Here is a 72,089-nt window from a genome sequence, read left to right on the forward strand (position 1 = left end):
AAAACTGGCGATTGAAATTTCATGAGAAGTTCCCGTCGCAACGAAAAACGCTTTTGTTTTAATGATTGCCAATCCAAATCACTTATCATGTCTGTGACACTATCTCCCCTATTTCGCGATAATACAAAACGAGCTGCCCTTCTTTGTACTTTTTCCATGTCATCTGTCAGTCCCACCTGATGCGTATCCCACAACACACAGCAATACTGCAGTATAGCGCGGACAAATGTCGTTTAAGCAATCTCTTTAGTAGACCTGTTGCACCTTGTAAGTTTTCTGCCAATGAATCACAGTCTTTGGTTTGCTCTACCCACAATATTATCTACATGATCGTTCCAATTTAGGTTATTTGTAATTGTAATCCCTAAGTATTTAGCTGAATTTACAGCCTTCAGATTTGTGTGACTTATCGCGTAATCGAAATTTAACTGATTTCTTTTAGCACTCATATGAATAACTCCACACTTTTCTTAATTCAGGGTCAATTGCCACTTTTCGCACCATACAGATATCTTATCTAAATCATTTTGCAAGTCGTTTTGATTATCTAATGATTTTACAAGACGGTAAATGACAGCGTCATCTGCACCAATCTAAGAAGGTTACTCGGATTCTCTCCTATGTCGTTAATATAGATCAGGAACAATAGAGGGCCTGTAACACTTCCGTGGGGAACGCCGGATATTACTTCTGTTTTACTCGACGACTTTCCGTCTATTACTACGAACTGTGACCTTTCTGACAGGAAATCACGAATCCAGTCGGACAACAGAGGCGATACTCCGTAGGCACACAGTTTCGTTAGAAGACGCTTGTGAGGAACGGTGTCGAAAGCCTTCTGGAAATCTAAAAACATGGAATCAGTTTCACATCCCATGTCGTTACCACTTTTTACTTTATGAGTATTAATAGCTACTTGTGTTTCACAAGAACGATACTTTCTGAAACCGTGCTATGTGTCAATAAATTATTTTCTTCGTGGTACTTCATAATGTTCGAATACAGTATATGTTCCAAAAGCCTACTGCAAATCGACGTTAGTGATATAGGCCTGTAATTCAGCGGATTACTCCTACATCCCTTTTTGGGTATTGGTGTGACTTGAGCAATTTTCCAGTCCTTAGGTACAGATCTTTCTGTGAGCGAGTGGCTCTATATAATTGCTAAATATGGAGCAATTTTATCAGCATACTCTGAGAGGAACCTGACTGGTATACAATCTCGACCGGAGGCCTTGCCTTTATTAAGTGATTTAAGCTGCTTCGTTACTCTGAGGATATCTACTTCTATGTTTCTCATCTTGGCAGTTGTTCTTGATTGGAATTCAGGAATATTTACTTCGTCTTCTTTGGTGAAGGAGTTTCGGAAAACCGTGTTTAATAACTCTGCTTTAGTGGCACTGTCATCAGTGACTTCACCGTTGTTACCGCGCAGTGAAGGTATTGATTACGTCTTGCCACTGGTGTGCTTTATGTATGACCAGAATTTCCTTGGGTTTTCTGCCAGATTCCGAGGCAGAATTTCGTTGTGGAAATTATTAAAAGCATCTCGCATTGAAGTACGCGCCATATTTCGAACTTCTGTAAAACTTCGCCAATCTCGGAGATTCTGGGTTCTTTTAAATTTGGCATGCTTTTTTTCGTTGATTCTGCAACAATGATCTGACCAGTTTTGTGTACCATGGGGTATCAGTAACATCACTTATTAATTTATGTGGTATATATCTCCCAATTACTGTCGATATTCTCTTTGAAAACATTCCACAACACTGTGGGGAAATGCTTTCTAATCTCTCCTAATAGCTATGACTCTGTATATGCACTGTATTTTTTATCTTTTTCCTGTTTCCAAGCAACATGCAGGCTCTGTCAGAATCTCAAGTATAAACTTCATGATGAGAATCTGGGAGAGTGATCAGACAGGGTTTGGGGGATTGTGTAGGATACTAAGTTACAACCCAATCGTTATGTTTAATGTACAGCTCTGTATGTAGGTTGTGAGTGAGAAAATATTTTTTAATCACTTGTAACTTTTGTCACTCATAATTTTGACATTTTATCAGCTTGAAAATGTAATAATATCCAAAAAAGTGTTGGATGTAAAGTTATTATTATTGTACATGAAATTGCTAGTGTTGAACTTAAGCTGATTCAAACATAGTAACTTGAAGTAAGCTTATAATTACACACAACATATTCACTAAATATCTATCTGTAACAATCTGGGCAGGATTTATCCAAGGTTCAGTGAGAACATTAGTATTAAAAATAACTATATAATTAAAATGTAAATTACAATTGATAGTATACAATTGTTTGCAAATCTCACTCTTCTAATTTTTCTACTGACAAGTGAGGATGTATTTCTCGTAAAATTCTGTTTATGTAAAACATGTTGTTATATTTTATGAAACTAAATTCTGTTTTTGAATTTCTTTACTATTTGTAACTTTTAATGACCTATTTAATTATGTACACATTAGGCAAATACTATGTGATATTACACATGCTGAAAGATATTTATAGTTCAAATGTTTTGGCTACCAAATCAGTTTTAAGCCAGTTCAAATTATGCCAAGAGTCAATGTTAGTCATTAGCAGTTGCTAGTAAAATGATTTTGATGTGTGCAGTCTGTATGTGCTCACCTCTATTAACAAATATAAAATTAATAAACAGAATAATGTGTAATAAAGCTTTCTAGTTTATACTACACATTTAAAACCACTAGAACATCTTACACTCCTGGAAATTGAAATAAGAACACCGTGAATTCATTGTCCCAGGAAGGGGAAACTTTATTGACACATTCCTGGGGTCAGATACATCACATGATCACACTGACAGAACCACAAGCACATAGACACAGGCAACAGAGCATGCACAATGTCGGCACTAGTACAGTGTATATCCACCTTTCGCAGCAATGCAGGCTGCTATTCTCCCATGGAGACGATCGTAGAGATGCTGGATGTAGTCCTGTGGAACGGCTTGCCATGCCATTTCCACCTGGCGCCTCAGTTGGACCAGCGTTCGTGCTGGACGTGCAGACCGCGTTAGACGACGCTTCATCCAGTCCCAAACATGCTCAATGGGGGACAGATCCAGAGATCTTGCTGGCCAGGGTAGTTGACTTACACCTTCTAGAGCACGTTGGGTGGCACGGGATACATGCGGACGTGCATTGTCCTGTTGGAACAGCAAGTTCCCTTGCCGGTCTAGGAATGGTAGAACGATAGGTTCGATGGCGGTTTGGATGTACCGTGCACTATTCAGTGTCCTCTCGACGATCACCAGTGGTGTACGGCCAGTGTAGGAGATCGCTCCCCACACCATGATGCCTGGTGTTGGCCCTGTGTGCCTCGGTCATATGCAGTCCTGATTGTGGCGCTCACCTGCACGGCGCCAAACACGCATACGACCATCATTGGCACCAAGGCAGAAGCGACTCTCATCGCTGAAGACGACACGTCTCCATTCGTCCCTCCATTCACGCCTGTCGCGACACCACTGGAGGCGGACTGCACGATGTTGGGGCGTGAGCGGAAGACGGCTTAACGGTGTGCGGGACCGTAGCCCAGCTTCATGGAGACGGTTGCGAATGGTCCTCGCCGATACCCCAGGAGCAACAGTGTCCCTAATTTGCTGGGAAGTGGCGGTGCGGTCCCCTACGGCACTGCGTAGGATCCTACGGTCTTGGCGTGCATCCGTGCGTCGCTGCGGTCCGGTCCCAGGTCGACGGGCACGTGCACCTTCCGCCGACCACTGGCGACAACATCGATGTACTGTGGAGACCTCACGCCCCACGTGTTGAGCAATTCGGCGGTACATCCACCCGGCCTCCTGCATGCCCACTATACGCCTACACTCAAAGTCCGTCAACTGCACATACGGTTCACGTCCACGCTGTCGCGGCATGCTACCAGTGTTAAAGACTGCGATGGAGCTCCGTATGCCACGGCAAACTGGCTGACACTGACGGCGGCGGTGCACAAATGCTGCGCAGCTAGCGCCATTCGACGGCCAACACCGCGGTTCCTGGTGTGTCCGCTGTGCCGTGCGTGTGATCATTGCTTGTACAGCCCTCTCGCAGTGTCCGGAGCAAGTATGGTGGGTCTGATACACCGGTGTCAGTGTTCTTTTTTCCATTTCCAGGAGTGTATTTACACTTCAATAAAATCTTGTACATTTTCAAGTTGTCACTTTGAGCAACACATTGGAACTTTTGACAGCTATCTCTGTTATCAATGTCAGGAGAAAAAAATCACTGACTCTTGAGGCTGGCACAGTGTTCTTCTTATATAGATGCAATAGTAATGTCTGGAACCTTCCAGAAAGGGCTGAAGTGATGCATGCATGAGACCCAAATTAAGCAGCTAATAGCAGGTCTGTCACATCACAGGACTAATTGATATCATGTGGCATGAGGGGCCAGCACCACATTTTCAACTGACAGCCCTTCCTTCCTACAAGCATCAAGCCTCCATCATTGCCTTTGTTTGATATCCAAGCCCATACCCACGCACTGCTAAGTGTGTACCTCTAGTCTTTGTAATAATTGTCACTGTTTATTCTAATTTCAGATGCTTCTTTTGTAACATAAACCCAGTATGATGATGTTTAAGCCTAAGCTCTCATCTTTTCAAATGGTATTTTATGCCCCTTTCTTAAACAACTTCTGACACAGCCAACTTCTCAAGTTTCCTTTGTTTAAATAATCTCCACAACACTCAGCAAAAGTGCAAATAGTTTGTTTTACCTAAATGCTACTACATTCACAGAAGATACCATACACACCTGGAACTTGAAGACCTATGTTGTCTTTCACTTGCAGGAATTACAGCATATGCTGAAACATTGAATCACATGGTACCATGTTTATCAGAAACTTGTGAAGAAACAGACTCGAAAGTATATATCCGCTGCAGTTCGGGTAACACAAACTATTTAAACTGGAAAAGTTTACAAAACGAGAGTGTTTTAATGTACAAAAACAAAGCAAATTGCTTAAACAAAGACAGTGAAATTCTCGGGATAGCAAATCATGATATAGTGAATGATGCAATACCCGATTTTCCCCATCATGATTGTGCAGAAGGACGATTAAGTCTATCTAGATGTGATGTAAACAAAAACTCTGCGCAGGTGAAATGATATGAGAAGTGTATTCATGATTAAAACAATCATCTCAAACAACGATTTGGACATGAAATGCATGGTAATAGAAATCAATTAATCCAAAACATTGTGGGGAATAAAACAAGAGATGTTGTCTTATATTCAGATAGTAATGGAAGAGGGTTAGTAGAAAAAATACAGGTTTCATCAAACCAGGTACCTGTATGAAAGAAATTTTAAAAGACTGCATTATTACTGAGCACAATATACATAACTCATGTAATCATTACAAGATACGCAGTGTACTAACTCTCCTCACCTCCCGAGGCAGCTGTCTTCCTTTTCTCCAGTCACAGATGTTACGTAAAGCTGAAGCCTGATTTTGTGCAAGTGGTTTCTCAGAAGCATAATTAGTAATATGTTCGAGAGCACTGATAATGCTCTCCCAATTTTCATTTAGATTTGCACATGCTTCCTCCCTTGCTGACCAAAGTGTTTTTCACAAACTTTTAACTGTTTTGCTTCCTGGTTTCATGAAATAAAGAAATTGATCAGTGTTGTGCAGAACCAGAGATAAAAATTGTAAATGTTTTACATGAAACTGAGAAATGAACTTGCTTCCTGATTACAGTAGAACCAAATAAATTCTAAGAGTGTTCTGCACATGGCACATAATGCTCTTTTGGATTTTGTTCTGTAATGTGTGCCCCCCTCATGAACCATGGACCTTGCCGTTGGTGGGGAGGCTTGCGTGCCTCAGCGATACAGATGGCCGTACCGTAGGTGCAACCACAACGGAGGGCTATCTGTTGAGAGGCCAGACAAACATGTGGTTCCTGAAGAGGGGCAGCAGCCTTTTCAGTAGTTGCAGGGGCAACAGTCTGGATGATAGACAACATTCCATTAGAACTACTGATGGCCTTGGGAGAGCCAGTCATGACAAAACTCTACCATCTGGTGAGCAAGATGTATGAGACAGGCGAAATACCCTCAGACTTCAAGAAGAATATAATAATTCCAATCCCAAAGAAAGCAGGTGTTGACAGATGTGAAAATTACCGAACTATCAGTTTAATAAGTCACAGCTGCAAAATACTAACGCGAATTCTTTACAGACGAATGGAAAAACTGGTAGAAGTGGACCTCGGGGAAGATCAGTTTGGATTCCGTAGAAATGTTGGAACACGTGAGGCAATACTAACCTTACGACTTATCTTAGAAGAAAGATTAAGAAAAGGCAAACCTACATTTCTAGCATTTGTAGACTTAGAGAAAGCTTTTGACAACGTTAACTGGAATACTCTCTTTCAAATTCTGAAGGTGGCAGGGGTAAAATACAGGGAGCGAAAGGCTATTTACAATTTGTACAGAAACCAGATGGCAGTTATAAGAGTCGAGGGGCATGAAAGGGAAGCAGTGGTTGGGAAAGGAGTGAGACAGGGTTGTAGCCTCTCCCAGATGTTATTCAATCTGTATATTGAGCAAGCATAAAGGAAACAAAAGAAAAAATCGGAGTAGGTATTAAAATTCATGAAGAAGAAGTAAAAACTTTGAGGTTCGCCGATGACATTGTAATTCTGTCAGAGACAGCAAAGGACTTGGAAGAGCTGTTGAACGGAATGGACAGTGTCTTGAAAGGGGGATATAAGATGAACATCAACAAAAGCAAAACGAGGATAATGGAATGTAGTCAAATTAAATCGGGTGATGCTGAGGGAATTAGATTAGGAAATGAGATACTTAAAGTAGTAAAGGAGTTTTGCTATTTAGGGAGTAAAATAACTGATGATAGTCAAAGTAGAGGGGATATAAAATGTAGACTGGCAATGGCAAGGAAATCGTTTCTGAAGAAGAGAAATTTGTTAACGTCGAGTATAGATTTAAGTGTCAGGAAGTCGTTTCTGAAAGTATTTGTATGGAGTGTAGTGATGTATGGAAGTGAAACATGGACGATAACTAGTTTGGACAAGAAGAGAATAGAAGCTTTCAAAATGTGGTGCTACAGAAGAATGCTGAAGATAAGGTGGATAGATCATGTAACTAATGAGGAAGTATTGAATAGGATTGGGGAGAAGAGAAGTTTGTGGCACAACTTGACTAGAAGAAGGGATCGGTTGGTAGGACATGTTTTGAGGCATCAAGGAATCACAAATTTAGCATTGGAGGGCAGCGTGGAGGGTAAAAATCGTAGAGGGAGACCAATAGATGAATACACTAAGCAGATTCAGAAGGATGTAGGTTGCAGTAAGTACTGGGAGATGAAGAAGCTTTTACAGGATAGAGTAGCATGGAGAGCTGCATCAAACCAGGCTCAGGACTGAAGACCACAACAACAACAATGTGTGCCGGCAAATGAGTGTTTACTCCTGACAAGTTGCTTGTGTTATTGCATGACTGGTCTCTACAGTCAGTAATATCAATGGAATTTCTGGACAGGACTTTCAGTATGGCCTCAGCCAGGTTAAGGTCTCAGATTTTCAGAGTTGTCCTGGGTTTGGTAAAAACAGAAGGATAAGTTCAACAAGCTCATCATTCTTGTTCACATATCTTAATAAGAAAGACTTTAAATTTATTCAGAAAGCAACTATGCTATTTCATCACAGATTGTTCAAGATGGTCAACTTGTGTGTCCCTGACACAGTTTTCCACATTGTTCAATGTGCTCTGTGAGAAAAGGATTGAAGTCAGCTATAAGTTCAAGTTATATCATAAATTGATTTTATGTAATGAATGGAATGTTTCAATGTTTCCATGTAGGGAAAGTCCACAACTTCGTAGCTTCTTCACTATTGCAGACATCCACAGATTGCGCCAGTACATTTTTCTTGTCTCTACATATGACTCAAAATGGTTTTCAGCCATTCCAAGTTATTTTTTCTTGTTCAAAGTGATGACTCAAAAAATTTCTGCTCAAGTGATGAGATGAAATATTGGAAATATTTCTCCACTCTGAAATAGCAATATTAGCAATCACAGTCTTACCTCCAAACAGTTTACTTGGTGGATAAAAACTAGCGGTGGAGATATGGGAGTATGCTAAGTAATCATGTGAAGTTGATTCCCATTTAAAAGTTTACATTAAAATAAATTTTTGTTCACATTTCTGCTTTTCCTGCCTATTGAACTTCATGAAGTAGAAAAACCACCATTTAAATTTTGTTTTTCTTCATTTTTAAGTATTGTATTGATCTCATTTACTTCTTTCACTAGAGATGTAGTGCTGCACCTATCATCAGTACTACACCACTGGTCATTAAAATTGCTACATCAAGAAGAAATGCAGATGATAAATGGTTATTCATTGGACAAATATATTTAACTAGAACGGACATGTGATTACATTTTCACACAATTTGGGTGCATAGATCTTGAGAAATCAGTACCCAGAATAACCACCTCTGGCCGTAATAACGGCCTTGATACGCCTGGGCATTGAGTCAAACAGAGCTTGGTTGGCATGTACAGGTACAGCTGCCTGTGCAGCTTCAACATGATACCACAGATCATAAAGAGTAGAGACTGGTGTCTTGTGAAGAGCCAGTTGCTCGAGCCATTGACCAGACATTTTCAGTTGGTGAGAGATCTGGAGAATGTGCTGGCCAGGGCAGCAGTCGAACATTTTCTGTATCCAGAAAGGCCCGTACAGCACCTGCAACATGCGGTCGTGTGTTATCCTCCTGAAATGTAAGGTTTTGCAGCAATCAAATGAAGGGTCATAACACATCTGAAATGTAATGTCCACTGTTCAAAGTGCCATCAATGTGAGCAAGACCTGACAGATGTGTAACCAATGGCACCCTATACCATCACGCTGGGAGATACGCCAGTATGGTGATGATGGATACACGCTTCCAATGTGCGTTCACCGTGATGTCGCCAAACACGGATGCGACCATCATGATGCTGTAAACAGAACCTGGATTCATCCGAAAAAATGACGTTTTGCCATTCGTGCACCCAGGTTTGTCATTGAGTACACCATCGCAGGCGCTCCTGTCTGTGATGCAGCATCAAGTGTAACTACAGCCATGGTCTCCGAGCTGATAGTCCATGCTGCTGCAAAACGTCATTGAACTGTTCATGCAGAAGGTTGTTGTCTTGCAAACATCCCCATCTGTTGACTCAGGGATTGAGACGTGGCTGCACAATCCTTTACAGCCATGCGGATAAGATGCCTGTCATCTCGACTGCTAGTGATACGAGGCCATTGGGATCCAGCACGGCATTCCGTATTACTTTCCTGAACCCACCGATTCCATATTCTGCTAACAGTCATTGGATCTCGACCAACGCGAGCAGCAATGTCGTGACACGATAAACCGCAATCACGATAGGCTACAATCCGACCTTTATCAAAGTCGGAAACGTGATGGTACGCATTTCTCCTCCTTACAGGAAGGCTGACAACAATGTTTCACCAGGCAACACCGGTCAACTGCTGTTTGTGTATGAGAAATTGGTTGGAAACTTTCCTCATGTCAGCACGTTGTAGGTGTCGCCACTGGCGTCAACCTTGTGTAAATGCTCTGAAAAGCTAATCGTTTGCATATCACAGCATCTTCTTCCTGTCAGTTAAATTTTACATCTGTAGCACATCATCTTCGTGGTGTAGCAATTTTAATGGCCAGTAGTGTACTTGAACTTGTAGCCAAAGCAGAAACATTTTTCCCAAAAGAATTGTTTATTCTGCCAAGTGTGTTTAGAACATTAGCTCCTTCTCATTTTTCCTTTTAATTTCTGAAATGCAGCCCCACTCAACTTTTCACATTTGTTTTTGTCATTCTTATTCTTGTTAATGACACTTGTAAAATTTCAAAGAACACAACACAAAACAAAATAAGTACATAACTAAAAAGTATCCCAGTCAAAATTGTACCACCTGGCACATGAGCCCAAATCTTTCTTATTTGAACACAAAAGGGGTAACTGACTAGCTTTGTTTAGTTTATTGAATTGTGCTGTGAAACAAAATAGCTAAGACAAGCATGACAATACAGAATAATTTAATTTTATTGTCACCTCTTTCTCTATTCTCAATGAACAGAAGTCAGGAGCTGACAACACACTCAGAATAATAACCTTAAAAAGCTCATATCATTGATTGTCAGCCGAATAGCTTACTTTAAAATATTGCTGAATAATTTCATACACCTGACTCTTGACTGTAAATGAACGTTTGTATTTCCATTCAGTCATGAAACACACTAATGATATTTCACTGTTGTACTGTCAGATGTCATCCTTATGGCTTGTTTAAACTACCAAATTATTTCACAATATTTGCAATTTCTGTCATGTGTAATTGCAGTTATTTTAAATTGAGGAATGTTAAAATAAATACAGTGCAAAAAATACTGCCCTCTAAAACTGCTACCCATAGGTCCTTGCCCAGAGGGCCTGTAGATAAATCTGCCTCTGGTTACTGAGAAGAAATGCTGAGAGCAAAGAAATTAATGCAAATTAAGGCCCTCTCTGTGGCAAGAAAAAAGGACATTTTATAATACCAGTTCCCGCCTGTGAAGTTCTGAGAAACTAGTGTCTGGGAGAAGAACCAAGATGGCAGGATTTACACCTCTTACCCCACCCAAACGACGTACTCCCATCTTTCACTTTCTTCCTAAGATCCACAAACCCAATCACTCTGTATGTCCCACACTTGATGGCGTTAGCCCCTTTCATGTGCAATGAGGGGTACAGTTGCCACAACAATCCTATGTATTGCAGTACAATGATGGGTACAACTGTCAAGGCAATGTAGATACAACATATCACTTTTATGTAGCTTCATGCTTTGTGTAAGAGATCTGTAGCCATACTGAAACTTCCTGGCAGATTAAAACTGTGTGCCCGACCGAGACTCGAACTCGGGACCTTTGCCTTTCGCGGGCAAGTGCTCTACCAACTGAGCTACTGAAGCACGACTCACGGTAGCTCAGTTGGTAGAGCACTTGCCCGCGAAAGGCAAAGGTCCCGAGTTCGAGTCTCGGTCGGGCACACAGTTTTAATCTGCCAGGAAGTTTCATATCAGCGCACACTCCGCTGCAGAGTGAAAATCTCATTCTGTAGCCATACTGTTAGATGGCACTAGTTACACATTTGCAAAATAGTGCCGTCAATTTGAGCTTACATTTATATAGCCCAGGGCTTCACAGTAAATGTTGGTGAATGCAGGCCTGTGAGCAGTGAGTACCCTACCCTCTCCGACTCCATCTTCACAGTATGTAGGGTGGGGAACCATGTAGAGACTTGTGTAAACAAGGAAACCAATCCCGAGGAAAATGCTTGGAGAAATATACAATGTCTTGATAAACCCTCTTGCATTATATATCAGTTAATTCAAGCTGCAAATCAGTGTGAATTAGAACCTGCAAGTGTTTTAATTTTTTCACCAAGTTGTGCTAAGAATGCTGACTTATTACTGAACATCACTGCCATTTCATCTGGAGACATACAAACTAATAAATTTCTTTATAAACCCACATTGCTACACTTTTTTCAACACTGCTAAGAATATCACTCCCAGCTGATGATATCTATACTAATGAATATGCAACAAACTCTTCACAAACATTTTGGATGCTGACTGAAATAAATGTGCTGTAACCTGTTTGGGATGCATGACTGTCATGTTTTACTATAACACCATGCAAAATTGCCAATCGCCTTGCCACAGTGGTAACACAAGTTCCCGTCCACTCACTGAAGCTAAGCATTGTCAAGGCTTGGCTAGCATTTTGGTGAGTGACCATCCAAGGGGGCTGAGTGCTGTTGGCAAGCGAGATGCACTGAGACCTTGTGGGGCCAATTAAGAAGTTACTTGACTGAGAAGTAGTGGCCCCAGTTATGAAAACACAATGCCAGGGACAGTGGTATGCTGACCACTTGCCCCTCCTCCATATCCACATCCAATGGCACCTATCAGCACTTGTTGAATCTTCTGAGGCCCACTTGGATGGAAAGATCATGCAAAACAGTATTACCTGAAAAGTGTGTAAGTGTACAGCGGCCACTACCAAATATTCTTCCATCAAATAATCATCCATGAAATGGCACATGAACTTTGCTAAAAGAAGTGCAGTATTGTAGTTCATCTGGCACTCAATTTCTTTTTGTCTTCTTCAGAGAAGCTCTTTTAAGTTTTAAAGCCTCTTGTACACACTCAGGTCCTTCACATTTTCTGTTTCCATATTCTGTGATGTGGTAAGACCCAAAGAGCCTCTGTAAATTGAACTTCCTGAAAGCATTCAGTATCTTGTGGTACACCAAACATTTGTGAACCCACCTATTTGGGTAAAAAGATACCTCTAGCTGCATACTGACAGTTGAAGACATCAGTGCTGCATAGTACCAACTCACCATTTTTGTTATTAGATGGACCACTGCCAAAACTGACACTCCCCTATTTCACACATGGTGCTTCTTCCATGTTGTGACCATATGATGGGCACACATTTTCCTCACTCCCCACCATGCCGCAGGTGCTCTGCTTGTGACTAGATGTGTGAGCACATCCGAGTGCTCCCAGTCAAAATCAGCGAGCTGTTAAGCCGTGATTTGGTTTGTTTTGTGAGTGACAAGGTGGCTCATCCTTACGAAGTAGAAGCCATGAAAATTCTGTGTATGGAGGAAGAAAAGGATTTCAATAATCCAAGTAATGCTGTAGACTATAAAACTGCAGACATTGCATCATAAGGTTACAAATATTTTAGTATTTTGGAAGACAGGAAAATTGGAAGTACATGACAAAGTGTAGTGTCCCAGAAACACATGCAGAAGCAACAAAAAAGTCTGCTGAAGGCTTAGGAGAAGATATGAAAAGGGGTATAAGAAGATATTTCTGTTTCCTGGGTATGGTAAAGCTAATTGCAAGCATAATTTACCACATACTAAACCCAGCACCCAAGAAGATGAAGTCAACAATGTTCCAGCTCAGTGTGGCAGAGCAGCTCTTGTGGAACATAATTCATAATGTCTACACTTGTGAGTAACAACCAAGCAAGCTGGGAAATTGACAGTCTTCAAACCAGAAGGTAAGCGCATTTTCCAGAGAAAGTGGGGTTGACTTATAAAAAAACCGCTCTTTTTAGAAGGTGCAAAGTTCATTATGATCAAGGTAATATTGTGGAGTAACCTGCCTTGAATCTAACATATGTAAAGTTGCCCTTCATGTGGACAAATATTTCACAATACTCCATACACAACTGAACTATATGACAAATGAAAAAGATTCATGGTGTACCATAAATAAAGGAGCTTTGTGTAGTTGATTATAGCCTTGCAAGTCCTTAGAAGAATCATAATTCTTAATATTTCGTGAATAATCATGTATAAATGAAAAAACAAAGATGAACTGTACAATTGATTGCATTCCTATGAGAAACTGTTCTAAAAAGTAATATGTTAGCAAGTTAAAGCACCCATTTAAATTATATCTGATTTGGTTGATCAACACCTTCAACCTATAGTGCAAATGCTTCCCTCCAATATTAAAAACACAAACAATTTTCCAGAGCATCCAAAAAATGACATTTCCCTTTATACCAATATTCCCCAGGCACGTGGTCTGTGTGCAGCTGAACATTACCTCGACCAGTGCCCACCTGATTCCAAACTTATGGCATCCTTCATCCTCACCTTAATCAACTTCATACTTACCACATCTACTTTACCTTTGAGAGGCACACATACAAAATGATTAGGGGTTTGATGATGAGAACTGGGAGGGTTCCTTCCTATGCCAACCTTTTCATGTGTCACTTGGAGAGGGCTATTTTAGGTCCACGAGCTTTCAGCCCCACTTTGCTTTAGATGCACTGATGACATCTTTGCCATATGGACTCATGGTGAAGTCGATCTTTTAAAATTCTTGGAATCTCTAAAAATATTTTTGTACTTAAATATAGCATGGTCTTATTCTGTATTCTATTAAGCTTTCCTTGAAATTGACTTCTTCTTCACAGAAGGTCAGCTGCATATTTATGTTGACAATAAACCTACTAACAAATAACAATACTTACATTTTGACAGTTGCCATCCTCTCCACATCTAATGTTCCCTCCCACACAGCTTTGGCATTCAGTGCCTCCCACACAGCTTTGGCATTCAGTGCAAAAGACTTTGTTCAGATGCAGATTCTTTACAGCAATACACCACCATTCTCACCTCAGCCTTTATGTGATGCAGTATCCTGGTCAGTCTCTACACTCTTTCTGCATCCATTTCCCTACTCTATAGCTTATATCCCTGTGACTATCTTCGCTTGCCCTGTGCACCCTCCTAACACCATCAATACTACCCTTGGAACTGGCAAACCATACACTGTCAAAGAGAGCGCAAACCTATGAAATGACACTTGTCATGTACCAACATTTATGTAAATAATGTTCTGCCTTTTACATTAGTATGACTACCACCAAGTTATCTGTCAGGATGAATGAACATAGACAGAGGGTGTACACTGACAACACACAGTATCCTGTTGCAGAACATGCTCCAGAACATGACAATCGTGACCTCATTGCGTGTTTCGCCACACATAGCATCTGGATTCTAGACCCATACATTAGCTTCTCAGAACTCCACAGGTGGAAACTGGCATTCCAACATGCCACTGATTCTTGCCAACCAACTGGCTTTAATTTACATACATTTCTTCACTCATAGTATTTGTTCTCAATAACTATACTTTTCTTTGCTGTCTTTTAGTTTTCTATGTCTTTTATATTCTGACCTGTATATTTTTTTCCTGTCACACACCTCTACCACATACAATGAACTTAGTCTTCCTCTTTTATTAGCTTTTGCATGGTGCCTTGCTTTTTACCCTAGCCTCAGCCTTCTAAACTCTCAGGTTTTCAAATCTCATTGCATGCAGTCCCCAACAATCAATCTCTCCTTCCATTCTGACTGGTAAATCTCCATTGCCCTGGGTCCTAGTCAACTTTTCCACACTCTCCCCATCTCCTAAACCTCACACTCCTTTTCCTCCATCCCTCTTCCTTACCCTTCAACCTTTCAGCTACAAGAATGTTTCACTGGCCACAAAGCCTTGTAAATTTGCTTAACCTTCAAAGTGTGTGTTGTCTGCTGCCTCTTGGTGAGTAGATTTCTTCTCTGTCTGGTTACATTATATCTTTATATGTATATTTATTTATATTTGTATTTATATTTTTAAAAAAGTAAGAATTTATTATTCTCAGGAATAAGGCGCCAAGACTCACTCTGCCAGCTTTAAAGCTTCATTCACATGACCCACTGTGCCATATGCTACAAAAAAGCTTCCCTATGCCACAATATCATAATATTTATGCATTTTTCATACTCCATTTAACTTTCATGTATATAATAAAAATACATATAGAGGAGAAGCTGAGTTGCAGATAGGCACAACAAATATAGCTTTCGGTCAATAAGGCCTTCATCCAAATTAGACAGCAATCAACCACGTACACACTCACGCAAACACAGCTCACACACACGTGGCTGCAGTCTCAGGCGACTGAGGCCATACAGCAAAAGTAGCACCAGTGCATGATAGGAATGGTGACTGTGTGGGGGTAAGGAGGAGGCTATGGTGGGGAGGGGGAGGGATAGTAGGGAAGGGGTGGTGGACAGTGACATGCTGTTGGGGAGTGCACAGGTTTATGGCAGAAAGAGGGTAGGGCAGCTATGATCAGTCGGGAGGTTAGATAGAGGGCAGTGGAAGAGGTGGGAAGGGAGGAGGGATAGTGGAAATGGAGAGAAGTATAAGACTGGGTGCAATGGAGTAACTAGGGCTGTGTAGTGCTGGAATGGGAACAGGGAAGGGGCTGGATGGGAGAGGACAATGACTGACAAAGATTGAGGCCAGGATGGTCATGTGAATGTAGGATATATTGCAGGGAAAGTTTCCACATGCACAAGTCAGAAAAGCTGATGTTGGTGGGGAGGATCCAAATGACACAGGCTGTGAAGCCATCATTGAAATGAAGGATGTCCTGTTTGGCAGCGTGCACAGCAACAGGGTGGTCCGCTTGTTTCTTGGCCACAGTTTGTCGATGGTCATTCATGCAGACAGACAGCTTGTTGGTTGAAAGAATGAGAATTTTCACTCTGCAGCAGAGTGTGCGCTGATATGAAACTTTCTGGCAGATTAAAACTTTCTGGCAGATTAAAACTGTGTGCTGGACCGAGACTCAAACTCGGGACCTTTGCCTTTTGCGGGCAAGTGCTCTACCAACTGAGCTATCTGAGCACGACTCACGTCCCGTCCTCACAGCTTTACTTCTGCCAGTACCTTGTCTCCTACCTTCCAAACTTTGCAGAAGCTCTCCTGCGAACCTTGCAGAACTAGCACTCCTGAAAGAAAGGATATTGCGGAGACATGGCTTAGCCACAGCCTGGGGGATGTTTCCAGAATGAGAATTTTCACTCTGCAGCGGAGTGTGCGTTGATATGAAACTTCCTGGCAGATTAAAACTGTGTGCCGGACCGAGACTCGAACTTGGGACCTTTCCCTTTCGCGGGCAAGTGCTTGTTGGTTGTCATGCCCACATAAAATGCAGCACAGTGATTGCAGATTAGATTGTACATCACATTACGGGTTTCACAGGTAGCCCTTCCTTTGATGTGATAGGTGTTGTTTGTGACCGGAGTGGAATAGTTAGTGGTGGGAGGATGTATAGGTCAGGTTTTGCATCTAGTCTATTACAGGGGTACGAGCCATGAGGTAAGGGATTGGGAGCAGGGGTTTTGTAGGAATGGATAAGTATATTGTGTAGGTTCGGTCGACAGCACTGTGGAAGGGGGTGGGGGGGGGGGGAAGAGTGTGCAGGGTATTTCTCATTTCAGGGCACGACAAGAGGTAGTGGAAAACCCTGGCAGAGAATGTAATTCAGTTGCTCCAGTCCTGGGTGGTGAAAATGTTTAAACTAGGAATCACTCTGTAGCAATTCTGGAAGTGTGGGATGTCACATTGTCTTGCTGGTATAGCCCAAGTCCATTGGAATGCACAATGGACAACAATGGATGCATGTGGTCAGGCAGGATGCTTATGTACATGTCCCCGGTCAGAGACATATCTAGATGTATATCGCTGCAACTGCACACATCCCACACCATTACAGAGCCTCTACGAGCTTGAACAGCTCCCTGCTGACACTCAGGGTCCATAGAGTCACAAGGTTGTCTCCATACCCACACACATCCATCCACTCAATACAATCTGAAACGAGACTAGACTGACCAGGCAATATGTTTCCAATCAACAGTCGAATGTCAGTGTTGGCAAGCACTTAGCAGCATGTAAGGCTTTAGTTCATCTTAGGATGGTAGCAGGTGGTCATCCGTAGTGTTTTTTCCTACATGTAAAATTATAGATACCAGGATTTGTGGAAAAGATTGACTTTATTCTCTAGAACTACCACTAAGGGATACAATGTTTATGACAACTGGCTACAGCCACAGACTGAACTGCACACGGTACAGAAAGAGCATTTTGCCCTCAATAGGAAGCTCTGATGGACATGTCCAGCCCTCTGCTGAAACTGCAAGCAAATTCATTCCATTGGTTATAGCCAATAGCGTTCATGGGATACAGGTCACATGTGTGAACACAAGAGGATTCTGCAGTGTGGGAACATGGTAGCCTCACACTCTTGTGATCCAGCCCTCGAGCAGAACAGACGACATTTTGGGAGACGGAACCCCTGGCTTTGTGCTCCATGACCGGCCACCAACAACACAAACTGCATCCCTTCCATTGCCCATTTCAATTAGTTTTCAGCTGCTGCATCTGCACATAACAGCGTTCGGGGTATACTCTGCTTCCTGCCTCTCCCAAAGCACCGTGCCAACACATGTGCACTGGGTACAACATGTGGCACATAGCTCACTTGCATACTACATACACTCTGGCCCCATTTGATGGTCACAGTAGTCCCAGTTTCTCCATCACTGCCAACTAACGCTGAGCCATGTGCAGAAGTACAAAAGGAAAACATTCAATGTGTCCCTGCTGCTGCCATGACTCACAGAGCACGAAAGAGAGCTACTCACAGTCGGTGCGGCTTCCCTGCCACTGACCACTTGCTGCTGCTGCCGCACACCTGCCACTGTGCCATCCCACATTCGCCACTGGTCAACCCACTGTCATCTGTGTGAGGGTCCTGGTGTGAATGCATGGGGTGTGTACTTTTTTCAGCGTGTAACCAGCCAGCCCACTGACCGTGCCGCTGCTATGTGGGTAAAGTGTGCCTATGGCCCTCAGCCGCCACCCCACCATTGCCCCTGTATTCTATGTGTCACAACATGATGTTGGCAGTATAAGTGTAGATATGTATTAAGGCACTGCACAGATCTGAGCTCCAAATTTTTATGAGGATAGTTATTTGAAGGTATGTTGAACATGTAATTGTTCCTAATTAAGCTTTTCACATGTTTATTGGTTGGGATGCGAGATTTTTGAGAGCTTTTGGTTAATCTCCAAGGATGTGCAAGTTGCACAATGTGTTTGGCAGCAACAGAGTCTCCCAGCTGTTCATGATGTTTTCTTCCAATTCATTTTCGTGTCATGATCAATTCTATTTGCTTTCATCTTTCAGATGATCATCATTTCTGCAACCACAGATGAGAGTGGGTTCCTTCTCCTTGCTCCACAGATTTGAGTGCTTTAAGGGTGCTGTAACAGGATATGCCTCAACCACGTTGCAGGGTTTCCAAAATTGTTGGCACATTAAATCATTTTACATTGATGGGAGTTTGTTTTTATTTCAATACCAGCCACAAGCACAAAATCAGTGTTTATTCCTTGTAAGAAAAGTGACAAAACATTTGGTTCTGATAATCCTACTAATGTCAACATTTTACTATGGGTACTACGTGACTTTAGTCCCCAAGCACATACACAGTTGTAATTACAGGATTTGCACTTGCCTTGCAAAAGTGATAGGATGCTATGTTACATGCTGGATTGCGGAATGAAAGGAATTAACATTTTCTGCCTTCTCATTCTATTCTTTCTCGTCCCTCTATATTCTCTTTTCTGACCTCTAATTCTTTTTTGTCCATGGCTTTTGTTTTTCATAAGTGGTAGTTGCTTGACTGGTTAACTCAATGGATGAAACTTTGATGTAATGAGTGATGAACCATAATAGGAGTTATAATGATGAAAAAGAACTGATCTGTTGTACCACTGTAACGTGATAAGGGAGGATATGATTACTTCCAGTTGTTAACTGCCAGAGGGCAACAAAGTTTTGTTGCTATGAAGGTATGTATGATATTGTTTTACTGAGGTTTCTGGTGAGCATGCAAAAGGGCCTGTGGTTAATGAAGTTGAAGGTAATTATGTGGAGGCAAGGACTTCAGTGTCAGTTGTTTCAGATGATGTCATTTCTGTTGTACAGATTATGTTTTGTTGTGGAAACTGAAGAAGATACAATGAATGCTAGTTATGTTGCTAATTGTATGAGAGATGATGATTCAGTGATATTAAATGGTCTGTTTCATGCTGTTGCCCCCAGAGGTCAGGGTGTAACAATTAACCATGATTCATTCAACCTTACAACTAGTTTCCAGTTGAGACAATTGTTTTGGAGTAGTTTAAATTGTGTGCTGTGTTATCAGTGAACGTTTACTGTAAGCAGAGACTGTATGGTGCAAACGTGTGCACTGACATAGCTGTGCCCTAGCGATAAGCCAGCCATGCCCCCACACAATACCACTTCTCTCCCTCTTTTTTGCCTTGCCTGCCATAAATTAAGTCTAATTTTCATTGGATTTATAAGTCATTTATTGCATAGGGTTTGAGTGTTTTACACGGTATACTAAGTCCTGCAGTTGTAGTTTTTAAGCAATTAATTCCTAAAATGACTGGCCAGCCTTTTTCTGAGTTTTGTGTTTGCTGAAAATCAACACAGAGAAGCACTCTGTCATCCTGTTTCTTATTCATAATTGAACCAAGTACTGTACTAACAATCTGAACGGAGCCTTCTTAGATGTCATTTACTGTGTTGCCTTGCATTTAGTTTTGTCATACAAATGTTAAGATCCTTTCATGAACAAATTTTGTGTCACTCTATACTTATTGTTTAACCTGCTGGCAGATAGCATTGTCCTACTCTCTTTTCAAGCATACTTAGTGTAACACCGGTGATACATGCCACTGGCTGTGTTTTAAAAAAAAAAGTATTCTGCAAGATCGCTTCAATAAGCATATGTGTGCTGTACCAGGTACTGAAAGTGCCATCTCCCTCTCAGCCCTCTCACCCTTCCTCTTACATTGCACCTTCCTCTCCACTCTTTCCCTTCCTGCAAGATATGCGTTACACCATAGGTAATCCCCCCCACTCCATCACCCTACTAGAGATAAGTCCCATTAAAGTTTGTGCATGTCACACACACAAACCTCCCTTCCCCTCTGGACAAGTCACGTGCGCTTCTCCTGTCAGTAAGAAGTTCGTTTACAAACAGTGCATGTGTTTCCATTGCACAGAACCACATCCTAGCCTTGAACCACTTTATATTTTGTGAACAGATTAAAAACTCTCTGCATTCTTTCCCACCTTTTATATGAAGTTTTATGAATAATACGATGATGTTGTTAGCTTTTTTGTCACTGTGGACACACATTTAATTATCTTTTGTACAGTTCTGCCTGTGTGTTTCTCCATATCTATAACCTTGTTTTCAAACTTATTTTATGCTGTGTGACAATCCCATGATAGTCTGAAAACAGTAAACTCTAAGAACAGTTGACAAGACAGATATTTTTCTTGCACTTCGCTATTTTAGAGGAAAATATAAGGTTGTAACCAATCGTCATTTTCAATACCAGAGAAGAAAAGTTGCTACTCATCATATGGTGGAGATGCTGAGTCGCGATAGCCACAATAAAAAGATTCACATGATCATGGCATCTTATTATTGTGCCTATCGTGACAGCATCTCCACTATATGGTGAGTAGCAACTTTCGTTCTCTAGTATTTTTACATTCCATTCTGGATTTCCCATTGTTTGATCCTCATTTTCAATTGACAACCCAACAAGTGCTTTTTCTGGTCTTATCCTTCTGAATTTCTAGTTGTAATTTTAGTTACAGAGGAAAGTTTGTTAATAATTATTGTAACATGTTTGCAGAGCATTGTGGTTGACTGACGCTACTGGGAAAAATATTAAATCTCTGTGTTATTCTGAGCACTAGATCATGTACAAATACACTGTGTATTATGGTGAGATCTTAAACTCTTCACGTATTATCACATTTTACTTAATTAGAATGATGTGAATTAATAACTTTTCTTTTACTTTTCTGATATTTTCACTGTTATTTGGCTGTCTCAGCCATTTCCAATGATATATCCAGGCTGAGGCAGTGATAGCACATCAGATGATTTTGTTACTGTACACTACAGATTAGATTAGATTAGATGTATAGTTGCAACTACTGCCTAATTTTGACCTAGGTGTAATATTCCTCTCTCTCTCTCTCTCTCTCTCTCTCTCTCTCTCTCTCTCTCTCTCTCTCACTGTGTACTCCTAAGTATGCCACAGTAGCAATGTTTCAAAGGACTGGTACTCTATGAGGCAATATAAGTTATTGAGTACGAAGAATGTTAATATTACAAATTCAAGAGTTTTGATGTGCAGCCTGTGCTATCATGTGATTTAGTACATAATTCCAGTATGTTATCACTATAAGAAAAGGTTTGGTACTTAGTCTTTTAATGTGGGTGAATGTTGTTAAAGGTTTAATGTGATTTAAGGCACATCATCTCTTCAACTGGCTAACTGCATTCTACATTGCACTGAAATTGTCTTAATATGTTGTATCCTGTGAACTTTATATAACTGTTATCTGTAACTAATACATGGAGGATGTACTAAGATGTTACATTTGTTATCACTCTTTTTAACTGTACTTAATTCCGTTCTTATCCAAGTCGGTTGTTAATGACTGCACTGAGCTGATTTATTGTATTTTTCCCCAAGTACTTTAATTATCATAGAATTAAGTATTTAGTTATAATTGTGGATTTTCCACTCTGAGTAGCAACAAGATTAATATTTGCCAGACAATACAAACAACACCTGTAAACCATTAAAAGATCAGTGCTGATTCAGTTCGGCCAGCATCTACTTTCTATGAAAGTGAGTACTGTACTGCTACACAAAATTAATAATAGATTTTTTCCCTGAAACTAATAGAAACCGTAATAGTTCATTCCTATTTTCTGAAGCTTCATAACATGAATCTAACTTAATTAATTTTAAAAACTGATTATCTGCATCATGATGATTTCAGTTATTACAGGAGCTATTGATTTCTACACAAAATTTGAACAGTTAATTCTTTACTATTTTCTTAACTCATGAAATTTGATAAACTTCACTATATGTAAGTCCCCTCTCACTTACGCTAAATGAATATAATAGAAACACCCCCCCCCCCCCCCAATAGCTTTAACCCCTACTAATGGAAACCATCTTTCCAGGTAGCGACTGAAACCCTTTTGTAAGTAATGTGAGTCACCACTCCTCTGGAAGGGGAAGGAATGTATATGGTGGCAGCCAGCCAAGGAATATTTTAGGGAATTGGTTTTAAAAAATTATTTTAAAGTCCCACTCAAATCTTTACAAGTTTTCTCCCAGAGCAACTTCTGCTGTGCCTATGTGACACAAGTTACCTGCTTTTCAGGACTGAGGTAGTTCTGTCAAGTTAAAGCAACTGACAAGAAATGCCCAGCCTTCTGCAGAAACTGCTAATTAATTCACAGCACTGGTTTTAGACAATGGTCTGCATGGGGTACAGGTCATGTGTGTGAACAATGTAGGATTCTGCAGTGTAGGACATGATTGCCTCACTCCATTGTGATCAAGACCTCAAACTGAATAGATGTCTTTTTGGCAGGCAGAGCCTCTGGCTCTGTGCTCCATGACCGGCCACCAATATCAATTAACATGAACCACCTCCAATTCAGTTGCCCATTTTAATTAGTTGTTCAACCTCCTAGGCTGTTCTAAACCTGGTTAATTCTTCCTTCTTCTCTAGATGTGCCCCTTGTTTATGGTAAACTGAAATGTATTCTCTTTATTTTACCTGACTTTGTTCTGTCATTTAACAGCATCCCCTGAAGCCCACTCATAAGTCCTGAGTGCTCAACCTCCTCCCAATGTACGCTTTGTATCATGCAGTCATCAAGTGTAACCGAGTGAGTCTACAGCTCCGAAAGCCCAGATCAATGATGTTATTGTGAATGGTTCATATGCTGACACTTGATGTCCCAGCATTGAAATCTGCAACAATTTATTGGAGGGTTGCACTTCTGTTATGTTGAACGATTCTCTTTAGTTGTTGTTGGTCCTGTTCTCACAGGATTTTTTTCCGGGCTGCAATGATGTTGGAAATTTCATGTTTTACTGGACTCCTGATATTCATGGTACACTCGTGAAATGGTCGTATGAGAAAACCCTTGCTTAATCACTATATAGGAGATGCTGTTTCCCATCACTTGTGTGCCAGCAGTAACAACAAGTTTAAACTCATTTAAATCTTGATAACCTGCCATTGTAGCAGGAGTAACCAAAATACCTAGGCCAGGCACCTGTCTTATATAGGGGTTGCTGACTACAGCACCGTATTCTGCCTGTTTACATTTCTCTGTACCTGAAAACACATGCCTACACCAGTTTCTTTGGCACTTCAGTGTTTATTCAATAACTGCGCACGTTCATTGAATTTTCCTGTTGGCAGGTCCCATTTTTCAAAAGTATAATTTTTCGTTTATATATTGATGTATTCTGACACTTTAGTCTTACACTATGAGTATTAGTTTGCAAATGAAATAACAGCATTAGTTATAAAAACAAACCTGCATTAATTTTTCTATTTTTCCCATTCAGTTTCAAATGTAGACATGGCTTTTGAATGTATTTACATTATTATTTACTTCACTATCAGTACTGCAACATAACAGGAACTCTGCAATATGGCACAACCCACCAAACAATCTGCAATATGGCACAGTGGTTAGAATTCCCTGTTTCGTTTGATGCTGAGGTGCTATCCCAATATAGCTGGATTGCCTCTGCAATGCTGTTCTAGTTCAGGGGGGAATACAAAGTAGACTGAGGGGTAAATTTGAAATTGGGTTGAATGGGGAAGCGTGCTATGGTAGTCTGTGCAGTTTTGCAAAGCCACTGTGTAGGGTGGCATAGTGGTCAGGTTATCTGCCTTGTGAGTAGGAGACCCAGATTAGAATCCTGGCTTTGGTATAAATTTTCATTTGTATGTAAGTCTACATATATACATCTATCTCATTTATTTTGTGGGTGTGCACATTAATAGCGCTTCACAAATGGAGCTGATTCCAAAGAATGTGTGATTTCTGAGTAGTTAATTAGCAAATATAATTGACACCCATCCAGTTCCATACCTCAAAGACAAAACTGAAAGGCAACAAATTAAACTGACCTGTTGGTGACTTACTTCCAACTATTTTTGCATCCAGACTCTAAATGATTCCTCATTTTGAACGCCCCGTTCAGTCACTACCAATATCAGTGGCTCCTTTTGACATTCATAGTGCACCGGCCATTTTCCAAAGGTACTTGGAATAAGAGATTAACATGATTCCACTATGTCGTAACTATATCTTCATGGGGTGTAGCATGCAGGAGCATCTTGAAAATTCCTATATTTTTTGTATCATTATGGTGAGTATTTGAGTTTCATCAGAAACAAAAGTAGGATTCTCCCAACAAAGCAATATGTGCAAGCCATTGAAGACATGCTCACACCCTGGAAACTGAGGACTAAAATTTTTCATAAAGTACGTGAACTATTATGGGCAATCTGTAGTGCATGTGTTGCAGATAAGAGAATCCCTCAATGCACTCCTGAAGAAATAGACTAAGTTCGTTTGGTCACCTATATGCAAAAATGAGTTGTGTGCTCATAACTGGCTCCCAGAAAGGCCACCTTGTTTAGTGCTCTGTTCCCTGGGGAAACCTTTGATTCTTGACACAGACTCTGTGAAGGTTCAGCTGTCTTTTCTGTAGGTATCTGCCTGGAGTGCAGCCTTGTTTGGAAGTAACACATGGACAATGAACAGTATGACACTGGAAATAGCACGCTACAGTGGGAAGCAGATGTCTCAGAACATCCAACAGCTTTCATCTCCAAACCAATGAATAAGATCCAACAAAACTACACCCAGATGCCCTCATCATCACGCACACAGTGCACAAATCTCAGACTTACATCTAAGGTGAGAAATTCTAGCTAGTGACCAATCACAAGCCTTTGGTTGCTTTATTTGACCATTTTTAACTGTTGCTCAACAAAACAGCTTAATAGTTACAGCAATATGCACCATTCTTTCTGCATATTACGATACTTGCTGGTCCCCACAAATAATTTGTACAGCAAGAGGTTATGTGCTTGCACATCAACTAAGTTCATGATTTACCAGTCATCCATCTACAATGTGAATGCTTTTGTCTTTTTTTTTTTTTTTTTTTTTTTTTTCCAGGAGATGGCTTGGACCCAAAGCTCAGTGTGTAACAGTCTCTTCTCTGCTCTTGTCTGCAAATTAATGTATCATCTGTATGGTGAGTAGCAATCTATCCTTTTCATAATACTGTTGATAATTCATCCTGGAATTTCCATTGTTTAATACTTGTTTGTGAATGTACTAAACCATAGTTTTAGCACTGTCAAGCATGGAGGGAAATCCTGTAGCTTTAGCAATCATTGTATAAGTTGGCTTTGTTTGTTTAGTCATGCTGTTCACAGGAATTTATGCCATTTCTTTGACGAAGTGGCAATTTTAGCACTGTCACACAGCCAAGGCAGATGTGAATCTTTACAGAACAGAGCTAAAACAGACCCTGTCTGCTTTCTTCTGTTGATTCTTCATACAAGCTGTAATGAGCACCAACATCTTGGTGCACTGATTCCAGCAACAATTACACATATAACATAGACATTGCTGCAGTATATCTGCCCAACATCCATCCCCATTTCCAAATGTGGCCCAGTTTTAATCCTAATAGTGGTTTATTTCCATCTGTTTATGGACAATGAACACTCACAAAAGCTTCTTGAGTCTACATTCAGTTTACACAGAATTATTAGCTGTAGTAAATATTGTGGTATATTCTGATGAACATGTCCATGCTGTACTGAATACATGCATAGGGGGTGTACAAAAATAAGAAAACACAAAAATACACAACACATCACCATGCCTAATATGGTGTGGGCAAACAATTGGCATCAAAACAGCTTCCAGTCATCTCAGAATGAGTAAGTACAAGTCCTGTATGGTCTTCAAGAGAAACTTAAATCATTCTTTCTGCAAAACAGTGGTACATACAGGAAATGGTGAAGGTGGATAGTGATCGAACATGCTTCTTTCGCTACGGTCGCAAGTTCAAATCCTGCCTCGGGCATGGCTGTGTGTGATGTCCTTAGGTTAGTTACGTTTAAGTAGTTCTAAGTTCTAGGGGACTGATGACCACAGCAGTTGAGTCCCATAGTGCTCAGAGCCATTTGAACCATGCTTCTTTCCAAAGTATATCACAAACGTTCAAGGATACTGACATGTGGTGACTGTGACGGCCAGGGGAGATGCAACATTTCATCCTCGTGCTCACAGAACAAGTCCCGCATGACGTGAGGTGTGTGTACATAGGTTTGTTGCCAGTAACACAGCATCATCACTTGGTAATAAACATTGTACCATGGGATAGACCTGATCAGCCAAAACTATCTCAAAATCTGTGGCAGTACTGCTTCTAGTAGAGCAATCATGGGGCCGATGAAATAACACAGTATGGCTGCCCGAATCATCACTAACCCTGCCATGTTTCACTCTTGGAATGTAAGTTGGAAATGGTGTGAAATGAGATCATACAACCAAACGACTTTCCTCTATTGCTCCACAGTTCAGGCTTAATGGTTCCAGCAACACATTTTCTGGTTAACAGAATTTGCATCGCTATTGAGTAGTTTTGGAATTTCAGCTCACCATGCAAATCCCTGCCTTTGGAGCATCCTTCATGTCATTTTGGTTCAAAATTTCCCTCTGCAGTGACCCCTGAGAACCTACCATTCCCCCCCCCCCCCCCCCCCCCCACACACACACACTTCTCTGCAATGATTGTCTATCATGTTCACTTCGAACACACATTCATCCAAGTTGTGACTTTGTGGATGATGTTTTTCTGCTTTCCCTGTTTGCAGTATTAATCTTCAATAATGTGCCTATTGAAACACTGACCACATCAGCTCATTTGATTATGGAAGAACGCACAATATGAGCACCAAGAATGTTTTCACATTAATTCACTTAGCTCTGACAAAATGCATTCACAGCCACACAGAACCCTACTCTGACAACAAATGACACTTGTAATATACTGAGACCGTTACAAAGGTGCAGTTCATTGCCAAACTCAACTGTGAAAATTGCTGGCTTGGCTAGCACCTGCATTTTGTCCAGCCCCTGTACCTCTACGCATTCATGGAACCAAATGCATCAGTGGAGAAGAGATGAAAAAAGTCTGAAATTTGAATGTAAAAAAGTTATTCTCTATAAGATTCTCAAACTCTACAGGGTAACCTACAATCGTAGAGCTACAAATCCTGCAAATCCAGTTGGCATAGCTGCACAATAATGTGTCAAACTGGGGACACAATTACTTCCTTGGTTCATTATTAGTCCATTAAAAATTGATTCTACTGCCAGATTTTTCCAGATTAATCTAGTTTAGGTATCGCCAAACTACAGCTCATGGGCTGTATCCGGTCTGCGATGTCAGTTCATGCAGTTCACTGATGGTATTTCAATGTGCTTCAGAAAACACGAGATCTTATGACACAACTGAAATATTAATTTTAGAAGAAATGGAGAACTTAAATATTATTTTTAGAATAAAAGGAGACCTCCTGTGTTCTATGTGCATTAAACTTACCATTCTCAGTCTTAAATTATTGTATCTCGATCTAGTACAGAACAATGGTGCGGCCCACACTCAGCATTTTGTCAGTTATGTGACCCACTGTGAAAAAATTTTGGTGACCTCTGTTCTAGTCAACTTCTGTCTCTAGGTTACTCTTTACTCAAACAACCTAAACCACAAAGATTTCGAAATATATTTTGCCCAACTTTTATTATACCAGTAAGTAGGAAACAATAGAAGCCATGAAGATAATGCAATAAATTCATTAACATGGTCAAATTTGAAGTTTTGCAGCCACACAACGTTTTCTATATGGCATCAAAGTCGAATAAGCATAAGTCCCATTTGTAGAGTCTGGAGAGTATTAATTTTTTGCTTGTTATTTTTGTTGTTTCTCAAATTATTCTCGTTTTGTTGCTATAGTCGACCCTTTATTTACTATGGACATAACATAATTAGTATATAAATTAAAATGGTTTTATGAATAACCTGGATTTAATCACAGGAAGGATGTACTTTCAGATCATTGGATCAAAAAGGTAGCATACAGTTAAAAATATAATATGCATTTTGAGTGAATTTTTCATTCTGCAGTGGAGTGTAAGCTGATTTGAAACTTCATGGCAGATTAAAACTATAGGCTGAACTGCGACTCGAACTTGGAACCTTCGCCTTGCACAAGAAAATGCTTTACTGATGAGCTGCCCAGGTATGACTAATCCACCATCACAGTGTTACTTTGGTCTCTCTTTTAGACTGCAAACTTTTTTCAGGAGTGCTGCTCCCACAAGATAAGGTATGGAAGTTGTATGAAATTTGGAAAGTAGGAGAGAGGTACTGACTGGAGTGAATCTCTAAGGGTGCTTCCAGAATCATGCTTACATAGCTCAGTCAGTAGAGCAATTTCCCACAAAAGGGATAAATCCTGGGTTCAAGTTGTGGTCCTGGAAACAGTTTCAGTCTGTATGAAGTTTCAATATGAGTTTTAAATTGCATATGCAAATGAAATATGCTTACAATTTATGCATTAAAGTAAATGGCCTCAGAAACATAGTCAATACCTATCAATCATGTGAGGTAAAACAAGTTTCCTGTAGTACTTGTCAAATTTTGATGTAGTTGTGTGATGAATTAAAGGTCATCAGTTTAGTTATATATACAAATAAATGCCAATGTGCAGGAACATCTCTGTTACGAGCAGCCAAGGCAGAGGGTGAACATGTTGAAAGAATTTGTTCCAACACCTTTTTTTGAAATGAGGTCATTTATTGGCAGAAAAACCAACAGATGCGAATTCAAATGGGCAACATGAGTCAGGCCTGGGGAGGCAAGGGTGAGCCAAGACATAGTGGTGGGCAAAACGTAGTTTGCAGCAAACTTAAGTGAAGTTAAAGAAAAGTGGTGGCTGCCATTCGGACAAGTCCAGATGGTGTAGCAGCTACGGAAACAAAGTCCTCAGTGCTTCAGCACCGTGAAGAGAAGATGATGTTCACAGATACTGGGCGCGCGGCAGAGAGTGAGTTTTCAGCTGACTGGTGGCACGTTACTCCATCAGGGCCATGCGATTTCCTCCTCCCTGATTGGTCAGGAGCTGAGAAAACCATGAGGGCAGCATGGAAAATTTCTGAAGCATGGCCTGGTCAGCTTCGCCTAAGTGGCGTTACCTCATCAGCACACGAGGGAGGTGTGTGATCGAGATTGCCCACCTCAGTGCTGACTTGCTGCTGCCAGACCATGGGACGAGAAAATTACAGGCAGCTGAAGCTACCGGCTAATGCTTGACTATAACAAGAGAATGAAATAAACCTTTTGAAATAAAATAATGATAGAATCCCCTACTATCTGGCTCAACCTTACACTCCTGCCCTTCTGTGAGGGCGTAAAATGTATGTGATTTCGCTCAACGTGATTGTTATTTAAATGTTGACAATTTTAGTTTGCAAAGAGGAAATAGACATTATTTGATTGTCAAATGTTCCCACAGAACATGGCAGGGGCCTTAAAATATGGGTGGGCGTAGAGACTTTGAAGACCTCTTAGGGGTCACAAAGGGGCTTGTACACTTCAGCAATATATTGTTTACAAAAGAACAAGGAATAAATATTATAAAACATCAACACAAAATTACATCAGTTAACAAGTGTGAATAAAACACATTGGAAGGTAATAGTTGGAATCAGGAGTACACGCCAAGCGTCTTTGTTTCTTAAATTAATTTAAAAGCATATACGTACTACCACTGAAGTTACACGCAAGGCTGAGTGGCGTGACACAGTGCGTTGCATTGTTGTCAGCAGGCAGCGCACAAGCTGCCGGCTAGAAGGTGATGACGGGAGGTTCACATGTTTCACACACATTTAAAAGGGGATTAACACTAGGGGAGCACTTCACTATGCTGCACCAGTCTTCACATTAGTTAATAACTCATTTTAACTCTTAAAACTGAAGGAGGGCGCATGCCTTGATAGGCTTTTCTTTTGAATCATGGGTGATATTCACCGTGAGACTGGGGTTCTGGAACTACTGGAGGGGATGGTCATAATCGTTTGCAAAATCCCTTTTTATACAATATCCATATCAGTACAATAATAAAAATAGCAGTGACCGGGGTTACTGTGACATTGGATATAATAGTTGTTTGTAGATTAGTGGCTGTCTGCCATTCACTTAAATGTGCTAACAGGTGATCGTAAGAAATTTGCCCTCTCTCATGTTTTAAAAGGTCATCGATTGACGTTAAAGGTGATCATTCGATACATTAGATAAAACAGGTAACTCAGTTGGTAAAGCAACCACAAATGAACTTTCAGGTAGAAAAAACATAGGTAAATGGGCGTGAATACTGACAATGTAACCCATACTGGCATGAAAGGTTACAAGTGGCATAATAACAACATCACAATAGGAACTGTTTGCTAAAAACCCGCTGTTTGAGATTTCCATCTCATATGTTTGTGACTGGAAATTATGTTCATAGCAACAAAGTGTTCATATCATAGGCTGGTCTAATGTGTATAAGAGGTTTGTGTTGCTGTGGTGTTACTTCTGAGTGGTCAGCGAGAGTACAGATGCTGTTATGGGATGAGTGAAATTTGAGACATAAGTTAGAACTGCTCATAACATTGTAGATCTAAGGACAGTGTGTAACATCATGGTAGCACTAATTATGCAGGCAGGGGTCAGCACGGGCAGTTACATCAGAGAGGCGCATGGCAGATGACTTCAAGGCCGATTCTCGCACTACATCACTGTGCTATGCAGCAAGTAAGCGGCAGGTCTAAGAAAGATAGGGAAATAAAGCATACTGATGCTGTTTACTGTGCTGACTGTACTTTGCAGTCTCGGGTACTTGCAGATTGGAAACTCCACATGGTTTTGGGCTCCTGCACCCGATGAACATATTTATGTGATTCAGAGTGAGAAGTGACAAATATAAACATCACAGATGGGGTATAATATTACTGAATAAGAAGGATAGATTGAGCACAATCGATGTGGTTTATTCAATGATGAGCAACAAAACAATAATTATAAAGCATGTAATTATGGGTTCATGCACTCATTGAATAGATAAGTTCATCTGCTAGGTTCGGGTTCCTGTTCTCAGGCATGAAAATTGTGCAGTTGAATGTCATCATAGTTGATAATGAGAACAGAAAAACAAAACTTGATGAGAATCTAGAAACTTCCACAGTGGAAACAGAAAGCATAAGGGATTGTGTTAGAAAAGACTAAGTGGAGTGTAATTTCTGATGAGCTTTTCCTTAATGAAGGTAGAATGTACAGCGCATTGTTGACACAATGGTATCACCTACTTAACTGTTTATATAACAATACTGCGATTCCATGATAACTGCTATGTACTTTTTCTTAAAACTCAACGTCTCTAAAAAAAACTTTGTTGCATGACTGAATTTGCCATCTTCATCCTCTCACCATTTTGTGACTAAATTCGCCACCTCTATAACTCCTTGGAGCTGGCCTCACTTGGGCCCAGCTAGATGCTTAAAACTCCCATCTATCCTTAGATATATCGCAGTGCCCTGAGACAAGCTGTACAGTTAAATACTACTGCTTCAGTAGTCGGTGATCCTTCAGAAAATATAATGGAAGAACAACATTAAAGAATGCACAGGTTTTGACCTGAGATTTCTGCTTACTGACGGTTAATCGGCTGGCTAGATGCAGTTTGCATATGACAGTGCTTGAACAGTGATCGTCAGAGAGCACGGAACACGGTTCTCATGAACTCTTTTTAGACACGATAGATTAAAGTACATGGAATGGGCTGTGGCACGGAAACTAAAGGTGTAATGAACGTTGTGGTTAGCTGAATTCTGCGAATTTGCTTCATGCAAGATGCATCACCCTTCAGGTGCTGTTCTGTCGAAAATTGAAAGATGAAAGTGGGCATGATGGACTATGTCACCAAATTGAAAAGTTAAAGAACGACATCGACAGCTAGGGGTCTGCTCGATTGACAGTTGCGTCATGCAAGGTGCGTGCCCTTGCGGGTTGGCCTCTTGAAGTCAGTTAAACTAGGTGTTGTGACTAATACTGGTTAGCGCTCATGTAGAGCGACAGCAGAATCAAGTGTTACTTATTGGTGGCAATCACCTCTCCCACACGATAACCCATGAACAATGGATGATGATGCTTAATTGTAAGAAGGGAGGAACGATATCTTATTTAATGTGCCTGGAGAGGTAGATAGGACCGGTACTGTCAGAACAAACTAGCAAGCTGTTCACTCCTTGACGGAAGAGGAAAAATCGGATATCTTCCACAATTAGATAGTGGAGTAAGTGATACAGGCGAGAGCAAAACACCCCACCAGACATCATTTTTGGTTCTCAACTGGGTTGGTTCCCAGTACTGGCAGGTCACTCACTTAATGGGTCACGGAGGTGAAGAAAACAAAAGAATCACAGAGGGTGCCTTCTTTATTCAATGAACATCAAGGGGGGAACATAGTAAATTGACACAAGAGCCAGAGGGGATTGGTTGCCCTTTGGTTTATCTGACAAACAAGACATACGGCCAAAATCTCTTGACCTGTGGGGGTTATTTATTTTCATTACCTGCTGTAGGGAGGCATGTGGCATGTCCCTCCAAATAAGCATTCAAACACAAATGAAATAAAGCATGAATATATCTTAAGTTACCCTTCCAAAATAGTTTCTTATCTAGAACATTATTAGTAAATACTTAAATAATGGGCAATACTCGGGAACTTACTCTGGCATAATTGAAATCCCTCAAAATAAATAACTACCCTCATAACTCTGGCAACAAATTAACACATGGAAACATTAGGCTCATTGAAACAAATACTAAATTACTGGTGCTGGAAAAACTCTAGGGGACTGCCTTTGTAAATAATTGATAATAAAACATAGACAAAATGAATACTTAAAATAGTATATGGACATAAGTAACTGTCAACCCATTGCAGTGACACACACGGTGGCAAAACCACGATAGGAGCAAAAGTACAAAATACTCTCTCTCTTACACAAAACTCCCTTATTCTCCAGTTATATTTCGTAGCAAAATAAGTATAAGTGCTCTCTATTATTCTCTTTATGCTCTTGTTTGTACCTCCATACCGACTGACATGTATTTGGTATGTCTACCTGCATGAATGCTGTCGTTAGATCATGCGAAAGTTATTAATAATGCTGTATAATAGTACAGTGTCAAGTTAATACTTCCTCTAGCAATGTTTTAGTCTAAAGTGGTTTCAAGTCCTCTTCAGTTTTTAGATAGATAATGCCATTATCCTCCTTGATATTTTTAAACATTAACCTCTTTTGTACAATATCTCCTGCTTTAATTTGTACTCCTTGTCTTGTAACTATGTAATGTTGGTTGTTGGCAGCCTCCTAACCAATTGTGCTGAGTTATAACTGTTGTTACTTTTGTTGACTGTCTCACCTACCTGCTCCCTAATACTCGTGAGACGGTTCGATGATACTGGTTGCCTCTCAATGACGTCAACATAACTCACCTGCCGGCGTTTTTGTTTTTGAATAAAATTAGAGTCCATTTGCCATGTGTAGAGTGTATAGGAAGGAAAGTACTTTCCTTAATGTTGAGAATGTGAGTAAAGTTTCTTCTTCTTCTGTAGTGGTCAATCCAAGGACTGGTTTGCAACAGCTACAATGACAGCTTGTCTCCATTCTGTGCATCTTTCAGCTTTTCTCTTCATTTCTTTATAGGTGTTAAATCACACATCTTTCATGATTTGAACCATGTACCTCTGTCGTGGTCTTCCACTTGGTCTTTTTCCCTCGACATATCCCTCTATGATTGTGTTCAGAAGTCCTTTATGTCTTAATAGATGGCCTGTAAATTGCACTCTTCTTTTAACAATGAAACTCCACAAGCTTCTCTTCTCACCTGCTCTTTCCAGAACCACTTCGTTTGTGACCTTGTCGATACATTTTATTTTGAGCATGCGTCTATAGCACCACATTTCAAAAGACTTTAGCTTCTGGTCTTCCTCTGTCCCGAGAGTCCTTGTTTCACACCCATAGCATGCGACACTCCACACATATAATTTCAAAAATCATTTCCTGATTTCAAGGCTGATGCTCTTAGATGTTAATATGTTTTTCTTCTTGTTGAAAGCAGCCTTTGCTTGAGCTATTCTTAAATTGTAAGACATTTCCAGGGGCAGATGTGGATTCTGACCACAATCTATTGGTTATGAACTGCAGATTGAAACTGAAGAAACTGCAAAAAGGTGGGAATTTAAGGAGATGGGACCTGGATAAACTGAAAGAACCAGAGGTTGTAGAGAGTTTCAGGGAGAGCATAAGGGAACAATTGACAGGAATGGGGGAAAGAAATACAGTAGAAGAAGAATGGGTAGCTCTGAGGGATGAAGTAGTGAAGGCAGCAGAGGATCAAGTAGGTAAAAAGACAAGGGCTAATAGAAATCCTTGGGTAACAGAAGAAATATTGAATTTAATTGATGAAAGGAGAAAATATAAAAATGCAGTAAATGAAGCAGGCAAAAAGGAATACAAACGTCTCAAAAATGAGATCGACAGGAAGTGCAAAATGGCTAAGCAGGGATGGCTAGAGGACAAATGTAAGGATGTAGAGGCTTGTCTCACTAGGGGTAAGATTGATACTGCCTACAGGAAAATTAAAGAGACCTTTGGAGAGAAGAGAACCACTTGTATGAATATCAAGAGCTCAGATGGCAACCCAGTTCTAAGCAAAGAAGGGAAGGCAGAAAGGTGGAAGGAGTATATAGAGGGTTTATACAAGGGCGATGTACTTGAGGACAATATTATGGAAATGGAAGAGGATGTAGATGAAGATGAAATGGGAGATAAGATACTGCGTGAAGAGTTTGACAGAGCACTGAAAGACCTGAGTCGAAACAAGGACCCGGGAGTAGACAACATTCCATTAGAACTACTGATGGCCTTGGGAGAGCCAGTCATGACAAAACTCTACCATCTGGTGAGCAAGATGTATGAGACAGGCGAAATACCCTCAGACTTCAAGAAGAATATAATAATTCCAATCCCAAAGAAAGCAGGTGTTGACAGATGTGAAAATTACCGAACTATCAGTTTAATAAGTCACAGCTGCAAAATACTAACGCGAATTCTTTACAGACGAATGGAAAAACTGGTAGAAGCGGACCTCGGGGAAGATCAGTTTGGATTCCGTAGAAATGTTGGAACACGTGAGGCAATACTAACCTTACGACTTATCTTAGAAGAAAGATTAAGAAAAGGCAAACCTACGTTTCTAGCATTTGTAGACTTAGAGAAAGCTTTTGACAACGTTAACTGGAATACTCTCTTTCAAATTCTGAAGGTGGCAGGGGTAAAATACAGGGAGCGAAAGGCTATTTACAATTTGTACAGAAACCAGATGGCAGTTATAAGAGTCGAGGGGCATGAAAGGGAAGCAGTGGTTGGGAAAGGAGTGAGACAGGGTTGTAGCCTCTCCCCGATGTTATTCAATCTGTATATTGAGCAAGCAGTAAAGGAAACAAAAAAAAAAATTCGGAGTAGGCATTAAAATTCATGGAGAAGAGGTAAAAACTTTGAGGTTCGCCGATGACATTGTAATTCTGTCAGAGACAGCTAAGGACTTGGAAGAGCAGTTGAACGGAATGGACAGTGTCTTGAAAGGAGGATATAAGATGAACATCAACAAAAGCAAAATGAGGATAGTGGAATGTAGTCCAATTAAATCGGGTGATGCTGAGGGGATTAGATTAGGAAATGAGACACTTAAAGTAGTAAAGGAATTTTGCTATTTAGGGAGTAAAATAACTGATGATGGTCGAAGTAGAGAGGATATAAAATGTAGACTGGCAATGGCAAGGAAATTGTTTTTGAAGAAGAGAAATTTGTTAACATTGAGTATAGATTTAAGTGTCAGGAAGTCGTTTCTGAAAGTATTTGTATGGAGTGTAGCCATGTATGGAAGTGAAACATGGACGATAAATAGTTTGGACAAGAAGAGAATAGAAGCTTTCGAAATGTGGTGCTACAGAAGAATGCTGAAGATAAGGTAGGTAGATCACGTAACTAATGAGGAGGTATTGAATAGGATTGGGGAGAAGAGAAGTTTGTGGCACAACTTGACTAGAAGAAGGGATCGGTTGGTAGGACATGTTTTGAGGCATCAAGGGATCACAAATTTAGCATTGGAGGGCAGCGTGGAGGGTAAAAATCGTAGAGGGAGACCAAGAGATCAATACACTAGGCAGATTCAGAATGATGTAGGTTGCAGTGGGTACTGGGAGATGAAGAAGCTTGCACAGGATAGAGTAGCATGGAGAGCTGCATCAAACCAGTCTCAGGACTGAAGACCACAACAACACAACAACAACAACAACATTCTACTTCTCACTTCTGCCTTGCTCCTTCCATCCCTGGTAATATTACTGCCAAGATAAGTAAATTTATCAACTTGTTCAAGCAGTTCATTGCCTACATGAACTTGGACTTTCACTTGATCTTCTTTGTCGCATGCCATTACTTTTGTTTTTGCTTCATTAATTCTCATATTATATTCTTCACCCATAACTTTATCCATTCTATTCAGTAGGACTACAAGATCTTCTTCACTTTCAGCCAGGACAGCTATATCATCGGCATATCTTATCATATCTATTCGTTGGCCATGAATTACTACACCTGTCTGTGAATTTCACTTACTTTTTTCAGCGCCTCTTCAATGTATATGTTAAAGATAACAGGAGATAGTGCGCAACATTGTCGGACACCTTTCCGTATCTGCACCTCTTCTTGTTTTGTCCATACAGTTATACAAAATATTTGTCGTACACTGGTTAAGAATTCTGTGTTGAGAATCAGTGCCACTTGAGGCACTGGAGATGCAGCAGGCGTCGCGCTCGCAAGATTGCAGAGTGCTGACATTATAAATATGGCTGGATCTAGCCAGTACGGGAGCAGCGCTGGCAGGCACAGCTAAGAGATCTGTCCTACTGGCAGGACATCCAGCACTAAATAACTCAAGAATAATTCTCTGCAAAAGGCAGGTTCAGTGATTGTTTTATAGTACTAATGGTGACTGTCAGTGCAACTCGTATACCTAATGTCATACATGGAGACATAGATGACTTCTCAAGTAACTCTTTGCAGATCATGGGTTTGATGCTAGTAGGAACTGTCTCTTTCCCAACTGAAGTATACGGCAGTTTTATATTTTACTTTGACTATTACTCTGTTGAAAGTTACTTGCATGGCGTTCAATTGGAGCTTTTATCTCTCCCTTCTTTACAACTCCTGATTAGTACATACATAAAACACTCTCAATGATATTGTTGCAACAGTAGCAGTAATATTAGCGAAAGTAAAAATGGTCTCATATAAGGTGTAGATGGTTCATGTGCTTCTTGCTTTTGCTATTGTTTATCATAGCCATCGTTGCATACAGCACTAGCTGACACGGCTTAGACGCTTCGGGAATGCAGGGGCGTGTGCTTTCTTAGCAGTCATTTCTCTTGCCTGTGGCTGGATACAAAACAGATGGCTGGGCCTGGTCCCAATGTGTGGTGGGGCAGTGGTGGAGAGCAGAAAAGGGCCTCTGTATGTGGAGGCAGGGCAGCTTTCCTTTCTACGGGCTGAGTTAAATTCCTCTGGGCAGTTACTAAATTTCTTCCAGGCTTACCTTATGTCATTCACGACACTTATTCATGGAGGGCCTGCTTTTCAAAGGACACAGATAATTCAATCGTTAAAATTCATGAAATTGTCATGATTCATTTACTCACTTAAGACACTCTGTTCTTGTAAATGTATGTAATTGATAGATTTTATATTTCTGCATGAACTGCGATGGCAACTTGACTCTTAAATATCATTTACTAGAATCTCAGGGCTAATAACTTCTGAAATTGACAGTGGGGTATGCAATTAGGACTGTTAGTTTGGATTGGTATTAACTCGGTTTTTACTATACTTTACTTTATTTTGCGATGGCATATCAAACTCGATCCTTTTGGCTGACATGTCTCCCACACTGCAGTTACATTACAGAATAAATATCATGGCAAGGGCCAGCTTCCTTGACGCCACATAGGTCTGTTTATTAGCCATGAGAGTGGCAATACAATATAGCAGGAGACCGATTTGAGACACCAGCATCTCCTATTTGGGGGATTAGGCGGTATTTACAACAAAAAAACTTTTTTTCTGTACTGAAAATTCTAATAAGTGACATGAATAGATTTATAGCCTAGAGTACACTAGTAGAATCTGTAAGGCAATATTAGGCTAGTGAATTTAGTTTTATAACTGTCTTCTTCAGGTCTGTTGGTTACAATGCAACATTATCACGGAAGGTGCGGGAGACTAGTGTGGGGGCTTACTCCACCGCGGCAGAGGCATGTGGTCTGCGGGGGGGAGGGAGGGGTACCGCGTTACAAGGCAGCATGGGGAGGGGTGGAATCCTAATGGCCGCTCACTTGGCGGGGAGGGCAAGGCTTGTGGTCTGTGAACAAACTGTGTGTGGCTATCTCGCCTGGCATTAACCAGTGACTTTCTCTTTTGCATATGGTATACAGAAACACATAGTATCATGAAAACTTACCTTGTTGTTTCTCCAGCAACGTATTAAGAAACAAGGAATAGGAATGATTTCCACAGAGAAATTCATAAAACAACTATGTATCACAAAAGTGTACTATACCAACCCAAAATCCTCTACAGTGCTCTCCCCAAAGAACTAAAAATAATACCAAAACTGTACATATTTAAAAGAGAATTAAAAAACATGTTATTGAGCAATAGTTTTTACAGTATTGAAGAGTTTGTGAATCGTTGACAATAAAAGCACAGTTCTATGAAAGTGTGAAACTGTTAATGTAAGAATGTAAATAATCTTTGATGTGAGAATCACTAACTTTTTTTTTGTTATCCTACTTGTATATTTTTATGTTAATGTTCTAAAAGTTCTATTAAAATTGTAATGTCTAAGTGACAAGTAAATTCAATTAAAAATTTTCATGTATATGTATTTTAAATTGTAATGTTTATTGACAAGTCCTATATCATTTCGATGATGTACTACAAGGACGCTAATAAATTGAATTGAATTGAATTGAATTGAATCAATATAATAGCACTTACGGAGGGCTCATTTTACTCTTAAAGTAACATATTTAATGTTTAACTTGAACGTATGTATTCTTGTTAATTGAAAACACTGTCTCACTAGCCTGACGTTCAAACTGTTTTTTCCCTTTTCCATATTTTTATTATGGGTGTCTCAGCTCTTAGCATAAACATATGTGTAATGTGGTGTATCCCAAACTGTAAGAAGAGGGCGGCAGGTTGTCTCTGATCTTGTGCTAATGGTAGTTACGAATACATGTTAGTAACATGTTTTTATGGCAAAGTTTTAACAGCTGTTCCTGTGCACCATTCACTAAGTCAACTTGTGAAGTGTCATTCCATTTGACATATAAAAGATTGATTGATTCTTACTCTTTGTGTTCTACTGACAAGGACAACTTTTCCCCTTAATTCTCTTACTAATGAGTGATTGTGTTTCCAGCTCTTTACTGCTACAACAACATTACTGGAGACATTGAACGATGCAAGACAAAATGATTACGAAGAACTCCAATCCCTTCCCATTAACATATGGTATCCGAATTTATATTACAAATTGTTGCCAATACTTATGAATACTTACAAATAACATGCACAACTTAAATGAATACATTGCGACGACGGCAGCTTATTCTTTTGCTTCTCTAAAGACTTTTCAAATTAAATACAGGGCATGCTGGACCTAGTCCCTGGATCATAATCCATAGGGATGTTTTGGCCTTAGAGCATATTTAGGTCACGCTATAGGTGGTTGCGCTACTTTCTTTCTTGTCTTCCTGGCTGGGGCTACTTATGTAGCAGGCTCTGCTTCACTGTCCAGTGGAGGTGGCTTGGAACCCTTATACAACTTTAACCTGTCAAAATGAACGATCACTGTCCATTCTGCTAACTGAAGTTCTGCATTTACAGGAAAATTAAGCCACATGATGGGGTATGGAGCTTCATACACATCAGTAAACTTCTTTATCCTTCCCTTCTTAACTACTGGATTGCACAACATCACTAAAGCTCCTACCTTGTACTTGGGCATTTTTGCTCTCTCATTATTCCTTTTTAGCTGCTAAGCTGTAGTTTTGAATTGTTCCCTCTTACTTTCTTCCAAATAGTTTTTAAACATTGTGCCAAACCTTTCACATCCCTGGATCTAATCCCTGGGGGCAGTTTGTCAATTTCAAAAGGCGAATTCATGGGCCAGCCATATATGGCCTCATAGGGGAGTATCCAGTGGCCTCATGTACATTGCTATTATATACTGACATGACACACTGGACATGCCTGTCCCAATCAGAATGATTTTTATGGACATAATATCGAGCGAGGTGGCGCAGTGGTTAGACACTGGACTCGCATTCGGGAGGACGACGGTTCAATCCTACGTCCGGCCATCCTGATTTAGGTTTTCCGTGATTTCCCTAAATCACTCCAGGCAAATGCCGGGATGGTTCCTCTGAAAGGGCACGGCCAACTTCCTTCCCCATCCTTCCCTAATCCAATGAGACATGACCATGCTGTCTGGTCTCCTTCCCCAAAACCAACCAACCAACCTTTATGGACATAATAAGAAAGGATACGTGTAACTATGCGGTGGATTCGCTCTAAGCGTCCATTAGCCTAAGGGTGAAACGGGGTCGTTTTCCACTTTTTTATTCACAATAGTCGACAAACTTCTGTAAATAATGCTGACATAAAATTCATGCCCTAATCTGTAAGTACAGCTTCAGGACTTCCATATGGTAATACCAAGTGGAAGAAAAATGCTCGAGCTACAGTTTCTGCTAACATGTCCGGTATGTGGACAAGAATTAGGAATATGGAAAATTGATCTATAACTGACAATATGTTTCAGTTATTCTTTGGGCTCAAAGGAAAAAGAATGACAATATCTGCTGCTACTAAGGCCCAGGGGCAAGTGGCTTCTGGCACTTGTTGTTAAGGTGCCTTTGCTTGAGGCAGAAATGTCCTACTAACGCAGGGCAAACAATCTTGTATATACTTTTTCGATACAAAAATCCATCTTTAACAGAAAATTCAGGCAAAGTTTCATACCTCTGACATTCAACATATCTTTGCTGCACTTCCCTCAATTCTTCAATAGAAGCATCACTGGCAATGATTACTCTAACCTTCCAGCTTAACGCATCGGCGTTTTGATGGAGCCTTTCCAACACATCCCTCAATCGCTCTGCATGTTCCTTTATGGTATTAGAAAAAATGATAATGTCATCTAAATATACCAAACATGTCGTGGGCTTTAGTCCAACCAACAACAAATCTGCATTCCTGAAACCAAATGGCATTCTTACAAATTTATATAGTCCAGTAGGTACAATGAAAGCAGTTTTATGGTGATCCTGAGGTGCAACAGGGATCTGGTGATATCCAGAGCACAAATCAAGTGTGGTGAAAAACTTACAGTTGCCTAGTCGGTCCAAGGTTTCATCGATACACAGTAGGGGATATGTGTCCGGAGTAGTTACTCGGTTCACCGCCCTCATATCAACACATAGTTGATAGGCTTTCTCACCATTTACTGACTTCTTCAGCACGACGACCATGGGAGATGCCCATGAGCTTGAGGAAGGTTGAATAATTCCTGTGGCTACCTGCTGCTGAATCGTATCTTCGACTACTGATTGCAAATGCTATAGTAAACGATACGGCTTTTGCGCAATCCGTAGCTGGTAGAAACTGCCCTCTTCAGACAACCAAGAAAACTCCTCTAAAACTGGCTGTAACATCTTTTTCTCCTCGATACATAAATGGCTTAACTTCTCTGACAACTGATTCCGTAATGTTGATACTACGTAACGCACTTCTCTAAGTGGAAATTTCTTTTTCTTCTGTCCCTTCTCGTCTTCACTTTGTTGAATCCCAGCTCATCCTACTTCTTCCAAAATCTCTTGTCCACTAGCGACAATAGTACCTTTCGGTATTATAATATCTTTCATTCCAAAATTATCTATACTCACAGGTATTGCAAAACCTTTGTGTTTTCTTTGTGCTCAACAAATACTTCTCTTAATGTGAACCTGTTGATGATGGAACACATCATTCTGGGTGAGTGGATCCACCAGAATGTCTGTCTTTGGCTGCCTCTGATTCTTGACATCTATCCAAAGAATTTTTCCACTTCTGCCTCTTATCCTTTTAGGGTTGGTGGTTCTTATCACCCACATTCATGGTTTTATAGGAGACTGTGTGCCTTTCACAGCTTCCTTGTGTCTGATGGGTTGGTGCATTGCTGAAGTGATGAATTACTTCACCTAACTGCATAGTTCACGTTCGATAATTCACTATCACCTGATAACAGTGCAGGAAGTCATTCCCTAATATGATGTCGAAATCGTGTTTCCTTAGCCCCACTACTTCCAACTCCTGACTATAACTAGTCTCATCTATTTGCAGGTTCACCACACACATACCTGCAGGGCAATTGTTTCTTCTCCAAGACCACTAATATGAAATCGGGGTGGCCGATAGTCAGGAGATGGAAGTAGTGAGGCTAAAGAAACATATTAGGGAATGACTTCCTGTACCGTTATCAGGTGATAGTGAATTATCGAACATGAACTGTGCAGTTAGGTGAAGTAATTCATCATTTCAGCAATGCACCAACCCATCAGGCGCAAGGAAGCTGTGAAAGGCACACAGTATCCCATAAAACCACGAATGTGGGAGATAAGAACCACCAGAGCAGCACCTTCGATCATACTTGTGCACCAGTATCAATTAGAATCTTAACTAATTTGTTCCCAATTATGCCACTTACACTATGTTCCACCTCTTTACTCTCTCTGGTCCTCACCGGGTGTTTTATTCTAGTCAGGGGCGAGGTAGGGTGGCGGAGCCTTCCTCCCACTCGTTTACCGGATTTGACCTCCAGTTGCAATGCTGACTGCGCATCTGATAAGAAAATGGCAACTTTGTTGGGCAAACATTATTGAGATGGCGTACAGTCTGGCAAATAGTGCAGGGAGGTGCGTGACAGTGCATTGCCATGTGGTTAGTCTCCCACAACGCTGACAAATTACTTCCCTTGCTAATGCTGGTAATGGCTCTGGCGGACATGGTACAGCAGCGTAGAAGCACAAGACATCTTTGCAGACTACTGCCAAACAAACAGCAGCACACAGAGAGGAGAGGGAGGCCGCTTTAACTCGTCCACCAATTCGGGGGTCAATACCGTCAATAACCACATCAATAGGTCGAGCTTCTGCTTCTGAGCACAAAATCCTATTCTCATTGGCATTTTTGACAAGCTTGTAGGTATGACAAGATACAGCTCGTATGTGATCTGCAAAAGCATCAAAATCCTTGTTAGGCTTCCGCCTAAGTGTTGATAACTGATCTCAGTAATACCCGATACCTCTGGTGTTGTAATCACACGTAATTAATCCACTGTCTCTATGAACATTCTTGCTTCCCCTGTCAACTTCAGTCTGGCTACATTCACCAATAGATCATCTGGCCAGGCACAAGTACGACCCACATCACAAATATTCTGTACGAACATAACCACATTTTCATGGGACTTTCCAGAAAAGGTGGAAATGAAAGAAGCCACAGGAAAATTGCTTACACTTGCCATGTTAACTGAGGGTGTAGTTATATTAGTGACAAAATTAGTATTAGCTGTCATGGGTTGTACAGTTTTTACAGGTATGGAGCTAGCCACAGGTAGAGATGTTCGCATGCTGGCTTACAGTGTCTGTTTCAAGACACAGTTTTGCTCGATTAACTCTTGATTTTGTATGAACAATTGGTTCATTCTAGCATTAATAGCCTCAAGCGGGTCTTGGGAGGCAGCTGCCTCTCTGGGAGTATCCCGTTCCACTGCTCGAGTTCCCATCAGCATGGTTACAAAATCGGGGGCTATAGTGACCATGAAATGAATGTTACAAAAAAAGAGGGGCCACAAAATAACCTAATCCAGTGGTGGATGGCCCGTGATATTAAGGTTTGAAGGAGTGCCATGACTTATGTTGAAGTTGAGTCGGCGCGACGCGCTGGCGGTGGCGACAGCATGGTGAAGTGGCAGACAGCAGGATCATCGGAAGCTGTCATAGATGCAGGCTGGCTTCTAATGGACCCTCAGGTGGCAGTGGATGTGTTGGCAGCTGACAACAGTGACTCGCCCAGCACTTGGCAGCAGGCCCCTCACACGGTGGCAGATGGCGTGACAACGTCCATCTCATGTCGCGGGCTTCCTTGGACTCAAGCGGCTGTGGCACTGCAGCGCGCGCCCTGTGTGTTTCTACTGACACAGCCATGTCCCATGCGGTGTGAACATGGCAGCCGGCTGGTGCATTCTATACACGCAAAATGCTTGGCGCTAAAATTGTAATGAAGTGGAAGTGCCCCGCCACGGCATACCGCACATTGTCCATAGAAAAGTGCTAATGATGTTATGGCATGGGGCTACTGCCAAGATACCCTCTCTGGAAGAATTTAAATTAGCAACGATGTCACTATGTGAATGAATCCTGATTATGACACCAGTTTGTGCAGGAACAGCCAAGCCTTAGTAGTGGGCAAAACATAGTTCACAGCAAACTTAGACGAAGTTAAAGAAAAGTGGTGGCAGATGAAGCTACCGGCTAATGCTTGACCATAACAAGAGACTGGAATAAACCTTTTGAAATAAAATGAAGATGGAATCCCCTACTATCTGGCTCAACCTTACACCAAACTCAGAATCTTGCCACCTCCTGGATAATAGAAATTATTTTCTCATTTAGTGAACTGTACTGTAATTATGACACATTAAGATCTTTTCTTTTAAAAAAAATGTTTGTTTCCTGCCAAACAGGTGAGGCTTTCCTGGTGTAGTTGACTATTATGGGTAATTGAGGAGTCCAGTATTGTGTTTGTGTTGAAACTTTCTGGCTTAAAAATGTGTGGACTAGGATTCTAACTTGGGACCTTTGCCTTTTATAGGCGAATGCTCTGCCAGCTGAGCTATTTACACATTACTCATAGCCCAACTTCACAGTTTCATTTCTGTCACTACACGATCTCCTGCCTATCAAACTTTACAGAAGTTCTGCTGCATGACCTGAAGGACTAGCACTCATGGAAGAAAGGATATTCCAGAGACATGGCATAGCCATAGCCGGGGGGATTGTTTCCAGAATGAATTTTCACTCTGCAGCAGTATCTGTGCTCATTTGATACTTCCTGGCAGATTAAAACTTTGTGCTGGACTGGAACTTGAATGAATACATTTGATGAAAGTGAAGTGAGAAGATTAAGGTGAATGTCAGCTCAACACTTGCTTGCCTCAATGAGTATAAAGGACTCTGCTGACCTTAAGTGTGCCCATCCTACAGATGGATCACTGTATCTTATGCACTTACTCCATGTGAGTTGGTGGAAGGGTTTTAAATTTAATCTAGTTTACTAAAACAAAGTCTGCTGAACAGGAACTTAATACAACTACTCCTCTTTCCCCTGCTGATGAAATATAGGTAATGAGATTTTCTTGTGCAACCAAGATTTAAACTAATTACCTCCAAGTTGAGCACCATTCACAAGAAGACATTTTTAAACTTTCCAATGGAGACAGATACCAGAACAAGGTAGTCAACCTTTCATACACTATACATTCTTACCTAAGGGTGTGAATAATGTACTGCCTGAATCAGGTGATTTGAAACTCTCTGAAATTAAAGAACACATGTAAAGCATGGCATATTAAACACTTTCCTATATCTAGAAATCACACACTAATATGGACTAGTCAGTGTAATAAAAAACCCAATAACTTCAAACAGCAAATGCGGAATTCCACCTGGTGTCAGTAATTAGAGATTATCACTGTTTTTCAGCCACACGCCATGAATGTGCTACTGCTGATTAATAAGAAGATAAAAAGGTGATTGATCTGAGGAGGGCCTCATTTTTCCTATAACCCACTGACTTGCACAACCTACCTTTATATGCTCTCACTGAACTAAATATGAAGTTATATGTAAAATAAGGGCAAGGCAACCATTCACCAATAATGGTCTGATGTTTGAAGCACAGAAACATGTAACATCATGTAACATGAAACACTATTCACACTAGCTTCTGACCTAATTTTTTCTAGTAAAAGGACACACACACACACACACACACACGCACAGATATATATATATATATATATATATATATATGAGATGTGACTTACCAAACGAAAGCGCTGGCACGTCGATAGACACACAAACATACACACAAAATTCAAGCTTTCGCAACAAACTGTTGGCTCATCAGGAAAGAGGGAAGGAGAGGGAAAGACGAAAGGATGTGGGTTTTAAGGAAGAGGGTAAGGAGTCATTCCAATCCCGGGAGCAGAAAGACTTACCTTAGGGGGAAAAAAGGACGGGTATACACTCGCACACCCACACATATCCATCCACACATATGTCTGCTTGTGTCTGTATATGTGTGGATGGATATGTGTGGGTGTGCGAGTGTATACCCGTCCTTTTTTCCCCCTAAGGTAAGTCTTTCCGCTCCCGGGATTGGAATGACTCCTTACCCTCTCCCTTAAAACCCACATCCTTTCGTTTTTCCCTCTCCTTCCCTCTTTCCTGATGAGGCAACAGTTTGTTGCGAAAGCTTGAATTTTGTGTGTATGTTTGTGTTTGTTTGTGTGTCTATCGACGTGCCAGCACTTTCGTTTGGTAAGTCACATCATCTTTGTTTTTAGATATATTTTTCTGGAATGTTTCCTTCTGCTCTGTGTGTGTGTGTGTGTGTGTGTGTGTGTGTGTGTGTGTGTGTGTATATATATATATATATATATATATATATATATATATATATATATATATATATATATATATATATATATAACTGCTCTGTGAAGTTATTGTTACAATTATTTGTTATGATATGTCTTAATAACTGCTGCAAGATCACAGTACTCTTCAACATACAGCTGAATGTGGATAATGACAAACCCAGCACTCACAGCAAAACTGGAGGTAATCAACTTTCTGTTCTCTATAAAGCAAACACTGATTCAGCTTCATACAGTCAATTTAACTGGTAATCAACTTAAAGATTTGTATCAGCAAATAGACTTCAGACTACCCCCAAAAGCTTTTATTCTCACAGACTTATACAAACAGCCTGAATTTTGGTAAAAGTTTATTTCAAGCAGCTTATGTGATAAGTTAACTTCCCTGGGACTGGTTACATACAAATATTAGTCACCTGTAATTACTTTCTAATTGTTGATTCATGAAATACCACACAATCAACAATTTCCTATCAACATGAAAATACTCAAATAATGGTTCAGTAGGTCTATAGAATGAAACATTTTTGCCATCCTTTTTAGATTAGCACTATCACAATACACAAAAGAGACAGCACTCATATTAACAAACCTGTTTAATAATAGATATTTTGTTTTAAGTTCTCACCAAAAATTGTCAAGAACTTTTGTTTTTATTACTTTGTTACTATTTTGATTTACTGTCAGAAATGTTACAGTTTATAGTAATTCATGGAAGGTCACTGAGTAAAACAAACGTGATATTTGACATTCCGCAAGGAAGTGTTATAGGCCCTCTGCAGTTCTTAATTTACATAAATGATTTAAAAGAAAACTTGAACAGCACTCTTAGACTGTTTGCAGATGATGCCATCATTTACTGTCTTGTTAAGCCATCAGATGATCAAAACCAATAGTGATTTAGGCAAAATATCTGTATGGTGTGAGCAGTGAAAACTGATCCTAAATAATGTCAAGTGTGAAGTCATTCATATGAGTACTAAAAGGAATTTTCTAAATTCTAGTTATTCTATTAACAGTTGCATACCAATTTGGGGGGGGGGGGGTCAGTAACTGACCCTAACGAAGATTTTTTTTGGGCTATAACTCCTGTCGTGTTCAGTAGTTTATTTAATAAATATATGACATTTATCGTAATTATAATTGCTACAATCAACAATAAGAACAGCTGTTGGTTTACACTCATTGTTGAGTTATAGCGATTGTTATAACTGAAGGTGTAGCGGGTCAACAATCACCTCTCGCAGTCAACCGGTAAACAGTGTGGCGAGCGGAAGGTAATATCTTTGTGGCATTTGACAGAATGTTTAAATTGATAGATGAGGAAATTAGAAATTCGCTTGTGAGTTCAGACAATGAATTTAGTGGTGAACTATCCGAAAGCTCAAGCAGTGAAACTGAAGATGTAGTCATGGAAATCCCAGATCAAGTAGTTTCTGACAGCAGCAAGTTGGATGAAAGTGAACAGGGTAAGTATTGATTTTTATTACTTTTGGCAGATATTTTGGAGTATATTAGGATGTGTGTCTCGGTAGAGTGCTTAGTTTACTAGTGTTCAGTTCTGTTTTCATATTTTTATAGATATTCAACCAACAAGAAGAAAACACAGGCCGAAAGCACAAATTGATCAACTCGAAAAAGACATGGTGGCCCTGTCAAGTATGATATGGAAGAGAAGCCCTTATGTAAATCGAAGGAGGAGGTATGTTGCTAACGTAATGAGAACCCCGGAAGGAACTAAGCCAGGGATAAAACCTGATACACCAGGTAAAGCTTTTCTCATGTACTTAGATGATAACATCCTGGATAACATTTTGATGTGTACCAATCAAAAGCTTGGAAATCTGAGGGAATCATCTGAAGATATTTTCATAAAAAATTTGAAATCATTTGAAAGGGAAGAAATTGTGTCAGCAATTGGAATTCTATTGAAGTGTGGAGTCCATAGACAGAACAAGGACAGTTTACATGATATATTTAGTAAAGAAAACTTTCCGATGTACCGAGCTTCATTTTCGGAGCATAGACTGAGGCTCTTACTGAAGTGCTTGCATTTTGATGATTCTCTAACTCGAGCAGCTAGAAAACAGACTGACAAATTTGCTCCTATGAGGGATATATGGAACATGATAGTAAATTTCCTGAGTTTTATAATCCTAGTGAGTCAGTCACAGTGGATGAAGAACTTGTGACCTTCCATGGGCGATGCCCATTCAGGCTATATATTCCAACAAAACCAGGAAAATATGGAATAGAGGTGAACCTGTTATGTGATTCAGATACGAAATACAGCTTCGCTGCGGATCCCTACGCTGGAAAGCACACTACTGAGAAGAACCATAACAGTGGCCCTGAAATAGTTAGAAGGTTGATTGAAATGTCTAACTTGAAACCATCTGGAAGAAATGTTACCATGGACAGAAAGTTCACTACCGTTCCACTCACATCTGTTCTTTTAAAAGAGAAAATAACTGCAGTTGGTACTATTCAAAGTGACAAATGTGATGGTCCTACAGAACTCTGTCCTGTTTCTCTAAATAAAGCTACACCGGGAACAATCCGATTTGCCTTTAGTGATGATGCCCTTTAGTCAGTTACATGCCTAAGAAAGGAAAGGTTGTTACAGTATTGTCAACCCAACATCATGATATGAATGTGATGGAAGAGAAGCCAGACATCATCCTATTCTACAATTGTACAAAGTCAGGAGTGGATACATTCGATAAGTGTGTAAGAATGTACAGCTGCCATCGAGCAATGCGTCGATGACCAATGGCGGTGTTTTTCAACTTGAATGACATTGCAGCATACAATTCAAATGTTGTATTTCAAGATACACACAAGGAATGGACAAAGAATTACCCGACAAAGAGTTCTGGAAGAAAGAAGTACCTGAAAGAGCTTGCTCGTGAACTTTGTTCACCTCAACATGAAAAAATGCGCTGAAAATGCTGTAGGCCTACACTCAAAATATACTACAGCATTATCAACTTTAGGGTATGAGTGTAATCAAAATAAAGGTGCTGTGAGCAGAGGAAACAACGTTACGGAGCTGTGATGGAAAGTAACCCATGCAGCTGCACATAATCTGCCACAGAAAGGACGCTGTTACTTATTCACCAGAAGCAAAGACCGTAAGTACATGAAGGCTGGCACATCTTGCAGGAAGTATATATTCCCTGCACACACCAAGAAAGAAGAAGTAGTTCATATTGTAAAGTTTTCTGAATGTGAATCTGAGTAATCCTTGTAGTTGTGAAATTAATACAAATAAATGTAAAAAAACTATTTATTTTTTTACTAAAATGTCCCAGAAACCCTTTCCCAGTAATAATAATCAACATTTTAATCTTCTAATCTGCCAAAACTATGGAAATACATAAGTAATGTGATTTATCCGAGATAGAGAATGTGTGATGGTTGTGGGATCAGTCGCTGACCCCTCCCACTGGCGTTGGCCAGTGCAACATACAGCATTGGTATGCAACTGTTAATCACACAAATCTAAAGACAGTGAATTCAACTAAATACTTTTGGATTACAATTATGAATAACTTAAATTGGAATAATCACATAGATGATGTTGTGGAGAAAGCTAACCAAAAAGTATGATTTTGCTGCAAGCTATGGGATCTGTATCAGATAGAATGGATGGAGGACTTCAAAAAAGTTCGAAGAAGGGCAATTCATTTTGTATTATTGCTAAATAGGGGAGACAGTGTCATGTACATGACACACAAGTTAGGGTGCAATCATTAAAACAAAGGCATTTCTTGCTGTGGCAGAATCTTGTCATGGAATTACAATCACCAACTTTTTCCTGTGGATGTGAAAATATTTTGTTGGCACACACCTACACAGGGAGAAATGATCATTGTAATAAAATAAGAGAAATCAGAGCACACATGCAAAGATTTAAGTGTACATTTTTCCTTGTGCACTGTTAAAGACTGAAACAATAGAAAATAGTTTGAGATGGTTCAGTGAATCCTCTAATAGACACTTAATTCTAATATGTAAATGGGAGGGGGATAACTGCTGTCAGCTGCAGTGTGACATTAATAGGAATCAGCAGTGATGAGTGAACATGTGTACTGGACTTGGATTTGAACCCAGGACCTCCTGCTTTCTAGGCAGGTGTAGTGGTTACACTGTTACATCCAGGACACAGTGTTACCACAACTGCGTGGACTATCTGAGTATGCCTCATGGTTGATCCACTCTCCCATTGAGTGCCACTATCCAAAGTCCCTGTCCATTATTGACAGTGAGGTGTAATGAGATAGTCCACGCAGTTGCAATAATGCTGTGTATGGTGTTACCGCCAAACACCACACTTGCTAGGTGGTAGCTTAAATCGGCCGCGGTCCATTAGTACATGTCGGACCCACGTGTCGCCACTGTCAGGATCGCAGACCGAGCGCCACCACAAGGCATGTCTCGAGAGACGTACTAGCACTCGCCCCAGTTGTACGGACGACATTGCTAGCAACTACACATACGAAGCCTTTCTCTCAATTGCCGAGAGACAGTTAGAATAGCCTTCAGCTAAGTTAATGGCTACGACCTAGCAAGGCGACATTTGTACCATTGCATGTATCTCAAGATAGTCTCACTTGTCTCATCAAGATTGCTGTATACCAAAGGATAAAAGTTAAGTGTTCTAGTAGCTACGTTCTTTTCTTTATCACATTCATTACGAATCCTGTTCCAGACTTCGCGCCAGTCGGCGTGTGTGTACGCGTGCCCTTTCGGCTACCCGTCACTGTGGACTGGCTGCCTTGTCAGTCCACTACACTGTGTCCTGGATGGCGCAGTGGTTACCGCACCTGCCTAGTAAGCAGGATATCCTGGTTTCAAACCACGGTCTGGTTTACATTTTCACTTGATGCCGCTTAATGTCCCATTGCAGCTGATAGCAATGATCTTCCTTCCATTTACATATAGTGGTTCACAGCTGCTTTTGAAGGAACAGACACCATGAATTTAAATAATACATAACTATGAACTGCAGAGTAGATGTAGATGTATGTGTATTTTCAAATCTGAGTTCATTATCTGGTCAAACCTGAACACAATATGCAACAACTGCACACAATTGTATTCTCTTGTTATGAACCATATGCAGGTTTGGCCAGATGATGAACTAAAGGTTGAAATTGCTAGGCGAATAAAAAAATTAAAAACTCTTAGCAGTTTGTGGTGGTTATTTACAACATAACGTTTTTTTTATGAAATATGAGAAAAACAATTTTAAGAGGATTTTATATGATTTAATGGTATTTGTAATGAAACTTATTGTGCAGTCTGAATCATGACAGAATTCTGAGCCAGTGGCAGAAAGCATAAAACTAATAAAACAACTAAAAGTTAAACATTCATCTGGCGTAGATAGTGGCACATCACATCTAATAATGGAATGGAAAAAAAAAAAAAAAAAAACAAAAAACAAAAAAAAAAAAAAAAAAGTACTAAAACCCTTAACATTTGCTGAATTGTGTGATAGAGGAAGGTATATTTCTAGATTCACTAAAAGCAAGTAAAGTAAGGTCAGTGTTTAAGGAAGGAAATTGAGGTGAATTAAAAAACTACAGGCAAATATCTTTGATCTCGATTTTTTCAAAATATTTTGCAAAAATCTGTGAAATGATAATGAAAATAGGATTGTAAGTTTTACAACTAAATTTAGAATACTATTCCCACCATAACATGATTTAGTTGAACATATTCTGAATTCACTTGACAGGCAACAGAAGACTTGCAGGATGTTTGTGGGCCAGCTTGAAGCATTTGACTTTGTGAATCATTCCAGGCTAATGGAATAACTGCCCATAGCTCTTAAGGTATCCATTTTAGAACCCATATTTCCATACTACCTCCTCCAAAAATATGGAAACCAAAAAAGCTTACAGTAAAAGAATTACGTGTTACACAATATTGAAGATGAACAAGTGCTCATAGCTCTTAAGGTATGCATTTTAGAGCCCATGTTTACTAGACGTTTTTGTTTTGTTTGGTCAATACTCGTACTATCACATCTGAAAGTTGCCTGCTCTAGAGTCTTAGCAACAACAGTACCAGCACATGTATTCCACTATCAGAAGTATCAGAACAGTTTCAGTTTATAGCTTTCAATTCAGTCCTTTCATGGCCATGGTCCATCACCTCGAACTGATACATTTACCCTTCCCCCTCATCCCTATAATTCTGTAACATCATCAAAGGAACATCCTGTATATCAGAATATTGTGTTAATGAGAGCAAACAACTCCTCAATAATGAACTGCAAGACCAGGCAACAGAGGGAAAGGAAAACTGTTATGCAAGACAGTGAAATCTCAAACTGACAGTAAGTGTGCAGAACAAGGGGGCAAAAAACTTTTCAACCGGCTACCATGCTCAATGAAGATATAAAAGGAATTAATCTTAAAAAAACCATTTGAAAGTGTCCTCACAGAGAAATAAATATGCAGTGTGCATGAGGACTAAAAATTGAACTAAATTTTGATGTTAATACAAGTTTGTACCTTCTACAGTTCTCTTTGTTACCAAGGAGGTTATTCCCTGATGCCTTAACACATCTCCTCCCATCCTATCAGTGTTTCCCATATATTCCTTTCTGTTGTTGATTCTGTGGAGATACCATTCATTTCTTATCTCATCAGTCCACATGATTTTCAATATTCTGCTGTAGCAGCAATCTAAAATGCTTCTATTCTCTTCTGTTCCCATTTTACTACTGTCCATGATTCACTACCAAACAATGCTATGTTCCAAATCTAAATTTTCAGAATTTTTCCCTCAGATTTAGGCCCTCTCTGTCCACGACAGTCTAGTTTTCAGGTTCTTCTTTCTTTATTCATCAGGGATTATTTTGCTTCCAAGGTAGCAGAAGCCCTTAACTTCATGACCACCAATATTGATGTTCAATTTCTCACTGTTCTCAGTTCTGCTACTTCTCATTACTTTTGACTGTTTCTGGTTTACGGTAACCCATTTTCTGTACACATTAGACAGTTCATTCCATTCAACAGATCCTGTAATTCCTCTTCTCTTTCACCAGCGAATCTTATCATTGATATCCTTTAGCTTTGAACTTTAATCTCACTCTTGTACCTTCTTTTATTTCTGTCAGTTTCTTCAATGCATAGATTAAACAGGAGGTGAGGAAGCCTTCACCCTGTCTTACACCCTTTTTAATCTAACCACTTTATTCCTGGTCATCCAATCTTACTGTACCCTTTTGGTTTTTGTACAAATTTTATATTGCGTTCTTTCCCTATACTTACTTCTATTTTTCTCAGAATTTCAAACATCTTGCACCATTTCACATGGTCAAACTCTTTTTCTGGATTGACAAATCCTGTGAAAGTATCTTTATTTTTCTTCAGGGTTGCTTCCATTATCAAGCACAAAATATGCACTGCCTCACTGGTGCCTTTACCTTTCCTAAAGTCAAACAGATCACCATCTAACAGATCCTCAATTTTCTTTTACATTCTTCTATATATTATTCTTGTCAGCAGTTTGGATGCATGATATGTTAAGCTGATTGTGCAATAATTTCCACATGTATCTGCCCTTCCTATCTTCAGAATTGATGGATGATATTCTTTTGAAAGTCTGGTGGTTCATCACCAGTCTCACAGCATCTCTCCCAGTGATTTTAGAAATTTGATGGAATGCTATCTATTTCTTCTGCTTTATCTGACCTCAAGGATCTCCCAAGCTCTTTTAAATTCTGATTCTAATACTGGATCATGTCTTCATTACCTACTCCAGTTTCTTCTTTTATCAAGTTGTCACTCTTCATAGTCATGAGCTCAAAAGCTATTGTGAATAGTGTTTCATGTTACATGTTTCCATGCTTCAAACATCAGACAATTATTGGTGAGTGGTTGCCTTGCCCTTATTTTAAATACAATTTTGTATTTAGTTCAATGAGTATATACAGAGGTACATTGTGCAAATCGCAGGAGAAATGAGGTCCTCCTCAGTTCACCCACCTTTTTGTCTTCTTATTAATCAGCAGTAGCACATTCAAGGCATGCGGCTGAAAAACAGTGAAAATCTCTAATTACTGACACCAGGTGGAATTCCGCATTTGCAGTTTGAAATTATTGGATTTTTTAGTCAACTGACTACTACTTATTAGTGAAAGATTTCTAGGTACTGGAAAAGGGTCTAATATGGAATGCTTTAGACATTCTGGTATGAGACAAGTCAATGTATAGCAAAATGTAATATTAAATTTGCATCAATTTCATTATATCTACATTAAATGATCACTGAGTAACAATATACTGAGCAAATATTGTACAAAAATTAGGAGAAGACATTTTAAAGCAGAAAGGGCATGTACTGTACTGGCAGATTAATATATGTATTACAGCAACATTTACATGGTAAATCATTAAAGTTCTAGTAACATTTATAAGATACATCACTAAGGCATAGACACAAAGCGTTAGTGAACTTCCTGAAGGAACTTGTGGAGGCTATAGAAGCAGTGACGAGTCAAAAGGTTTGTATGAGCAGTTGCCAGTGGTCTTGTGCAAATGCACAGAGCTGAATTCACGTATGAGCAGTGCCTTCCTCCCACTTATGTTGACTTGAAGTGTGGCTGTTTGCCGTATGAGCAGTAGCAGCAAGTAGTCAGATGCTACCCAGAAAAATTTTTCTGGCTCAACCAAGCTGCCAGTTTCGTGCATGTGCAGAGCAAGATGAGTTATAGGGGGGAGGGGGGGGGGCGGGTCCTTCCCCACGTGACCTGTGTATATGTTTTGTGTCTTCGTAATATTGCTGGTCTCTTTGTTTACAGCTCACATGTCAAATGAAATCAAAACAGATTCCTGTGGCCGGAAGCCATCAAGTGAATTAATATACATTCTCATAACCATGAAAGACCAAAATAAGTTAGTAGTTTCAATTTTCTGATTTTATATTATTTCCACATTATTAGCAATCAACCACTAATGTTTTAATGAATCTATTTCTGTCTGATTTGTAGAGAAATTTGCTTCTATTAATTTTTTTTTCCACTGAGGCAGTTAGGTTATTTGAAACGAAGTGTTTCATTCCGCACTATTGGCTACTTTCAACTTTGTTCAATTTCAAGTGCAAATTTTCATTTTCTGGGACGAATTACATTATACCATAGTAAAGAACCAAACATGAAAATACAGTACCGGACCGCCAAGAAAATTAGTATCACGAAAACACATGAAAAGCTGAATATCAGGTACTTCAGAGTGCATCTGGACATAGAAATGTACAATTAAAGCAGAATGAAGCATTTTAGTATGGTTTATGAAATTCCAATGCTGCTGGAGTAGTCTGTGATGTCCTGTTCCTTTTATGACACTGTAAGATCTCGTAATGCTATATACGTACAAACATACGTAAACATTTACTTGAAGCTGACTAAGTAGGTAAATTTGGTCAGTAGTTCTGAACTAAATATTTTGTTTCAAATATTATGACAGCTGTAGCAGATTTTCCTTTGGTGAAAGTGTTTTTTGATCACTTGTCTATTACTTCCTCTAGGCCTGAAGTTATTTCTTAATTTGTGTTTAAATCTTAAATTTATAGAATGCCATTCTATGCTAAATTGTAGACTGGCAGTATACCGCATTTTATCACTTTAACTCCGCACATGGCTTCATATTTATTCCTAGAGTAGAATATAAAATGTCAGTTGTACAAATTCTTTGCCTCACAGATAACTTTGTTAATTTTTTTACACATTTTGAAATAGTCATGAAATTTATTGTCCTTTATTCCGGTGTAAGCTACACAAGAAACTGGTTTTTTCCCCCTCCCTTTTTTTGCAAGAAATTTGTATTCTGTCTTACTAACTTTTTGCAGTGCTGTGTGGATGTAAACCTGTTGGAAATGCTACATAACAATATTTCAGACTACGAATTTAAAAAAAAAAAAAAATCTGTGAAAGTCACCCCATAGCAAAATGTTATGGTACTTCGAGCTATGGAGTCTAATTTGGAAATGATATTTTGCCAAGATTAGATTAAAACTGATACATTAAAACTGAAGAAACTGCAAAAAGGTGGGAATTTAAGGAGATGGGACCTGGATAAACTGACTAAACCAGAGGTTGTACAGAGTTTCAGGAAGAGCATAAGGGAACAATTGACAGGAATGGGGGAAAGAAATAGGAATGGGGAAAGAAATACAGTAGAAGAAGAAAGGGTTGCTCTGAGGGATGAAGTAGTGAAGGCTCAAGGATCAAGTAGGTAAAAAGATGGGGGCTAGTAGAAATCCTTGGGTAACAGAAGAAATACTGAATTTAATTGATGAAAGGAGAAAATATAAAAATGCAGTAAATGAAGCAGGCAAAATGGAATACAAATGTCTCAAAAATGAGATCGACAGGAAGTACAAAATGGCTAAGCAGGGATGGCAAGAGGACAAATGTAAGGATGTAGAGGCTTACCTCACAAGGGGTAAGATAGATAGTGCCTACAGGAAAATTAAAGAGACCTTTGGAGAAAAGAAAACCACTTGTATGAATATCAAGAGCTCAGATGGAAACCCAGTCCTAAGCAAAGAAGGGAAGGCAGGAAGGTGGAAGGAGTACATAGAGGTACAAGGGTGATGTACTTGAGGACAATATTATGGAAATGGAAGAGGATGTAGATGAAGACGAAATGGGAGGTACGATACTGCGTGAAGAGTTTGACAGAGCACTGAAAGGCCTGAGTCGAAACAAAGCCCCGGGAGTAGACAACATTCCATTAGAACTACTGACAGCCTTGGGAGAGCCAGTCCTGACAAAACTCAACCATCTGGTGAGCAAGATGTATTAGACAGGCGAAATACCCTCACACTTCAAGAAGAATATAATAATTCCAATCCCAAAGAAAGCAGGTGTTGACAGATGTGAAAATTACCGAACTATCAGTTTAATAAGTCACAGCTGCAAAATACTAACATGAATTCTTTACAGATGAATGGAAAAACTGGTAGAAGCCAACCTTGGCGAAGATCAGTTTGGATTCCGTAGAAATATTGGAACACGTGAGGCAATACTGACCATACGACTTCTCTTAGAAGACAGATTAAGGAAAGGCAAACATACATTTCTAGCATTTGTAGACTTAGAGAAAGCGTTTGACAATGTTGACTGGAATGCTCTCTTTCAAATTCTAAAGGTGGCATGGGTAAAATAAAGGGAGTGAAAGGCTATATATAATTTGTACAGAAACCAGATGGCAGTTATAAGAGTCGAGGGGCATGAAAGGGAAGCAGTGGTTGGTAAGAGTGTGAGACAGGGTTCTAGCCTCTCCCCGATGTTATTCAATCAGTATATTGAGCAAGCAGTAAAGGAAACAAAAGAAAAATTAGGAGTAGGTATTAAAATCCGTGGAGAAGAAATAAAAACTTTGAGGTTCGCCGATGACATTGTAATTCTGTCAGAGACAGCAAGGACTTGGAAGAGCAGTTGAATGGAATGGACAGTACAGAGATATGTAAACAGGCAGAATAAAGTGCTGTGGTCAGCAACCTCTATATAAGACAAGTGCCTGGCCTAGGTATTTTGGGTACTTCTGCTACAATGGCAGGTTATCAAGATTTAAATGAGTTTAAACTTTTTGTTACTGCTGGCACATGAGTGATGGGACACAGCATCTCGAATATAGTGATTAAGCAAGGATTTTCTCATACAACCATTTCACGTGTGTACCATGAATATCAGGAGTCCAGTAAAACATCAAATCTCCAACATCATTGCAGCCTGGAAAAAAATCCTGTGAGAACAGGACCAACGATGTCTGTAGAGAATCGTTCAATGTGACGGAAGTGCAACCCTCCAATAAATTGTTGCAGATTTAAATGCTGGGACATCAACAAGTGTCAGAATATGAACCATTCCATGTAACATCATTGATCTGGGCTTTTGGAGCCAAAGGCTCAGTCAGGTACCCTTGATGACTGCATGACACGAAGTGTACATGTGCAGGGAAAGGGGAAGAATTTTATTGCATCCGGCATATTATGACAATGTGCAGGAGGTTGAGCAGTCAGGACTTGTGAGTGGGCATCCAGAGCTGTTGTTAAATGACAGAATTGACAGTTAGGTAAAATAAAGAGAATACATTTCAGTTTACCATGTACAAGGAGCACATCTAGAGAAGAAGGAAGAATTAACCAGGTTTAAGACATTCTAGGAGGTCGAACAACTAATTGAAATGGACAACAGAATTGCAGGCAGTTCATGTTAATTGATATCAGTGGCTGATCATGGAGCACAGAGCCAGAGGCTCTGCCTGTCAAAAAGATGTCTATTCTGCTTGAGGTCTGGATCACAATAGAGTGAGATAACCTTGTTCTGCACTGCGTAATCCTCCATTGTTCAGACACATGACCTGCACCCCATGCACGCCTTTGTCTAAAACCAGTGGTGTGAAATCATTAACAGTTTCTGCAGAAGGCTGGGCATTTCTTGTCAGCTGCTTTAACTTGACAGAACTGCCTAAGTCCTGAAAGGCAGGTAACTTGTCACATAGGCACAGCAGAAGTTGCTCTGGGAGAAAACTTGTAAAGATTTGACTGGCTCTTTAAAATAAATTTTTTAAACCAATTCCCTATAATATACCTAGGCTGGCTGCCACCATATACATTCCTTCCCCCCCTCCAGAGGAGTGGGAACTCACATTGCTTACAAAAGGGCGTCAGTCGTTACCTGGAAAGATGGTTTGCATTAGTAGGGGCTTAAAGCTGTGGGGGGATTTGTTCCTATTATATTCATTTAGTGTAAGTGTGAGGAGACTTACATGTAGTGAAATTAATCAAATTTCATGAGTTAAGAAAATAGTAAAAAATTAACTGTTCAAATTTTGTGTAGAAATCAATAGCTCCTGTAATAACTGAAATCATCATGATGCAGATAATCAGTTCTTAAAATAAATGAAGTTAGATTAATGCCATAAAGCTTCACAAAATAGGAACGAACTGTTACAGTTTCTATTAGTTTAAGGGAAAAATCTATTATTAAATTTGTGTAGCAGTACAGTTCTAATTTTCATAGAAAGTAGGTGCTAGCCAAACTGAATCAGCACTGATCTTTTAATGGTTTACAGGTGTTGTTTGTATTGTCCGGCAAATATTAATCTTGTTGCTACTCAGAGTGGAAAATCCACAATTATAACTAAATACTTAATTCTATGATAATTAAAGTACTTGGGGAAAAATACAATAAATCAGCTCAGTGCAGTCATTAACAACCGACTTGGATAAGAACGGAATTAAGTACAGTTAAAAAGAGTGATAACAAATGTAACATCTTAGTACATCCTCCATGTATTAGTTACAGATAACAGTTATATAAAGTTCACAGGATACAACATATTAAGACAATTTCAGTGCAATGTAGAATGCAGTTAGCCAGTTGAAGAGATGATGTGCCTTAAATCACATTAAACCTTTAACAACTTTCACCCACATTAAAAGACTAAGTACCAAACCTTTTCTTATAGTGATAACATACTGGAATTATGTACTAAATCACATGATAGCACAGGCTGCACATCAAAACTCTTGAATTTGTAATATTAACATTCTTCGTACTCAATAACTTATATCGCCTCATAGAGTACCAGTCCTTTGAAACATTGCTACTGTGGCATACTTAGGAGTACACAGTGAGAGAGAGAGAGAGAGAGAGAGAGAGAGAGAGAGAGAGAGAGAGAGAGAGAGAGGAATATTACACCTAGGTCAAAATTACGCAGTAGTTTCAACTATAAATCTAATCTAATCTAATCTGTAGTGTACAGTAACAAAATCATCTGATGTGCTATCACTGCCTCAGCTTGTATATATAATTGGAAATGGCCGAGACAGCCAAATAACAGTGAAAATCTCAGAAAAGCAAAAGAAAAGTTATTAATTCATATTATTCTATTGAAGTACAGTGTTATAATATACAAAGAGCTTAAGATCTCACCGTAATGCACTGTGTATTTCAACATTATCTAGTGCTCAGAATAACACAGAGATTTAATGTTTTTCCCAACTAGAAATTCAGAAGGATAAGACCAGAAAAAGCACTTGTTGGGTTGTCAATTGAAAATGAGTATCGGTTACAATCTGATTTTTTTCCTTTAAAATAGCAAAGTGCAAGAAAAATATCTACATCTACATCTACTTGAATACTCTGTGGTTCACAATTAAGTGTTTGTCGGAAGGTTCATCGAACCACCTTTAGCTAATTCTATGTCATTCTACTATTGAATAGCATTCGGGAAAAACGAACACTTAAATCTTTCCGTGCCAGCTCTGATTTGTCTTATTATTATTATTATTATTATTATGACTACCATTTCCATAGTCTGAGGAAAAAGTATCTGATGTGGATTTCACACTGCACAGCAACACTCAAGAAGAGGCTGGACAAGTGTTGTGTGAGGGCTATTAGTAAAGTAAGATCTGATCCTGTCCGGTGAGCGGAGGAATGGCGATTATATAAAAGAGAATTTCAAACATAGCTTAGCTCATGTATGTGTCTTGTCAACTGTTCTTAGAGTTTACTGTTTTCAGATTATCACGGGATTATCACACAGCATAAAATAAGCTTGAAAACAAAGTTATAGGTATGGAGAAACACACAGGCAGAACTGTACAAAAGATAATTAAATACGTGTCCACAGTGACAAAATAGTTAACAACATCATCGTCCTATTCATAAAACTTCACATAAAAGGTGGGAAAGAATGCTGAGAGTTTTTAATCTGTTCACAAACTGTAAAGAGGTTCAAGGTTACAACTTGGTTCTGTGCAATGGAAATGAAGGCACTGTTTGTAAACAAACTTCTGACTGACAGGAGAAGAGCTCATGACTTGTCCGGAGGGGAAGGAAGATATCCAGGTGTGACGTGGACAAACTTTAATGGCACTTATCTCTAGTAGAATGATGGAGGGGGAGGGGGGGGGCAGTATTACCTATGGTGTAATGCATGTCTTGCAGGAGGGGAAAGAGTGCAGAGGAAGGTGCATGGTAGGAAGAAGGGAGAGAGGGCTGAGAGGGAGATGTCACTTTCAGTACTTGGTACAGCACACATATAATTATTGAAGCGATCTTGAAGAATACGTTTTTTTAAAACACAGCCAGTGGCATGTACTACTGGTGTTATGCTAAGTATGCTCAAAAAGAGATTAAGACAATGTTTTCTGCCAACAGGTTAAACAGCAAGTATAGAGCGACACAAAGTTTGTTCATGAAAGGATCTTAACATATGTATGACAAAACTAAATGCAAGGCAGCACAGTAAATGACATTTAAGAAGGCTCAGTTCAGATTGTTAGTACAGTACTTGGTTCAATTTTGAAACAGAAACAGGATGACAGAGTGCTTCTCTGTGTTGATTTTCAGCAAACAAAAAATTCAGAAAAAGGCTGGCCAGTCGTTTTAGGAATTAGTTGTCTGCATAAAAACTAAAACTGCAGGATTTAGTATACCGTGTAAAACACTCAAAGCCTATACAATAAATGACTTATAAATCCAAAGAAATTTAGACTTAATTTATGACATACAAGACAAAGAGGAGGGAGAGAAGTGGTAGTGTGTGGGGGCATGGCTGGCTTATCGCTAGGGGACAGCTGTGTCAGTGCACATGTTTGCACCATGCGGTCTCTGCTTACAGTAAGCGTTCACTGGTAACACAGCATGCAATTTAAACGACTCCAAAACCACTGTCCCACTGTCTCATCTGGAAACTAGCTGACCTCTTTGGGGGAAACAGCATGAAACAGACCATTTAACATCACTGTATCATCTTCTCTCATACAATTAGCAACATAATTAGCATTCATTGTATCCTCTTCAGATTCAACAACAAAACTTTACCAGTACAACAGAAATAACATCATCTGAAACAACTGAAACTGGAACCGTTGCCTGCTCATAATTATCTTCAACTTCATTAACCACAGGACCTTTCGCATGCTCACCAGAAGCCTCAATAAAACAATAATGCATACCTTCATAGCAACAAAACTTTGTTGACCTCTGGCAGATAATAGCCAGAAGTAATCATATCCTCCTTATCACGTTACAGTGGTACAACAGATCAGTTCTTTTTCATCACTATAACTCCTATTACAGGTCATCACGCAATACATCAAAGTTTCATCCATTGAGTTAACCAGTCAAGCAACTACCACTTATGAAAAACAAAAGCCATGGACAAAAAAGAATTAGAGTTCAGGAAAGAGAATATAGAGGGACAAGAAAGAAGAGAATGAGAAGGCAGAAAAAGTTAATTCCTTTCATTCCGCAATCCAGTATCTAACACAGCATCCTATCACTTTTGCAAGACAAGTGTCCTGTAATTATGGCTGCATATGTACTTGGGGACTAAAGTCATGTAGTACCAGTAGTGTGTATTGACATTACCAGGATCATCAGAACCAAATGGTTTGTTGCTTTTCTTACAAGGCATAAACACTGATTTCATGTCTGTGGCTCATCTTTCAATAAGAACAAACTCCCATCAATGTAAAATGATTTAGTGTGCCAACGATTTTGGAAACCTTGCAGACGTGGTTTTGAGGTGCTCAAATCTGTGGAGCAAGGAAAAGGAACCTACTCTCATCAGTGGGTGGAGAAATGATGGTTATAGGAAAGATGAAAGCAAATAGAATTTATCATGGCATGAAAATTAAGTGGAAGAAAATATCATGAACAGCTGAGAGACTCTGTTGTTGCCAAACACATTATGCAACTTGAACATCCCTCAAGATTAACCAAAAGCTCTCAAAAATCTCACATCCCAACCAATAAACATGTGAAAAGCTTATTTAGAAACAATTATATGTTCAACATACCTCCGAATAACTATACTCATAAAAATTTGAAGTTCAGATCTGTACAGTGCCTTAATACATCTACACTTACACTGCCATCATCACATTGTGACACACAGAATGCAGGGGCAATGTTGGGGTGGTGACTGAGTGCCATAGGCATACTTTTCCCACGTAACAGGGGCCCGATCGGTGGGGCGGCTGGTTACACGGTGGAAAGAATACACGCCCCATCTGTTCATTCCAGGACCCTCACACAGATGACAGTGGGCTGACCAGTGGTGAATGTGGGGCAGCACAGTGGAAGGCGTGCGGAGGCAGCAGCAAGTGGGCAATGGCAGGGAAGCTGCACCAACTGTGAGTAGCTCTCTTTTGTGCTCTGTGATTCACGGCAGCAGCACAGACACATCCCATGTTTTCCTTTTGCATTTCTGCACATGGCTCACAGTTAGTTGGTTGTGATGGAGAAACTGCATCTACTGTGACTGTCAAATGCGGCCAGAGCATATGTAGTATGTAAGTGCGCTATGTGCTACAACATGCTGTACCCAGTGCACAAATGTTAGTGTGGCACTTTGCGAGAGGCAGGAAGTAGACTATGCCCCAAGCACTGTTATGTGTGGACACATTGTCTGTCAACTAATTGAAATGGGCAGTGGAAGGGGATACAGTTCATGTTAATTGACGTCGGTGGCCAGTCCTGGAGCACAGAGCCAGGGGCTCTGTTTCCCAAGAAGGCATCTGTTCTGCTCGAGGTCTGGATCACAAGAGAGCAGAATCCTCCAGTGTATCCCATACATGCTATTCGCTATAACCAACAGTACAAATTTGCAAGCAGTTTCAGCAGCAGGCTGGACATGTCCGTCAGAGCTTCCTATTGAGAGCAAAATGCTCTTTCTGTACTGTGTGCGTTTCAATCTGTGGCCATAGCCAGTTGTCATAAACATTGTATCCCTTAGTGGTAGTTCTTGAGAATAACGCCCACCTTTTTCATGAATCCTGGTATTTATCATTTTACATGTGGGAAAAACACTCTGGATGATCACCTGCTACCATCCTGATATGGACAAAAGCTTTACATGTTGCCAGGAGCCTACCAACACCAACACATGACTGTTGATTGGGAACATATTGCCTGGTCAGTCTAGTCTCATTTGAGATTGTATTGAGCAGATGGACGTGTATGGGTAAGGAGACAACCTCATGAATCAATGGACCTTGCATGCCAGCAGGGGACTGTTCAAGCTGGTGGAGGCTCTGTAATGGAGTGGGATGCTTACAGTTGGAGTGATATACATCTAGATATGCCTCTTACAGGTGACATGTACATAAGCATCCTGTCTGATCACATGCATCCATTCTTGTCCATTGTGCATTCCAATGGACTTGGGCTATACCAGCAAGACAATGCAACATCCCACACTTCCAGAATTGCTACAGAGTGATTCCACGAAAACTCTTCTTAGTTAAACATTTCCACTGGCCACTAGACTCTCCAAACATTATTGAGCATATCTGGGACGCCTTGCAATGTGCTGTTCGGAAGAGATCTCTACCCCCTCATACTCTTATTGATTGCATGGATGTGTGTAATGTCATTAGATTAGTTAGGTTTAAGTAGTTCTAAGTTCTAGGGGACTGGTGACCTCAGATGTTAAGTTCCATAGTGCTCAGAGCCATTTTGAACTCTTATGGATTTATGGATAGCCCTGTAGGATTCATTGTGTCAATTCCTAGCACTAGCCAAGTCCTTGCCACATCTTGTATGGCACTTCTGTGTGCTTACAGGGGCCCTACACAATATTAAGCAGTTGCATCAGTTTATTTGGCTCTTCAGTATATAATTTACAGATGCAAGCCTATTCAGATCTGGCCAGAATTTATGTGGTATCTTACAGTTTGTTATCGAGCAAAAGTTATATTGAGTCCTGATTTATAACAACTGGCATTGGCAAGAAAAGTCTTTCTGAAGAAGAGAAATTTGTTAACACTGCATATTCATAAAAATTTAAGGTTCAGTAGCCTTTTATGTAGGTATTTGTCAAGAGTGTAGCCTTCTATGTAAGTGGCATGTGGACAATAAACAGTTCAGATAAGACAAAAATAGAAGCTGTTGAAATTTGGTGCTACAGAATAATGGTGAAGATTGGATGGGTAGATAACATAACCATTGAGGAAGTACTAAATAGAACTGGGGAGAAAAGATCTTTGTGGCATAACTTGACTAAAAGAAGGGATCAGTTTTAAGCATAGCTGTATTTACTTGTGCAAATATGCCACTGGTAGTAACACATCTATTGAATCTGGCCAAACAGGTGGTTGTCTAATGTAATCTATTTTAAATGATGTGGTCCACACTGGGTTTTCAGTCCAGATATTTTAATTACACTTTGTTTTCGAATATCCTATGGTTTATGACCAGATTGAGTCTCATTCACTATAATTTCTGCACCGATTAGCAGCTAGCCATGTTCTACATTCATTCAAATGATGTTCTATAATGAGATTGTTTTAATGCAGTAACCTAACAATGAAGTGACTCAAAAGTATACTAGTGGCTAGTAAATCATTAATTCATTTCCTAGTACCTGTCCTTCCAAGTACATAGCCATATCAGTTTACAGTCTAATACTGTTGTAACAGTTTGCATTTAAAAATTAACACAGTTCATCAAACTAATTATGAGTTCACAGTTAATGATTGTGAAACAGTCACTGTATAGCCCTGTGGACATGCAATCTTAATAAAACTTGGCACCTCTGTGTGAAGTGTGCTTACACGTTTGTGAATGCTGTGTGATAATTTTGGACACACATCTTTCTCACATTGAACACTTCCGCTGACTGACTGAAATTCTTTTTAAAAGTTTATAATAATTAACACTACTCTCAGATATTATTGTCCTCTGTCATTTAAAAGCTGCAGCTAAACGTTTATGTCCCTGATTGAGTGGTGGAGAAAGATTATTCTGAAAGTGGATTTTTAGACATAACAGTAACTGCTATTGAATCATGCTGTCCATTTTGCCAAAATATGAAATTCTATTTCAGCAACAACATTTTAGATAAGAATGCAAATTACTAAATGAGAGCAAAAGACACTAAAATGTTTTCATCAATAGCTGTAGGGATGTTTCACTTACCTATATATACTCTTGAGCTACTTTATCTCAGAGTTAGCAGTTGTATACATGTTTACATAACAATTATGCCACTGAAATTGATATTACTGGTATTTGTAATTAGCACCACTTTTAGGTAAACTTATTACAACAGCAGCTTCTAATTAACCAAATAAAAGTGAGGGATAATAAGGTCAAGTTGGCTCAGCCTTGTGTTAAGAAGCAAAGTTTTGGGTACTGTGCACATGCCATAAAAATAACACCCTTGAGTATACTTGCAAAAAAATAAAACAGTAATAATTATGTTGTTGTTGTGGTCTTCAGTCCTGAGACTGGTTTGATGCAGCTCTCCATGCTACTCTATCCTGTAAAAGCTTCTTCATCTCCCAGTACCTACTGCAACCTACATCCTTCTGAATCTGCTTAGTGTATTGATCTCTTGGTCTCCCTCTACGATTTTTACCCTCCATGCTGCCCTCCAATGCTAAATTTGTGATCCCTTGATGCCTCAAAACATGTCCTACCAACCGATCCCTTCTTCTAGTCAAGTTGTGCCACAAACTTCTCTTCTCCCCAATCCTATTCAATACCTCCTCATTAGTTACGTGATCTACCCACCTTATCTTCAGCATTCTTCTGTAGCACCACATTTCGAAAGCTTCTATTCTCTTCTTGTCCAAACTGGTTATCGTCGATGTTTCACTTCCATACATCACTACACTCCATACAAATACTTTCAGAAACGACTTCCTGACACTTAAATCTATACTCGATGTTAACAAATTTCTCTTCTTCAGAAACGATTTCCTTGCCATTGCCAGTCTACATTTTATATCCTCTCCACTTCGACCATCATCAGTTATTTTACTCCCTAAATAGCAAAACTCCTTTACTACTTTAAGTGTCTCATTTCCTAATCTAATCCCCTCAGCATCACCCGATTTAATTTGACTACATTCCATTATCCTCATTTTGCTTTTGTTGATGTTCATCTTATATCCTCCTTTCAAGACACTGTCCATTCCGTTCAACTGCTCTTTCAAGTCCTTTGCTGTCTCTGACAGAATTACAATGTCATCGGCGAACCTCAAAGTTTTTACTTCTTCTCCATGAATTTTAATACCTACTCCGAATTTTTCTTTTGTTTCCTTTACTGCTTGCTCAATATACAGATTGAATAACATCGGGGAGAGGCTACAACCCTGTCTCACTCCTTTCCCAACCACTGCTTCCCTTTCATGCCCCTCGACTCTTATAACTGCCATCTGGTTTCTGTACAAATTGTAAATAGCCTTTCGCTCCCTGTATTTTACCCCTGCCACCTTCAGAATTTGGAAGAGAGTATTCCAGTTAACGTTGTCAAAAGCTTTCTCTAAGTAGTAATAATAATTATAACAATAATAATTTTAGGAAGAAGAAGAACAGAACAGGGAGAAAAAAAATCCACCTGCTTTGTTACAGGTTGTCAGGACAAGTACTCGGACATAAATGTAACATACCCTATTCCCATTCATGCTTTTCTTGTATGCAATTACCATTGGTGCCCATCAAATACTTGCACTGCCCAGTCACACATATCAAATACAGAAGTTAATAAAATGTATGTACGAAACCATTTCCCTGCTTACGTACGTTAAGAGACACAGTCAGTTTTTCTGTTTCAGCTTATAATGCCAAATACAACTGTCATCCTTCTCCTATAAACTTTTTATTACATTGACACTGCTGGAGTACTGTACATTTACATAGGCAGATGTTTGGGTGATGTGAAGTAGCAAGAGACAGTGTACCACACAACACAATAGCAAATGATATCACTGCTCCATGTAACTGGAACATGCACTTTATGGTGCATGTAAAACATTAAATGATGTTTCTCAGAGTAGTGAGCATATTGTGGCAGCTATTTGCCATTGCAGTGTTCATTGTACAACAGATGAAATAAATGAAATATAAAGAAATTATATCAATAAATAATAGTGACAGTGGTCCTTCTGTATAAGTATTTTGAAAGGAAGTCAGAAGCAGAAACAGTTTCTCAGTGGTGAATACCCCAACATTGCTAGCCGCTGGGGGGAGGGGGGGGGGGGGATAACTGAAACAAGTAGTGTGAACGGGAGACAAGAAGCAGACTTTTGGTGTCACAAAGTATTCTCCAGCAAATCTGTGCATAACACTAATCTCAACCACCTTCTAAGGAGACATTATTGGGCTAGGGAGTTGGTGTGTGTTGTGATGAAGGTGTGACAGACACGTGGCAAACGACCAGCCACTGAGTGTCCACGGCAATTTTCCATGTCTTGTCTTGGCTAGAAGAGCTCATGAGATTGGGGAATCAAAACCATCATTGACTACTGGGTGAAATATTATGCTGCAAAGAACACTCACACACTATGAAAGAATTATCCAAATGGGATGGGAATAGGTTGATGTAATGCACGTATGCAGACAAACAAATGATTGCAGTTTTAGAAAAACTGGATGATTTATTTGAGAGAAAGAGCATCACAAATTGAGCATGTCAATAATGTATTGGCCCACCTCTGCCCCTTATGAAATCAGTTATTTGGCTTTGCATTGATTGATAGGTTGGTGGATGTCCTGAGAGTCTTCGTGTCACATTCTGTCCAATTGGCACATTAGATTATCAGAATCCTGAGACGGTTGGAAGGCCCTGCCCATAAAGTTTCTAATGTTGTCAACTGGGGAGATATACAATGACCTTACTGGGCCCAGTATGGTTTGGCATGTGTGAAGACTACCTGTAGAAACTCTGGCTGAGTACGGGTGGGCATTATCTTGCTGAAATGTAAGCACAAAATGATCTTGCCATGAAGGGCAACAGAAAGGGGTGTACCGCAGATGACAACCAGATAAGTCCTGCTATGAAATGATATTGCATTCCAGACCATCACTCCTGCTTGTCAGGCCTTATGGTGGATAACACTCTGGTTGGTATCCCGCCACTGTCTAGAACATTTCTAGACACTTCTTTGGCCTGAAATCTCATTGACTGGAGTAGAATTGTCTTCAGTGGTGAGCCCACTTCAAACTGAGCCCCAATGACCTACGCAGAAATCGGTTAATACATTTGACTTGAGCTGGGCCAACAGCTCAGTTCAAGTGTAATTTATCAAACAGTGGAAAATCCAAATTTAACAATATTATGAAAAGGAAAGTTACTACCCACCATGTAGTGGAGATGCTGTGTCACAAATCACACACACACACACACACACACACACACACACACACACACACACACACAAGAACAGGCAAACTCACACTCATGACCTTGAGAGAGAGAGAGAGAATAATGAACATGGTGTAGACATGTAATGATGTAGGTATGTAAGAAATTGTAAGTATTTTTATTACACACACGAAATTTAAATGAAATATGAAAAATGTGTAGATATTATGGTACTGTGGCATAGGAAAGCTTGTTTGTTGTATACAGCACAGTGGGTCATGCAGCTGAGGCTTTAATGCAGTCAGAGTGAATCTTGGGGCTGCCTGGCTGTCATCATTTCACTGAACTGATTCACCGATTCTTGGGGGTAAGACTGGTGAAAGATAGGGTGGTCAGAGAGCTGCACTGTTTAGTGTGCTTATTATTTTTGGACTCTGTATAAATTTCAGTTATCACACTGTCCTTATAATGGCTCTGTGTATGAATGGTAGTAATCTTGTTAGTGACAAATTGATATCATGCTTGTGAGTGTGGACAGAACTTTTTTCATATGTAGATGATGATTACTTGTGATTAGAATAGTGACTTATTTGTGGTATGAACTTTAAAAATGTGATCTGAAAACTCTTATTCACAAGAATAATAATTTTTTACTTTTTTAAAGATATAATGTAACTGGACAGATAAAAAATCTACTCGCCAAGAGGCAGCAGACAACACACACTTATGGAGGTTAAGTAAATTTACATGCTTTTGGGGCCAGTGACCTTTTTGTGGTTGAAAGGTTGAAGCGGAAGGAAGAGGGATGGAGAAAAAGGAGTGTGAGGTTTAGGAAATGGGGGATTGTGGAAAAGTTGACTAGGTTCCAGGTAAAGGGAGACTTACCATTTGGAATGGAAGGAAAGACTGATTGTTCAGGACTCCACACAACAAGATTTGAAAACCTGATAGCTTAGAAGATTGAGACTAGGGTAATAAGCAATACTGAGATTAGTAACAAAAAATCATGTAAAAGGTAATAGAAGACGTAAACTAAGTTCACTGTATGTAGTAGAAGCGGGTGACAGTGGTAAATAGACAGGTCAGAAAATAAAAGATATAGAAAATTAAAAGAGACCAAATAAAGGAATAGTTACTAAAAAGAAATGCTAAGAGCAAAGAAATTTATGTAAATTAAGACCAATTGGGTGGCAAGAACCAATGGCATGTTGGAATGCGTTTCCACCTGTGGAGTTCTGAGAAGCTAATGCATGGGGCTAGAATCCAGATGCTATGTGTGGCAAAACATGCAATGAGGTCATGATTGTCATGTTCTAGAGCAAGTTCTGCAACAGGATATGATGTGTTGTCAGTGTACACCCTCTGTCTACGTTCATTCATCCTGACAGGTAACTTGGTGGTAGTCATACCAATGTAAAAGGCAGAACATTATTTACATAAAAGTTAGTACATGACAAGTGTCATTTCATAGGTTGCTCTATCTTTGACGG

This window comes from Schistocerca nitens, chromosome 5, assembly GCF_023898315.1.
Source record: "Schistocerca nitens isolate TAMUIC-IGC-003100 chromosome 5, iqSchNite1.1, whole genome shotgun sequence".
In the NCBI taxonomy this organism is placed as follows: domain Eukaryota; kingdom Metazoa; phylum Arthropoda; class Insecta; order Orthoptera; family Acrididae; genus Schistocerca; species Schistocerca nitens.